The sequence below is a fragment of the Petromyzon marinus genome, chromosome 55 (genome assembly GCF_048934315.1).
Source record: "Petromyzon marinus isolate PM22_M1 ecotype Great Lakes invasive population chromosome 55, UKy_Petmar_22M1.pri1.0, whole genome shotgun sequence".
In the NCBI taxonomy this organism is placed as follows: domain Eukaryota; kingdom Metazoa; phylum Chordata; class Hyperoartia; order Petromyzontiformes; family Petromyzontidae; genus Petromyzon; species Petromyzon marinus.
In genome coordinates this window covers 697,730-765,892 of record NC_133721.1, presented here as the reverse complement: position 1 = coordinate 765,892, position 68,163 = coordinate 697,730, and the positions used below count along the sequence as shown (strand labels likewise).

The following is a 68,163-nucleotide window of genomic DNA, read 5'->3' as shown; positions in this document are numbered from 1 at the left end:
CTATGGGTTTACTATACGGTCCCACAGTTTGGGTTGCATGGCAACAAGCGCTATGCTGTGGCTTGTGTCATTAATTTTCGGCCCGCTGACGTTCCGATGCGGCGAGCGTTTGTTTTTTGTGCACTACTGCTGGCGCAGCAAGCAGCAACAGCAGCATGGTCACAATATAAATCGGTGGTATTCCGAGGTTGCGCGTCGCGCCGCACGGTGAGTACCTCCGGGCGGACGAGGTGCATGCGGATCCGCTGGTGCTGCAGGTTGGACGAATCCAGCGACACGCGCACGCGGTCGAACATGTTCAGCGCGATGCCCTCCACGCACAGTGTGAGGCCCTACACAAAACACAAAGACATCTCTAATGTAGCCTTAACAGACTGTTGGGGCAAGTGCTGTTAGCGAGGAGCACAGATGAAGGCCGGCACGGCACACAAGGGGGTGGTTTGCCAGCGCCATGCCCGGCCGCCTTTGTCTCCCCAGTGGCGATGTTTACACACCGCACCAGGCATTCAATTGAGTTCCGAGTCAACCTAGGGGAGGCCCAGGACCGGTTCAGATAATCATCACTGGTGTTGACCGTGCGAAGGAATCGAACCCAAGTCGCCAGGATTGTAGCACAGAACGCTAACCGCTACACTACCGCTGACTGCTCTCTGCCAAGTGCCCTGCATACAAGTACGGATTGACGTGAACCCAACGTTATTATTCATACAATTACAAGGGTCACTCAGAAAAGCCTCAATGATTCTCAAAACGTTTGCATTCAAGGTCACTGCTACGTTTTTGTAAAAGGAGGCGAACGATTAATATGTGCTCCCCAAATAAGTAATTTGCATGTAATTTGCCAACCTTGGACCATGATGCTGGCACACGAATAACGTTACAGGATCTTTTAACGTCCACTGTTAAAGCGGATAGCCTGTAAATATTTTACGCTTAATACACACCACAGTATTAACCGGAGTGGCCACCGAGTTTGAAACGCAAACCTCCACAACACACAGCGAATGCAATACCGCTTGGGCCACCTCACCGCGAGCTGAAAACCAGGCATGAGAAGCCGATGGCTGCAATGACCAAACCAACTGAGGGATCGTGATGTGCGGGCCAGCCAAGGAATTTTAAACCCTTATTTGGCCATCATTAAGGAGTAGATGCAACCCCCCTTCGGTTAGATGGAGTGTACAATTGCAGTTAAGAACATACCTAAAATATGGCTGCAAATGTTGACCCTTTTGAGCTTCTGGTCCAAATTAGGCTGTGTGCATTATCCACGCAGAGTGACAATGTAATGCGGCATACAAGGCATGCTGGAAAGGACCGGATCCACTGATCACAAATGTGCTTTTTGCCATCTAGAGATCACTTTTTGCATCAACTACTATTTCCCTCATTTGTTTTTATTCTACAAGTACTTTTCTGCCCTTCGAGTTTCTCATTGTTTACAGAAAGCATTATATTTTCTCTATAATTCTTCCGGATCTGAGGGATTTTACTGTATTTTTAATGTGATGTCCTCTCCATGACAATACGGGCTCCGTCATGGCAGTTATTTCCAAAGCAAATTTAATTGTGACCGTTTTATATTTGAAACGCATTTACATCATTTAATTCAGTTTCAGTTTATTTTGGTATAGCCCTGTGAGCCATCCGGCTCTAATGTATCCACCGGTGTAACTTCCTCTGTAATAGTCCACACTGCCAAATGGCAAAAAAAACGGAGCTTCGTATCTCACTGCGTTCTTCCACCTTAAACCAAGTGTCTGTGTGTCTGATAGAAACCTAATCGTAGAGAGATGGTCAGGGGGCTTGGGTCCCAGTGCATTAAGCCAGTCCTGGGTTTAAATGCAGAATTCAGCCGTTCGGGAAATGCCAATGCCTCCCGGTTAAGTGAACACATGCCCTACCTCCTCGTCGAAGGTAACGTTGAGCTTGAGATCTTTGGAGTCAAAGAAAACCGTCCCCTCCAAGCCGTACTTGGGAATGAGCACCACCACGGCGTTCTTGCGCACAAACAGCACGAAGCCCTCTTCGCTCACCACTCCCTTGCTCTTGAAGAACAACTGAGACCACAACAACAACAGCCGTTAATCACCGCTACGTGGCCAAGAGCAGACACACGCGCATCACTTACCAAGCCCATAATTACTTAACAAAATTTAAGGTAATTTTCCGCATCCCCCCGCTAATTTATTCCAGTTGTGCTATTGGCATCATGTCATGGGGATTATTTTGAGTTCAATCGTGAAGGTACAATGTCAATTGTATTGACTATAATCCTCCATCACCTGACAGAGCCAATCAAATAAAGTTGTCACATCATGGGCAAATGTGCCAAGTGACGAGGTTTTTCAGCAAACACAGAAGAATGCTGAAAAGCAATGTCAAGTGTAGCCAACCAGTACAGCCACGGCACCACCACACGTAAGCGTGTGAATAGAAAACAATTGATTCTTACTACACGCACAATACGATGCCTGCTTTCGTGACCTTAAAAATGGTTTTCAAGAGACGAATGGACTCATTATCAGGTGCCTAAGCACACGCCGTGCAAGCTCCACGTGGCCCACACTTCCGCCTCCCACCTGCGTGTGGAAAGCTACATACGAGCGTTGGGCGTACTGCGCCATCTTGTGGCGGTAGTTGAGGTTGTTGCAGAGCTGCTGCTGCTTCTGCTTGTCGGTGAGCGCCGGGTACGTGGGGTCGGCGCCCACGCACACGGCCAGCAGCCGGTGCACAATCACATCCGAGTATCTGTAACGGTACAGGGAGACAACAACAACAATATTCACATTTGTTGTAGCCTCTATTTAATATGATGATTACATTTACAGTAGATACAGGCTGCGGTATGGCCACGAGATGCCAACGGAGCAGCGGTATTAATCCACCAAGCACCGCGATTCATTCTGGTGGATCTCAGCGGGTTTCACGATCCATCAGAAAGCTACGCAAACAATGACTCAGATGGATTTAACGCTGTGATAGAATACTGTACTCTGGACATACCACGTTCTAGCACCATCTGCTGGTGGAAATTATCTTTGTTAATGTATGAATTTAATTCTTTGTTGAGGATTTTTTATTTGTCATCAGATGTAACGCAAATTGCTGCCTGCTCATATCTGTGTTCTTATTTAAGATCCACAACAAAATCGTTAGCGATCCATGGCAGAATTGCAATTCACTTTTGGCCGCCGCTGCAACACGGCAATGGATTCTTGATTCTGCACGTGGAACACTGTCACCCTCCTTGTAGGCGTTGGTGTTCTCCGGATCCTCTAGTTTTTCTCCAACACAAGCCAAATAACCATTTAAGGAATTGGCCAAACTTCCCGTTTATAGGACCTTTTAGAAAAATAAGTCAAAATCTGAATCTTTATCCTGGAGAAATCCGATTCGCGATAAAAGCTCTTTTTGACAGATGTCCAGTAGGTAGATGATAGGAGTGCTAAGAATAGGAAAGGTAAACAAATCACTAAAAGTAAATAATAGAAAAAAGATATACAAGTTGTATGTTGAACTTCATTCGCACCGTACGTAGCCAATCGTGCTAATCGGAGGTGTGCCATAATGACAAGTTAACATTGCATAAGTACATCAATTATTAAATACATTCTTAAACTTGGGAAAGGCAGCACAATCCCAGACCACACCAAGACAACAACATAGTCTCCTCAATAATCGCGAAGGTCGATTTCACGCGTGTGCCTGACGCCAGAGCACGTCACCGTCGAATGGGCGACGTGAAGTGGGTGTAGATGGCGGTGGTGAGCCCGTAGTGGTGGGTGTCGGGCTCCATGCCGGAGCAGAAGTAGATGGCCTGCATCATGCAGCGTGTGGCCAGGATGCGCAGCAGAGTGTTGAGGTATGGTGGCGCTCCCGGCACCGCCGCCCGGTCCAGGGACTCGGCCAACGCCTTAGCCGAGTCCACCTGGATCTCGATGTTCTGCGCAAAAAAATCGGGCACACCGGCGTTTGTGAGGTGACTATCCCGCACGTGGCTTGTAGTTCAGTGCTGGGGAAGCAGCAAGGGTTGTGGTGTATTGGAAAGAAAACGTTATTCAGCGCACTTCCTGTGGGCATTCAGGTTTCCATAACCTGGCTTGCCAGGAGAAGGCAGTACAGCAAGTGGATTAATCTACATCTGGCACAGTGCCTGGCTGCCTTCCAGCGTTGTCTGTGGTTCGTCACACCTTTTGAGTTGTTCTGCCTCTAAGGGCGAGTGGAAACTATACGGCTACATCTCAAGATAAAGGTAAAAAATGCAGCCCTGCAATTGCTCGCTCAGGCCAATACTGACATCGTTTCAAGACACCTCTGCTTCACAGTAGGGGGTAGCACATTCCCACCCATTTTGAGCATAATGTTCATCACAATAAGTCGACCTGATATTTCAACATTTCAGTGCTGGAATTTATCTAAAATTAAATGCAGTACTACATTTATCGTGATGGTTTTTTGTTGCTTATTTCTGTGGAGTAGCTGGGAAACGAGCTGAGTCCTTCAACTCCCTACACTTGATAACACAGTATGTTCAATGCGGCTGCTGGATTTTGAAGCCAGGGTCCCAGCTGTAATCTCTGGGTCATAGGGTGACCCAGGTGACCCTTGCAAATGAGACTATTATGGTCTCTTGAGTTATCACCCGGTTAAACCAAAAGACCTCAAACAAAAATTTGAGCCACCCGGCGACCTCTGAATTCCTTGCGAGGAGGATGATATTGATGGAAGGTTAACAGCAATCTAGAGACAGTAGAATCCCTCTTAAAGAGCATTAAAGGATTTGGTCATTAAGCGAGTATAGGAAATACGTGTTAAAAGCTTAATTCGTTCCGATAGCATCGAAAGTTTCCCTTGTTCACCCAAAAAACGTACTTTATAATATTTAAACAATGGATATTAATACATAAAGATACTAACATTATAACCACATCATATTAAAATAAACACTGTTAATAAATGCATTCATTCATTTTGATTTAAAGTTTTCGTGACTGCAGGGATTCATATTCTTGGTTCTTTCGGTAAATTCACGTAGAAGGGAAACAATAAAATAATAAAAAGTATAAAACAATAAAATTCTCACGACGTTTCGACTGCAACACAAGTAATCATCATCAGGTGTGAAAACCACAACAAGAAAATTTGAAAAAAGTGGCGGTTATTTTAACGTTAGCACCACGGAGAGAGATTTCATAAACCATTTCGGGTCTTAATTGATTGATCACGCTTAAGGTGGCTTTCAGACCGCATCCATTATTTTTCGTCTCCCCCCTCCTCTTTTCCGAACATAGATGGACTCGTCCATCTGAACAAACTGTCAAATCTCTCTCCGTGGTGCTAACGTTAAAAATAACTGCCACTTTTTTCAAATTTTCTTGTTGTGGTTTTCACACCTGATGATGATTGCTTGTGTTGCAGTCGAAACGTCGTGAGAATTTTATTGTTTTATATTTTTATTATTTTATTTTTTCCTTGCTATGTGGCATTAATTCATATTTACTGTACCTACAACAGCCCGTCGTTAACAGAGAAATGGTCGGTTAAGCCTACACATTGGAGGCCAAACTGTCAAATCTCTCTCCGTGGTGCTAACGTTAAAAATAACTGCCACTTTTTTCAAATTTTCTTGTTGTGGTTTTCACACCTGATGATGATTGCTTGTGTTGCAGTCGAAACGTCGTGATAATTTTATTGTTTTATATTTTTATTATTTTATTTTTTCCTTGCTATGTGGCATTAATTCATATTTACTGTACCTACAACAGCCCGTCGTTAACAGAGAAATGGTCGGTTAAGCCTACACATTGGAGGCCCGTTGTTAAGCGATTAGTTAACAAGGGTAGTCGTTAAAAGGGGTTCTAACTCTACCTTTGATTTCGCCGCCTTCACCAAGATGTCGTAGTTGGAAGGCGGAGGCGCTGGATGGCGTCGGAGCAGCGCACACTCGGGGAATTCGTCTACGATGCGCTCCGCCACGGAGATGTTGGCGAGCAACATGAACTCCTCCACCATCGAGTTGGTCTCCCTGTGTACACGCACCAGTTTCCGCCACCACAACACATCAACCACAAGGGTCAAGAATCTTTATCTTAGATTATTTTGCTGATAATAAATATCCCACGTGATAAGCCACTTTGTTCAGCTATCATTTGTGGTCAGGGTTTTACTTGGTAAGATAAAAATAGTTTAGTTGTATTTGTATATTTGTTTAAGTTATTTGTTTACCTTTCCAATACTTTGCAATCCTAACGTGTGCTTGTATTGTTTGTTGTTGTAACGTTGTGACCTGCCCCAACTGGACATCTGTGAAAAAAGAGCTTTATAGCTCATCGGATTCTTCCAGTAGAAATATATATTTTGATTCTGATAGAGAGATCTGCACAACAGTCGGATTGCAGTCATGGGAGGTGTCTTGTTGACGAGACTCACTTGAGTTCCTTGGTCTGCAGGTCGATCGGGTCGTGGGTTTCGCTGTCCATGTGGAATCGGACCTCAGGGGATGCCAGAGTCAATGCACTACGGGTGAAGAAGGGACATGAGCGATTATCATGTCCAGCCAAAACAACACAGAATCTTAATATAAGACACTTCACAAACTCAGATATTTGAGTTGAACATGCACAGCTCGTTAAGTCAATCCACTGCTGGATGAGGGCCACCCCATGCCATGCGGGTCGTGGGGTGGTTTTACCGTACTTAACCGTGGTGGTCAGTACGCGTTGGCAAAGGTGGGGGAGCACAGACATGGGAGCATTAAGTAGAGTAAAACAATTTATGTCACTGCATTGTCCTCTATTGCCCACAATGTAGCCCCGCAGCAGCCTGTAACACTCCAATCTAGAAGGATGTTATTAACTAGGTAAAACCTTAACTTCTTTATTATTGCCTTCATTTCCGCATCTCCAGCTTCTTCAGCCTCCCACTCCCAGCCCCGCTCACTTTCCACCCCCCCCCCCGGCATTTTGCCGTGCTCGCCCCTTTAATCCCTCTAGCAGCACCCCACTTCCCCTACCCCACACCCCCCCTCTCTATCTCTCCCCCCTTGCTCCCCCCCACTCTCTTACCTATATAGCCTCTTGTTACAACAGCCCTTTTTTGCCCACTTCAGCAATTGTTTCTGGCTGTGGTTGTCCCACCTGAAGAAGGACGCTTGTGTTGCGCCCGAAACGTCGTGATTTAATTTACTTGTTATTTTATTTTATAGTTTTACCTACGTGACTTTACCGAAAAAAAACCTGAGTATGAATCCTGTAACACTTGTTTGTGCATGGTATTCACCCAAGCCTCATGCATCATGGGGTCAAAAAAGCAACAGGTGCAGCCTTGCAATTGCTTGCTCAAGCCACTGCTGGAAGAAGGGTGCTCCCATAAGAGGCGGCCCCTCTAGAGATACACCCTTCTACAGTCCCTTTCAATGTATTTTAGCCTACTCTTCCACGCTGGCCGGATGTCTTAGAAGACACGGGAGTAACCACACTTTACCGCGCCACAGGCGACCTGCCGATCGACTAAATGTGGTGCACCCATTAATACTGCTCATCGCTCCAGTGGCGGTGGAGGGGATGAGGATCTTGACAATGAGTTACCCGTTTTGAATGCGCCTCTGCTTGAGGATCTTGGCCAGGGAGTTGAGGCCACGCAAGCTGCTGGTGACCGGGTCCTTCCGCCCGGCGTCGTCCATCATTAGCTGAGCCTCTGCGTACGTCAAAGACGCCTGCGGGGATACGATGAACACACTACGGGTGAACCATGGGGTCCTCGCAATTACACAATGCCCACGCCTGATCCAAGCCCAAGCCAGAACTCAACAGATGTCTACGTGGCGCCCGATGACCACTGAGGGTTACGCTCACCCAAAGACAGCAAAATTTATATTTTTTTAATTCTCAAAGCTGGAATTTAACCAAATTTAGTGCAATGTAATTTGGTGGTCTTTTGTGCAGTGAGTTTAACACATAGGCTTTCGTGACCAATATCATCCATAATACAGGTTTTTTGGGTTAGATTGTGTAAATACGTAAATGTGTCGTTAAACCCGCCACCACCCGACACAGCCAACTAGTAAGGGTTGTAACATAAACAGAACGTGGCCAATTCGTCACTGGTACAACACACCGGTGTGCTGTACTCGTGACGAATTGGCATGTTCTGTGTTTTGTGCAGTGATTGTTGACTGGACAGAGACCATCAACTCACTACTTTCATGTCCTACCTCGCACCTCCGATTAGCACAGTTGGCTACGTATGGTGCAAAAGAAGTTCAACATACATACTACCACTTGTGAACCCGGTTCATCTCGCTACACTTGTGAACCCAGAGGTGCAAGCTCAACGCTCTGACCTCTCAGCCATCCGGAAACCTCAACTGCACTAACATAGCAAGGCACCGATACAATACACGTGAAAGCAAACGAGAGTTTTACAAAAACTGAACGTCTGTGGGGGGGGGGGGAACTCACCTTGGAATTGATGATGCTCTTGGTAAAACGTGTACTCACGATCTCAGCCTTTGGAGTCATCTCCCATATGCACGAGAACGCCAGCCTGCACGCGCACAGCACATGCATCGTGGCCATTCACCGTCGAGTGGCGGAGTCGTCGACATTGGACTGGTGCAGGGTGTTCACTCAGGAAAGCCTCGCAAAGTCTCGAGACTCTTTTTCAGGAGGGTCTTGCCAAGTTTTTGGTAGTCGAGTCATTCTTTCAGCAGCGGGATGTTTGGCCAAATACCGGTTTGGGTTGTTACAAATGACTCAACTGGAATATATACGTAGCAACCATTGTTCGACTGCAAAAGCTTTGCAGTACCCTCCCGAAGTTATGAGATTCAGTGAGGCTTTCCTTGGTTAAGGATCATAGTAGTAATAACACGTTTATGTTAGCGATGAGAGGAAACCTGATAACCTGGAGTCAACCCATGCTAAATAGGGGGAGAACATACAAAATCTACATGGAAAGGCAACCAAGTCGGGCATCAATCCTAGGCCATTCTTGCTGTGAGACACGTGTTACCATTGTGCCATCCTGGTTTGGCTGCTTATGTATGTACACATGCTTGTGTGGATCTGTACAATTACACTTTAACAGTGCCACGCATCATGGGATTACATGTGCACCTGGCAACAACGCACGTTAGCTGCTGAGTATGGGTTGCAATGTGCGCACTTGCGAGTTCACAGTTGTTGGTGCATCTCACCGGTCGACGTTGGATCTCAAGGAACACAGGTTTGAGCTCAATAACTCTGGCACCATATCAATCCTCTGCAGGCGCACAAACACATAAACGCAACCACTTCTCTGTCAATAAACACAATCTGGCAAATACATATGCACCAACTCAACGAGTGTTTTGCAAGCAAACCCACACATGATTAAGTCACCTGCAGGTAAGTGTTCAGCAAAGGGATGTTTTCGCGAATGCCACTTAAGATTGTATGGGTTTTATTTAGAGGAAATCTGATGAATCCAGAGGAAACCCATTCACTAACAGGGGGGAGGACAAACAAAACTGCAAGCAAAAAGGCACAAGAGTTGAGTAATCAAACCCAGCGTCTCCTTGCTGCAAGGCACGAGTGTTACCACTGCGCCGATAGCCTGCCGCTCATGATGTCACGGTACATCATATGATAAGAAATCCGCAAAAATCACCTCGTTTAAAACATCATGAGAGATATTCAGCATTGTTGTTGCACATTTTTTAATTCTAATTCATTTTTAAGTTATCGTTATTCACACGGGAAGTACTGAAAAGCACGCAAAAAAATGTGGTGAAAATGTCAAATACAATTACAGTTGTGGGGAAACTGGTACCGCGATGATCGTTACATCATAATATTTTACATCATGTCGTAAAGTTAAGAATGAAAGGATGAAATCGGCGGGTCGTAAAACACTTGATATTGTGGCAAGAAGAAATCCACATCTTACCTTCTCACACAGGTAAACTGTGGTACCACGCAGAGATGCCTCCTCATCCAAGGCATTCCCCGGCCGGATAAAGTAGCTCACATCGGCGATGTCTACCCCAACCTAGAACACACATTAATACACCGTCACCACCCTCACATGCATGGATGTGTAATGACAGGGTGATACCTGCCGGCCTGTAAGGGTAATTAAGGTTATAGCTGCATTACATAACGCCTTATTATGAAGGGGCGTATCTGGGGTAAAGGTCAACGGCGGAGTCAGTCGAGAAGCTCCGGGAACCATCCCGAAGGGCCTAGAAGGTTCTAGAAAGGGGGCGTGGCCAGAGGTGGAGCTTGGCCACTCCAGGCAGATATAAAGAGCACCGAATCAGAGGTCGGGGCTGTTAGCGTGGGGTCTGGGTCCTGGTTGCGTCGCTACCGTCGTCATCTCTTCGTCTTCGACCACGTGGCTGGTTCTTCTGCAAGAGCAGCTCTGTCTCCGCTGCTACGCTCGTCAACCAGCCAGCGTAGCTACGCAGGATGGAGATGGGCTGCGTGCTTGTACAGCCTAGGTGTAGCCGCATTACAAAGTGTATCGCCCTGTGTGCTTTTAATAAATAAGAAGCCTTCTACTAGACGTCTGTCGGAAGTCGCTCACTCCACATGCATGCATAACCTCCACCATAGCCACTCCAACCAAAGCACAATAATATGAAATGAAATGCACATCCATTACTACCTGGTGCATTCATTGTGAACCAGGCATTCGGCCAGTGACGTGGACACTTAGGCCAGTGGGGTCTTAGCCATGGCTTGGCTCAGGCTTGGCTCTCGCGCAACATGCATTGAGATTATTTCTATTATTTTGGCTGCTATAAATGTCCAAATGATGGGCCACTTTGTTGAGCTATTCATTTGTGGCTAGTTCACTAATCAAAAATAAATCAATACCTCAGTGGGCTTTTCCTGGTAGGATGGGGATGGTTTCGTTGTATTTGTTTGTGTTTGGGTTATTTGTTTATCTTTCTTGTACTTTGCACTACTATTATGTTTTTGTACTGTTTGTTGTTGTAACGTTCTTACCCGCCTCTACTGGACATGTGAAAAATAGCTTTATAGCTCATCGGATTCCTCCAGTATAAATATTCTAATTCTCAATAAGCCACATCAAAGCAACGCTTAAAACCAGAGCTGCCTCTAAGCATGGTTCCAGCCCTGAGCCTCTGTGTCCCTTGTGCCTCCTCGTATATCTCTGCATGCTCCCAGCCACGCTCAGAATTTCCGTGAGCTGAGCGTGAGCCAAGGCACAGCTGAGCCACTCATGCTTCTTTGGAGGCAACGGAGCAGATCAAGCCAGAACCGAGCCATGTTGAAGTCAGTCCTGAGCTGAGCAGAGACCAAGAATACGGGCACTAAGGCAACAATGTTTGGAAACTTAAAAACAGGAATATTGTCCACCCCTTTGTCAATCCACTGTAGGATGAGGGCTTCTCCATGCCATAATGGGTCGCGATTGTCATTTGACCTTGCTTTATTACGATGGTCAATGCAGCTGGTGAAGGGGAGAACTTGGGCAGTTTTTTTAGATATCACTCTGTACCGGTGTTAGCCATGACTGGGAATCTAAACCAGCTTGACAGGATGAATGTGCAGTGCACTTATCATTGTGCCACTAAACTCCCCTTGTCATCTCCGCTAGCATTGACAAAACCATGAAAGGAATAGGCACGAATTACCGCGACCGTGACCACGATTACCACCACCAAATGAATACCTCGGTGTTCCCATTGTCGAGCGGTTTGCAGTGTAGGGCATCGTCGATGTCTGTGCAGCCTGGAGGATCCACGCTGCAGATGGACAATGCACGGAGGTCCTCCCTGCCAGCCTGGTCCTTGTACGGGACACACACAGCACCAGGTTCAACAAAACGCTGCCTTCCAACAACCAAAACACAGGGTGAGCCATACATGGGTAAACCAACTTCATTCTAATGGCGTTCTATCTTCTCAATAGGCGACTGAATATTTTGAAAGTACAGTCCGTTCTCCTATGACTCTGCGTGTTTTCATATCGTGAATTAGATATAATGCGATGAATGCATTAGGGAACACATTTTTTTCATAACATGGATGTGAATTGGATAAAAGGCGATCGAGTGAACAGAACTGCGTTGTGCAAGGCAGAATAAGCGGTTGTACGGTTGCCTCGGTGTAGCATCACACAGCGGGATGATGCTGGATGCTTCTAGATGCTACTCACGTACCCAAAGTCTTTGTTAAGCCTGCGTACGCATCTCACGTATTTGCGGACTGTCCTTTACCCTATATTATTAATTATGCGATTTTTCCACAATTCGGTGTTCTTCAGGAACGCAAGTACATCGTTATAGGAGAAAAGTCTGTAGTCCCCTTGCTCCATTCATTTCTGTACTGGACCATCTCCACGGCCACTGCAGAGTCCTCCACATCCTGGCTCACCACTTTGATCCGCATCTCTCGAGGCCTGCCTCTTGGGTCTCCGCCCTGGTGCTTCCATAAGTCCGTTGCCTTCTTTCCTCCGATGTGAATTTCCTCTCTTCTTACGATGATGTGTCCGAGCCATCGACTTTCTTTCAGGTCGACGGCTTTTCTATATACGGTCTGCGGTAAAGGTGTAGAGCCCCGTGGCTTCTCGTTCATGCCAGTGCAGCGGAAGGACCTCGACTGGAGGGAGAGCTCCAGAGAGGCCCTCTAGAAGGTATTCTACGCAGGCCAAACATCTTGAAACTATTGAGGTTTGACAGCACGATGATGATGGGGGGTGTTTTCGCATTTGTCTATTGTCGGGGGCCTATACGTCGGGGGCCACACGTCGTGCGCCACACCAAAGGCCACCCAAGGGCCACCAGTGGCCCGTGGGCCTTGTAATAAAGAACATTGAAGTAAAGGATTCTCACATGCACGACCAAGCACACCAACACACTGCAGGCGTAAGAATTGAACTCAATCGAGGAATTGACATATCGTCACACGTCTCATGCGTACCTCTGCTGTGATGCTGAACGTGGGAGGGGGCAGGCATGCAAGTACGGCCTGGCTGAAGGGCTGGTGTGGCACGTCGTGCTCCAGCAGCAGCACCTCTGTCTCCGTCTCCTTATCCCCACATTCGCCCAGAGAGCGCACAAAATGGCCCTGCATAAGCACACCGACGATTAGCACGGTTGTCTACGTATGGTACGGAAGAAGTTCAACATGCATATGCACATACGTGGCCAATCGTCACCGGTATCCCATTTCCACTGGTACATTGGAACCCAGACAGCGCAGAGCTCTCGAGGTGTCTGTGGTCACCCACTGGCTTTTTGCCGTGTCGAACCAGAACCAAACCGTGATATGTTGGCCCCACAAGGCATCTAAATCTATCCGGGGGCCGAGCAGGGCCAGGGGCGGGGTTAGCGACATGTTAATTGTGTGACGGCAGTCGGTACACCACGGGGACGTGGCACCACAGCGTCATCTGCACGTGCCTAGACTTGTTCAAAGCATTGACCGTCCATGGCATGGATCCGCTTTTGCAGTGGATAAACAACCTGCAGCCTACTAAACCGTGCCAGCCATGGTGCCGCTCGGTTGTGCAGTGGCAAATAGGTATGAAAAGCACAACCACAATCCCAACCTTGTACCTAACGTTCATGATGTACAATATTAACCGGCATCTGTTTAAACAAAGATACAACCCAAATAATATATCTTAACAATATATTTAGCTTTTCACCAATTTTTTTTCTCATTGTGTTAATGGTATCACACAAGACAAGCAATCTATACCACCCTTCGTGGTCAAGGACGACCCACAGGAGCAGACATAACAGAGCTACTTCTAAGATCCATTGAAGTGAAATGCAGTCCAAATTGTAGGGGGGCAGTGCTTTTCCAACCACTCTGCCAATCAAAGTAATGTTCATCACATGGCAGTCAAACGCAGTCGTTTTCTCAGAGATGGAAATTAAACAATCGAAGTGCACGACCAAATTTAATATCGTTTTTGGTGCAGTTATTGGTGACTGGGCTGAGACTATCAACTTACAACACCTTAATAACCTAGGTTGAATCACAGGTGAGTTTGCCATGCTTTCAAACAAAAAAATCACAGTGGTGCCATCTCATCCACCCTGACTTCCAATTCACCGTGTCACCGTTCGTGTTTTGGGTTCGACGGCTGTATTGCATACAGAGCCGCGTGGCCGCGCGTCAAGTGACAGAAGGATGAGCCCGACGATGCCGACCACGGGACGGACGGGTGAGGTGTCACGGCGTGCGGGGCGTCACGGTGCAGTCGTACGTTCGGGTAGCGGGAGTGTCGCAGCCAGCCATCGATGGCCACCACGATGCGGTGGGCCTGCAGGGAGGCTGCTTGTCTTGTCTCCACCCGCACTCGTGGCATGCGGCGGTCCGCGGGCGTGAACAGGTGGCGGGTGGCCTGCAACACGCACAAAGAGCCCCCAGTAAGGCATTCAACAAACTGTTTGGGCGAGTGCCGTCAGCACACACCTATTCAAGCTGGTACGGCAAACGACGGGGTGGGTACGGCCAGCACCATGCCCGACCGCCTTTGTCTCCACAGCGCTGATGTTTACATGCCACATCAGATACTCATTTATGGCCGAGTCGACCTAGGGAAGGGCCCAAGACAGGTTCAGACATTTGCCGCTGTTTATTGGTTATGAGCGATAAATATAATCCAACTCGGGTCCCAGGATTCGTAGCGCAGCGCGCTAACCGCTACATCACCGCTCCCCACACGTACACACACACATGCAGATCAGCCCACCTCCTTGATTGGGCTGGGCATGAGCATGCCGCACAGCGGCCTCGAGTTCCGCTTGATGATGCCGACCACTTTGCCAGTGGGCCGACGCATCTTCCCACTTTCGGCTTTCAGCTGGAGACCAAAACAAAGGACAAACATCGTGTTGCGTAATCTAAGCAAGAGCGACGACAGCAGCAGCAGCAGCTGGGATAGCACCGGGAGATGACAACGCAAACTCAAATGAGCACTCACCACAGTAGCGTCTCTCTCACACACTGAAATAATGAAATAACTATTTTTTACCAGCTCACTGCATAACACAATACAATTTGGCTTGAAGGGGAAGGAGCAATCCAAAACAATAGCGCTTAACCTGCGGATGTGGTTTCATGCTGTGTCTCATCAATGCCAATAATGAGACTGACGCTTTGTTAAAATGACAAAATATCACAGTGAGGAGTCCTCCGTAAATATTGATAAGTTAAAACAGTTCTGGCGATTGATAGAATCAACCGGAACACGCCCATCAGACACCACACGTTTAAAAAAAAACCGCGTAGGCTTTTGCGACCAATATTATCTACAACAAAGGTTACCCTCCCATCTAATTCACAATTTGATGCTTAATCTCTCGATTCTTTATGATTTCACTTGCAATTGTGATTGACATTTTCTCTTACCTGCTTAGCACATCAGTCACCCTATATGTGTTTAATGTTTACGTAACGTTTTTTCTAAGTATAACCGTGCAATGATCAGTCTATAAATAATCTGCCCAAGCCAACTTGCACTACATGCGATTTAATATCTAACACTTATTTATGTTTGTGAAATATTGTCGACTTTTCATAAACCACGGTTGTTTTTGTGCCAATTTCAATTAACTTCTTGCTGTACTTTATTATGTTTTGCATTTTGTCACTGTGGTATGTATGCATGTAAAACTTATTTCGCACCGTACACAGCCAACCATGCTAAAAAGAGGTGCGTGGCAAGGACTACAATCTAAATACAAAAAGCAGTACTAAAGAAATTAGTTTTCAATATAGAGGCCACCCTGTGACCCAGCTCAGACCGTGGAAGCGACGCCGTGTTGAGCCTGGATATGCATAACAGGTGGTATAGGCTCTGCGCCAAAATGGCTGGCAGCAGAGCGCAGTACAGCAAAATGAACTGTTGTCCTGTCCTTCTATGCTCCTGATCTATGCCCCCCCCCCCTTCACCAACCCGCACCGAAGTATGGTCAAATAACCCCTACGTACATACAAAAATAGTACGAAATGATTAGCACTCCTGACTTGATTTTGAAGTAATGTAATGTAAAGTCATTTAATAAACGCAAAATCAAGCTAACAGCATCTCTAATGTGGATTGTTGTCTGGTCACACGGTGTTCATTATGTTTAAGGTCTCTCTTGAAGTGGTTGAGTCTTTGTTGTTATTCTTTGTTTAAACTATATTAAAACTATTTAAAAACTATAAACTAAATAACTTTACCAGGTAAGGACCCTGAGAGCTATATAGCTCTTTTTAAGTGACCTGGCCACAAATGATCGTTCAATGAAGTATCTTATCACATTTGAAATTGATAGCAGCCAAATACTCTAAGTGCATGTCAGATTGTAACTGTGCAGGGAAAAGTCGGAGGACCTGGAGAAAAATCCATGCGACCACGGGGAGAGAGACATGCACACTGCAGGTGTCTGGGTTTGATTTTGGTTCAGCAGTGTTGACGCTCCACTCAGCACATCCTCCTCATTCTCTTCTGCAACGTCCCCTGCGACGCCCTCATCGTGCAGGACCAGCGAGGAGGGGGCAACCCAGCGCTCCTCGGGGAACATCTCCACGCACACGATGTCGTCGTGCATCGCGTGGTTTAAATGCTGCAGCCCCTGGATCAACACCTGCACGGAGACAAAAAAGATCCCCCGTATAGCCTTAACAGACCGCTGGGCCAAGTGCTGTTAGAGAGCAGCATATACAGTAAAACCTTGGATTGCGAATAACTTGGTCTGCGAGTGTTTTACAAGACGAGCAAAATTTATAATAAATATTAATTTGATAAACGAGCGAGGGTCTTGCAATACGAGCAGCTTTGTACTGCCGAGCGTCACGTGATCACAACTGATATACGAGTGCTTTGATATACGAGTGCTTTGGTTACAAACACGTTTCCAGAACGAATTATGCTCGCAATCCAAGGTTTTACTGTACGAGAGTTTTAATACCACGAATAAACAATTTAAAATGTAGGACTATTAGCCCATGAATCTTCTGAAACCAATGTTTTTCAGTAACATATGTTCAAGCAGGGCAATTTCTGGACTGGGTTTTTTTTCCAACAAAGGGCCAATGTACCTAATTGTTATTTAACGTTACATTTTGGAGGTGGAAATAGACCATTCATTTTATACTCTTTGGTTCTATTGGGTAAAGTCACGTAGGTGAAAATAAAATAACAAAAAATCACGACGTTTCGGCCACAACACAAGCGGCCTTCATCAGGTGAAGGGACGAGCCTGTCTGTAGAACAGCGCTGGAGTGGAAGAAGCCACGCTTAGATCACGACATTTAAGCTGTGTGAGAAGAAGAAAAAGACCACGCGCTTTGACAAAGGAATTAGCATATAATTTAGCATTGAAATGGCTCATTCAAATAGCTAAGTTAAAGTATACACATCCGCAGAGGTGCCCGTTGACAAAGGAATTAGCATCGAATTTAGCATTGAAATAGCTGAGTGATTAGCTAGTAACTGGTCACAGAAATAGCTATGTTAAAGTTAGAGTATATACATTCACCGAGGCACCTAGTACTCATCAAACAGGAGAATTTAGCGAAACACAACCACGCTCAGACATCGGACCTGTGTGCGAGCCTACAAGGTGTTCTGACAAAGAGATTAGCATAAAAATTAGCATTTGATTGGCGGATTTTAGGAAAGAGGTGGTGTACGTGCCGGTGGACTTGCAGTTTGGCGCGGGGGGGGGGAAAGGGGGGAGGGGGATTTTACCTATTGATGGTGTGAAAATGGGAATTTATAAGAGCTGCGAAAGTTTGGGGTACCACTACTCGAAAAATATACTGTACCATTGAAATTAGTTTAATGTTTAGTTCGATTTAGAACATCTTTCCAATGGTTGCTTAATTTTGAAACCATCCTCTCGGTTGAAATTGTGTCTGTGTTTGTAGATCTGAATTGCTTCATGAACAAATCTCTGATAAAAGCCCGTGGGTTTGCAAAGAACCTTGGTATCGGAAAAAAATATATCGTGATCCCCCACAGCGTTGTAACAGTGATCAGCCACGGCAGAAGAATTCGTTTTGCCGTGTTTCAAATCTGCTTTGTGCTCGCGAATTCGGTCAGAGACATGTCGCCTTGTCTCACCGATGTAGCAATCACCGCAGGTACAACTCAATTTGTAAACCCCGGGGTACTGTAAATCAGGAATGACATCCTTCACGGATGGGATCAGCTTCTTTGGTTCTTTCGGTAAAGTCACATAGAATGAGAATAAAATAATAAATTGATAAAATAACACAATAATATTCTCACGACGTTTCGGCCACAACACAAGCGGCCTTCATCAGGTGAAGGAACGAGACTGTCTGGTAGGACAGCGCTGGAGTGAAAGAGCCACGTTCAGATCACGGCCTTTAAGCTGTGTGAGAGGAACAAAGTGCCTTGACAAAGGAATTAGCATATAGTTTAGCATTGAAATGGCTGAATGATTAGCTTGTGACTGGTCACAGAAATAGTTATGTTAAAAGTTAAAGCATACACATCCGCAGAGGCACCCCTTGACAATGGAATTAGCATAGAATTTAGCATTGCAATAGCTAAGTTAAAGCATACACATCCGCAGAGGCACCCCTTGACAATGGAATTAGCATAGAATTTAGCATTGAAATAGCTGAGTGATTAGCTTGTAACTGCTCACAGAAATAGCTACGTTAAAGTCAGACCATACACATTCACCGAGGCACTTAGTACAAATCAAACAGGAGAATTTAGCATTGAAATAACTAGGCGAATTTAGCATTGAAATAACTGAGTGATTGGCTAGTGACTGGTCACAGAAATGACTATGTTGAAGTCAAGGCCTACACATCTGAGCTATTCACAGTACTATATAGTGAACCAATAAAAACTAAAATATAAATTACCTTAATGTTATCAATAAACTCTATATTCTCCAATCAGCTAAGCTACCAACAATAAGTCGTTATATATCACAATGCTATATGGCGAAAAAATGGGTGGATTCTTACCCTCAACTTTAGCACCACGGATAGCTACGGGCCCCGTTCAGACGGACGAGTTCGTCCATGGTCGGAACAGAGGAGGGGGAGACAGCTGCGAGGCCCTAGTATACTCCATGTTGTAAAACCATACCATTAACCGTGGTGTGAGAGGTATTAAGAGGCAATGCTGGCGAAAGAGCTGCGGTCTGAAGGTCATCGTAAAATCTTCTTTGGTTCTTTCGGTAAAGTCACGTAGAATGATAATAAAATAATAAATTGATAAAATAAAATAACACAATAATATTCTCACGACGTTTCGGCCACAACACAAGCGGCCTTCATCAGGTGAAGGGGGCGAGACTGTCCTACCAGACAGGACAGTCTCGAGAATATTATTGTGTTATTTTATTTTATCAATTTATTATTTTATTATCATTCTACGTGACTTTACCGAAAGAACCAAAGAAGATGAATCATTGCAGTCACGAAAGCTTTAAATCGAAAAAAGTCATCGTAAAAATACAATTAATTAAGATCACGAATTTTGTGTACTGTATTGAACCGGACCTGGATCTTGTGTTTGTTTAGAATTTTGGAAATCTTTTTAGTAACGCCTGCGATATATGGAAGTGTGATGGTTTGACCGGAGTATCAAGTGGTTGTTTCTGTATGGAGGGAGAGACAGCTTGGCGGATGGTACGGTCAGAGTAACCATTCCTTTTGAGGGCCAGGTGTACATGTTTTAATGCATTGGTCAGGTGGTGTTGGTCCGAAATGCAATGAGCCCTATGGAATAAAGTTTTGATGAGAGAATTCTTTTGGGCTGGGTGGTGGTGGGAATCAGGTTTCAAGTAGGAATCTGTGTGGGTGGGTTTCCTGTAGACAGAATGCCCCAATGAGCCATCAGGTCTCCTCTCAAACAGAACATCCCCCTCCCCCCTTCCCCCCCCCCCGCGCCAAACTGCAAGTCCACCGGCACGTACACCACCTCTTTCCTAAAATCCGCCAATCAAATGCTAATTTTTATGCTAATCTCTTTGTCAGAACACCTTGTAGGCTCGCACACAGGTCCGATGTCTGAGCGTGGTTGTGTTTCGCTAAATTATCCTGTTTGATGAGTACTAGGTGCCTCGGTGAATGTATATACTCTAACTTTAACATAGCTATTTCTGTGACCAGTTACTAGCTAATCACTCAGCTATTTCAATGCTAAATTCGATGCTAATTCCTTTGTCAACGGGCACCTCTGCGGATGTGTATACTTTAACTTAGCTATTTGAATGAGCCATTTCAATGCTAAATTATATGCTAATTCCTTTGTCAAAGCGCGTGGTCTTTTTCTTCTTCTCACACAGCTTAAATGTCGTGATCTAAGCGTGGCTTCTTCCACTCCAGCGCTGTTCTCCAGACAGGCTCGTCCCTTCACCTGATGAAGGCCGCTTGTGTTGTGGCCGAAACGTCGTGATTTTTTGTTATTTTATTTTCACCTACGTGACTTTACCCAATAGAACCAAAGAGTATGGATCCTAGCAGTCACGAAAGCTTTAAATCTAGAACCATTCATTTTGTTAACAAAGTAGTCACAACCATCATTAGACCTCCTTTGCCAGTACCAAAATATAATAGGATTTTCCCCTTTTTTCTGGCAACAAAACTGAAACCTTTTACGAGGAATCATGTGTGCATTAACCACAATACTTGTGGTGAAAATGCAAACAAAAACACACTGATAATATTTGCAATATATGCGTACGCCTTTTGGCGTCCTCTGGTCTCGCACCAATTGGGTCGAGGCTCAAAAGAAAGCCGTCCCTGGTGTGGACCAATCAGTCTCAAGGACAATGTATATATTATCATAGAGTGTTTTTTGTTTGCATTTTGACCACAAGTATTGTGGTTAATGCACACATGATTCCTTGTAAAAGGTTTCAGTTTTGTTGCCAGAAAAAAAGGGAAAAACCCTATTATTAAAGTAGTCACAATTAACGTATATACTGTGGTTGTGGTGGCGTAGCTATCGAGTGTGCAGGCAGTGCAACTGCACCAGGACCCACAGGCCGGGGGGGCAGGAGCCAGGCTACGACACCTACGTAGGGTGCAAAAGACGTTCAAAATACAAATATTTTAGCCCAGTAGCTCTTAACCTTTACTGCAGCCTTGCAGTAAAGGTTAAGAGCTACTGCTCATGCCAAGAAGGCTATGCCACTGCTTCATTATAAATTTGTTTTTAAAACTCACACAGATACGATCGAACAGCATTGTTCCTTCCAGACGCAGGCTTGTGAAACGTGTACCTCTTTATCACTGTCACCGTCCCCTCGCACCCTCAGAGTCCCCTCCAGGTAATTCTCACGACTCGCAAGGAAGGTTCCCTGGACAAACCGGCCGGAGCGCACACCTTGCTGCAGCTGGGACAGCGGGAGATGTTCGGGGAAGATTACCCGGGACTCCACCACATCCTGCACACGTACACAGCACACGCACGGCACATGCACGCGTCAACAACAATTTTGCAACCGCCATCACGTAACGAGACGAAGGATCCAGTCTGATTTATCTCAGAGCAGTACGGCCATCCGTGTTAGAGAACGTTCCACAAAAGCGGATATCATAGAGCTACCTCTAGAGTTTCACCCTTCCGTCTCTGCTTTTTGCTAAATATGCCACGTTATAAATCTAGGATTTATTTGATTGATTGACCATTGCTGGTGAGGATGAAACGTTCTAAAAGGGAGCTGTTTAACACGTATTCTTTCGCGACCAATATTATCCATAATAAAGGTTTTTTGGGTAAGAGCGCGTAAATGTGTGTAGTTAACCCGGTACAGCCAATTAGTAAGGTTTGCTACGTAAAACAAAACGTGTCAATTAGTTACTACTGCAGCACGCCAGTGTATTGGAGAGTAAACCCACAACACTTACAAATCGAGTATATCGTTTCCCTGGCGATTACAACCAGCGAAACGTCGTACTCAGCGCAAGGCAAGTGTCCCTTTCTTCAGTGAGGCAGCTGGATGCAACGCGGAAGTGAGGGGTCGGACAAGGGTACAGGCCCGCACCAAAAATATGAGGGGGGGCAGAGCTGATGCACGCATACGGAGTCTCACCTGCTCCGTGGCCAGTGCCAGACGGTCAATCAACTCAGGGTTGTCCAGCAAGCGGCGCACGTATTCCTCCACTGGGGGTACACAGACACGCGCAGATAAACGCAGACATTATAATTGGCGACACGATTTACCGGACGATTTAGAGTGCCACCCAAAATGTAAATTTGTTACTTTTCAAGTCATGGCTGCTAGATTTATTAATATTCCTGTTTAACTGAAGCACTGTTTAACAAGAGGCACTACAGACTTGATTCAAAGCTTTCGTGACTGCAGGAATTACTCTTTGTTTTTTTCGGTAAAGTCACGTAAAAATAAGAAATAATAAAATAACATAATAGCGTACGACGTTTCGGTTGCAACACAAGCAGCCATCATCAGGTACAGAAGAACTAAATTTACGAGAGAGAGGAAACATAACCCCAGATGTATATACAGACACAAGTAGGGTGGAACTAACACAGATACAACAGGGGACACAGAGAGAGAAGCATACCAAACAAACAGGGTTTAGCAACATTTGGAAACCATATAAAGCAACACAGACGGTCGGTCAAAACACAATTAACGCATAGTCTGGTTGATTACGCTATTTCAAAGATTGCTAAATTGCAAGTTAAGTATGAAATTTAAAATACAGACCGCGCACACACACATAGACATCCAAGTAGAGCGAACCAGCACAGACACGCACACAGTGAAGTCGCCTTAAATAGGCAGAGAAGGTAAGGCTGAGAGACAATGGGACAATTTAGCATGAGGTATGCATGGAGCAAAGGGGGTGCAGCAGCACACACTCGAAAACACCAAGGCCCACACACAGGCAGAGACAGCACAGAGACACAAATCCAAGCCAAGAAACAAAGGCAGATACACAAGCAGAGACAACACAAAGACACAAACCTCATACCTCCCCGTAGAGGTAGTTCAGACTTGATTCGAAGCTTTCGTGACTGCAGGAATTACTCTTAGTTTTTTTCGGTAAAGTCACGTATAAATAAGAAATAATAAAAAAACTAAATGGCGTACGACGTTTCGGTTGCAACACAAGCAGCCATCATCAGGTACAGAAGAGCTAAATTTACGAGAGAGAGGAAACACATAACCCCAGATGTATATACAGACACCCAAGTAGGGGGGAACATAGATACAACAGGGGACCTGGCTGCGAGGAAATTGCTGGTAACGCATCGACACATCACCAAAATTTGCGACTTTGGGCTGGAACGGGACGTCCACACTGACCCCAAATACCTGAAGGGCAATGTGAGTCCTAACCTTACTTAGCATCATCAGCATCATTATCAGTATCGCCAATGTCATCACCATCATCGGGATAGAAGGCCCATCACTTTAATTGTACTCAATGTTTTTATTTTATTTTGCACAGGCCCTAAGAAAAAAAAGAGTGGGGGGTGCTGCCACACATGGTGGTGCAATGGCCCCCCCACCCTAGACTTGCAATCTAGAGGTCGGTAATTGGATTCAATCTCTCTGCTCTGCCGATAGTTTAAAATATGGGGCAATTTCACAAATCGCCTTCCTCCTCCCCCCCCACCATGTGGTACACGGGGTAACTCTGGCCCAGAATAACCTGTGGTGGTGACCACCAGGCTAACTACACTAATTACAACATGACTAGCTACGACAGACCGGGACCACAGCTCGGGTCCAGGTCCACGTGTTGGAGACTCGGTAGAACGTAGACGCAGACAAAGGTTTCTTCAAGATGAACAACAACGCCGGTCCCTCTGGGGGACCCGGCTTATATTCTCTGTGGCGTGGCTGGCTCCGCCCTTGGCCACGACCACCTTCTAGAATCCTCGAGCAGCAGGATCTGGACCCCGACCACGTGACCACCCCTAGCCCCCACTTGGGGCCCCTTTGTAGACTTAACCGGTCACGTGTCCTCTCGGGTCAACCAGAGTGCCATGGCCTTTTGTAACCCCTTTCATACGGCCGGCATTCCCACACCCTATCCTGTCGGGCTGGCACTGCACGCCAAGCGTGATGCCATCCAGCTGATCAATCAGCGCTGACCGAGCCCCTCTAGGGCCAGTACTACACCCACACCATAGTGGTATCCGCGATGTCAATACACCGCACGCCGTGCCTCTCTAGGGCCGGCACTACACAGTGACATCCCGTGATGTCACTACACATTTAACCCTTCAGGGTAGTGGAGGGCTAGATGACGCTAATTTGGCCAGATGAATATGTGGCCTCACGCAAAAAACGTATGACGAATCGCGAAGCATCGCCCTGAACTGAATTTACTGAACGTATTGTTGTTGTGCTTGTGGCCATGCGGTCATGTCCATTAGGTGCCTCTGCCTGTAAAGTGTATGTCTTCAGAAAGCATGTTCCATGGGCTCTACAAGGTGCAGAGCGACGTGTGGTCATACAGTATGCTACTGTGAGAAATGTTATATTTTGCTCAGACAAACTTTCACTTGCCACAAACATTCGGGGCCCTGAGTACAGAAGATCCTCACAGCAGACAACGATTGTAGTCTTATCTTACACTATGATTTTTAATTGCGTAAAGTTCAGATTTAAAGCTTTCGTGACTGCAGGGATTCATCTTCTTGGTTCTTTCGGTAAAGTAACGTAGAATGGAAATAAAATAAAAAAGAATAAAACGTAATAAAAAATTAAATTTTCACGACGTTTCGGCCACAACACAAGTAGCCTTCTTCAGGTGAAGGAACAGAACTGTCGGGACGACAGCACTTCAATGACTGCTGCTAAGATTCGCAGTGTCGTTTAAACTAGGTGGGAGAGGTAAAGCGCCTTGACAAAGGAGTTTACATATCAAACAGGATAATTTAGCATTGAAATAGCTGCGTTAAAGTGTTGGATCAGCAGGGTGTTAAAGTCAGAAATTAGCATGTAACTGGGAGATTAGGATGATGTTAATGTGAGGGATTAGCATGTGACTGGTCACGGAAATAGCTATGTTAAAGTCAAAGTTTACATCTCAACAGAGGCGTTTAGTATATGGACGCTAAAGGACTGCAGCTACCCAACTATCATACAATAAACAGATGTGAAAAAAAACTAAGTAGAAACTTCATCAATATAATAAATGTACTCAATATATTCTTCAATAAATTGAGCTATAAACATAAAGTAACTGGGTATACACTACACTATCTAATGAATACCATATAGTAAACTAATAAAAAAACTAAAATACAAACTACATCAATGTTATCAATAAACTCTATATACTCTCCATCAGCTGAGCTACTAACAATAAGTCGTTATACATTACAATGCCATATGGCGAAAAAAATGGGTGGCGGTTTTTTCCTTCTTTCCAACGTTAGCACCACGGAGAGCGACGAGCCTCGTTCAGACTGACGAGTCCATCCATGCTCGGAACGGAGGAGGGGGGAGAAACAGCCACGATGTGCTGCTCTGTCCTGTGTTGCATTACAACCATGCCATAAACTAGACTACTATACATTGTAACGTTATAGCTTCCAATCTAAACTACATTGTATAATATCGTATACACAGCCCAATGTAAGCTCTAACATTATGCATTATATTGATATGTCTCCAAATAAACTTTTTCCTACATTACACAACTATACACCGTAATATACACTACCACAGACAAACCCACCCTTGAATTATACAATGAGTTACTTTAGACTACCCTATACTTTAGACTGTAAAATATTAGACTTGTAATATTACACTATGTATTATTCTACCAACCCTACTGTATACCACACATATATTCACTATAAAATTACAATACTATATATTGCCTTATGAATTATGTTAAACATTACAATGTTATACTATTTATTATTATATAACATGCTATAAACCAGGGGTGTCCAAACTACGGCCCGCGGGCCAACTGCGGCCCGCCATCCATTTTTAATTGGCCCGTATCAAAGTTTAAAAATATAATGGACTATGGCCCACTGTATCGCATTTCTTAATTTAAGCACTAGATGGCGCTATTGTCTTGAACAAGGCAGCGTCTCCACAAAGCAAGCAATCGAAGAAAACATTTGCTCAGGGTCACCAGAAATGCCGGAACCGAAGAGACGCAAGATTGCAAGCGAGTGCAGAAAATTTCAGACTCGGTGGAAAAATGATTTTTTTTTCATTGAAACCAAGGGGAAGTGTGTTTGTTTGATTTGTAATGAGAGTGTTGCCGTGATGAAAGAGTACAATGTACGACGGCATTATGAAACGAAACATCAGACCTTCACGTCCTACACGGGCGCCGAGCGGAGAGAGAAGGTAAAGCAAATGGCAAGCTAGCCTGCTAACGCAGCAGCAGGGTTTTTTTTTCCGTGCTAACAAAGCTCAAGAAAATGCAACAATAGCCAGCAATGAAGTAACTCAACTCATTGCCCTACACGGGAAACCTTTCTCAGACGGTGACTTCATCAAACAGTGCCTCACTAAAGTCGTGGGAATGTGCCTGGAGAAATTGCAGGATTTTAACGATGTTAGTGTTGTCCAGAAATAAGGTTGTGCGGCGAATTGAAGACTTGTCGGCTAACTTAAAACAGCAAGTGTCAGATAAAGCTTGTGCTTTCGATTTTTACTCGATTGCATGTGATGAGAGCACAGATGCCACGGACACTGCACGGCTGTTAATTTTTTTGCGGGGAGTTGATGAGAATTTTTGCATTATGGAGGAACTGCTTGATCTTCAGAGTCTAAAGGGGACAACAACTGGGAAGGACATGTTTGAAGCTGTGTCAGATTCAATTAACCAGGCTGGACTTAAATGGGACAAGCTGTGTGGAATTACAACGGATGGGGCTCCAGCAATGACAGGCGAGCGCAAAGGAATGGCTTCTATGGTGAGTGCCAAGGTGCAGGAGAGCGGAGGTGAGACTGTTAAAATGCACTGTATCATCTACCAAGAAGCCCTCTGTGCCAAGATAATCCAGCTTGGCGATGTGATGAACACAGTTGTGAAAAATGTCAAAAAAAATTATGGCCCGAGGGCTTTACCACAGAGAATTGCAAGCGTTCCTCTCTGATGTCGATGCTGAATACGGGGACCTACTCTACCATTCTCAAGTGCGCTGGCTCAGTCGCGGCTCCGTGCTGCAGTGGTTTTATTCCCTGAGATCATATATCGACAAGTTTTTGAAAGAAAAGGGCAGACCTCTCCATGAGATCAGTGACCCTTTATGGTTGGCAGGCCTGGCTTTTTTAGTTGATCTCACTGATCATCTCAACACCCCGAACAAGAGACTACAAGGCAAAGAGCAGCTGGTACCACAGCTGTATGTGCACATGAAAGCATTCCGTGCGAAGCTCCGTCTCTTCGAGTCACAACTGCGCAACTTCAATGTAGCGCACTTCCCCACGCTGACCGAAATCAATGCGCATTTCCAAATGCCAAGCTCTCTGCAAAAATGGGAGAATATGTGTCTGTGACCACATCTCTCATGACAGAATTCAGTCAGCGCTTCCAAGATTTTTCTGTCATTGAGAAGGAAATCACACTGTTTGCGGCTCCGTTTTCAATGGATGCAAAAGAAGTGGAGGAGAGTCTGCAATTAGAACTGATCGAAATTCAGTGTGATGATTCTCTGAAGAATCAGCATCAGCTTCTCTCCCTACCTGACTTCTACCGGAGGTTGGAAAAGGCCAAGTTTCCTCTGACGAGACGCCATGCAAAACGAATGATGAGTCTGTTCGGCTCAACATACATATGTGAGCAGACATTCTCTCTGTTAACGCTGAACAAAAGCAGGCTGAGAACCAGAACGACCGACAGCCATCTCCGTGACGTCCTTCGCATCTCAACCACCAAACTTACTCCTGACCTGCCAGCTATCCTTCAGACCAAAGCACAGCATCACTGCTCCCACTGAGCGTAACATTATTTCCATTACAGGTGAGTTAAAAATATACACACCGTTTTCATTTGTTAATAAGCCCAATTACTTCATAAATTCAGTCAATTAAAGTTGATGACAATTTTTTTAACAAACGTTAGTTGATGTGTTAACAAGCCCAATAACGTATTTGTGTAATAAGCTTGAAATATCCACATCCCCTATTTGTCTTCTTGGCTCTCCCTTCATGTGGACAATGAAGGGGGATCAGCACCCTAAGAACCAATCTGAGGCTGTCACTGAGAGAATTACCTGCCAACCTTTTTGTAAAAAATAAAATTTAAATCTACTAATGAAGAGCTATGATGGAGGCTTTTTTTCTTCAAACATGTTCAATAATCAAACGTAATTTACCTGCATTTGATTGATTTTGACAATATTAGTGCATGAGAAGTGAGGCAGTATACCTCACGTCTAATGAGTGGCCCAATCCTTCGTATATTTTTCTGTATGTGGCCCTCGGGAAAAAAAGTTTGGACACCCCTGCTATAAACCATACCATTGACTGTCGTGTGAAAGGTATTAAGAGGCAGTGGCAGCGAATGGACTGCGATCTGAAAGTCACCATAAAATACAATCAATTAAGTACCAAAATGGTTTATAACGTCTTTCCAATGGTTACTAAGCCAGAATCCATCTTCTCGGTTGAAATTGTTTCTGTGTTTGTATATGTGGATGGCCTCATGAACGAATCTCTCATGGTAGCCGGATGGCTTGCAGAGAATGTCCGTCTTGGAGAAGTCAATGTCATGTGAGCCCACTGAATTATAACAGTGATCTGCCACGGCTGAGGTGCTCGTCCTACCGTGTTTCAAGTCTGCTTTATGTTCACGGATGTGGTCCCAGATATGTCGTTTGGTTTCTCCAATGTAACTGCTACCACAGAGGCAACTTAGTTTGTAGATGCCTGGATACTGTATGTCTGGAGCCACATCTTTTACAGACGAAACCAGATCACGGATTTTATGTACTGTGTTGAATCGGACTTGGATCTTGTGTTTATTCAGGATTTTGGAGATCTTTTTTGTGACCCCCGCAATGTAGGGTAAGGTGATGGTTTTGAATGGCTCCTCAAGAGGATCCTTCTTCATGGCTGGAGTGATGGCTTTGCGGATTGTGTAGTCGGAGTAACCATTAGCCTTGAGAGCTTGGTGTACGTGCTTAAGTTCACTGGCAATGTGTTCCTGGTCGGAAATGCATTGGGCACTATGGTATAGAGTCTTGATGAGGGAGTTCTTCTGGCATGGATGGTGGTGGGAATCCGGTTTTAAGTAAGCATTCGTATGCGTAGCTTTCCTGTCGACAGAGTGGCTCATTGAACCATCAGGTCTCCTTTTAATTAGGACATCCAAAAAGGGTAGCTTGCCATCTTTTTCGACCTCCATGGTGAATCTGATGGCTGGGTGTATGGAATTGATGTGGTCGAGGAATTGGTTTGTGTTATGGTCGAAACGTCGTGAGAATTTTTATTGTTTTATATATATTTTATTATTTTGTTGTTTCCCTTCAACGTGACTTTACCGAAAGAACTAAGAATATGAATTACTGCAGTCACGAAAGCTTTAAAAGAAAATTTCATTGGAAAGACGTTATAAACAATTTCAGTTCTTAATTGATTGTATTTTATGGTGACATTCAGACTGCAGTCCATTCGCTGGCACTGCCTCTTCACACGACGGTCAATGGTATGGTTTATAGCATGTTATAATAATAAATAGTATAACATTGTAATGTTTAACATAATTCATAAGGCAATATATTGTATCGTAATTGTATTGTGAATATACAGCAGTGTGGTATACAGTAGGGTTGGTAGAATAATACATAGTGTAATATTACAAGTCTAACATTTTACAGTCTAAAGTATAGGGTAGTGTAAAGTAACGCATTGTGTAATTCAAGGGTGGGTTTGTCTATGGTAGTGTATATTACGGTGTATAGTCGTGTAATGTATGAAAAAATTTAGTTGAAGACATATAAATATACTGCATAATGTTCGATCTTACATTGGGCTGTGTATACGATATTATACAATGCAGTTTAGATTGGAAGGTATAACGTTACAATGTATAGTAGTCTAGTTTATGGCATGGTGGTAACGCAACACAGGACAGAGCAGCACATCGTGGCTGTTTCTCCCCCCTCCTCCGTTCCGAGCATGGATGGACTCGTCCGTCTGAACGAGGCTCGTCGCTCTCCGTGGTGCTAACGTTGGAAAGAAGGAAAAAACCGCCACCGATTTTTTCGCCATATGGCATTGTAATGTATAATGAGTTATTGTTAGTAGCTCAGCTGATTGGAGAGTATATAGAGTTTATTAATAACATTGATGTAGTTTATATTTTAGTTTTATTAATTCGTTTACTATATGGTATTCATTATATAGTGTAGTGTATACACAGTTACTTTATGTTTATAGCTCAACATATTGAAGAACATATTGAGTACATTTATTATATTGATGTAGTTTATACTTAGTTTTTTTTCACATCGGTTAATTGTATAATAGTTGGGTAGTTGCAGTCCTTTAGCGTCCATATACTAAATGCCTCTGTTGAGATGGAAACTTTAACATAGCTATTTCCGTGACCAGTCGCATGCTAATCCCTCACATTAACATCATGCTAATCTCCCAGTTACATGCTAATTTCTGACTTTAACACCCTGCTGATCCAACACTTTAACACAGCTATTTCAATGCTAAATTATCCTGTTTGATATGTAAACTCCTTTGTCAAGGCGCTTTACCTCTCCCACCTAGCCTAAAAGACGCTGCGAATCTTAGCAGCGTTCATTGAAGCGCTCTGCTGATTGGAGAGCATATAGAGTTTATTGATAACAATGATGTAGTTTATACTTAGTTTTTTTCACATCGGTTTATTGTATGATAGTTGGGTAGCTGCAGTCCTTTAGCGTCCATATACTAAACGCCTCTGTTGAGATGTAAACTTTGACTTTAACATAGCTATTTCCGTGACCAGTCACATGCTAATCCCTCACATTAACATCATGCTAATCTCCCAGTTACATGCTTATTTCTGACTTTAACACCCTGCTGATCCAACACTTTAACACAGCGATTTCAATGCTAAATTCTCCTGTTTGATATGTAAACTCCTTTGTCAAGGCACTTTACCTCTCCCACCTAGCTTAAAAGATGCTGCGAATCTTAGCAGCAGTTATTGAAGCGCTGTCGTCCCGACAGTTCTGTTCCTTCACCTGAAGAAGGTTACTTGTGTTTTGGCAGAATTGTCGTGAGAATTTTATTTTTTATTATGTTTTATTATTTTATTTCCATTCTACGTGACTTTACCAAAATAACCAAGAAGTTGCATAAAGTTGTTGCATGCTTGGGCTCCAGATGCCGAAATTACCTTTTAAAAAACGGCCAGTCTCATCAGATCTCAGAAGCTAAGCTTGCAGCGCCCAGCCCTGATGGTAACCCGGGGATACAAATTAATGTGGAGAAACAAATGTTCGCTTGTGACGACCAAGACTACGCCTGTCCTCCCAAGGACAGGCCTCACTGATTCCGAAGACTTTCATTTTCAGGAGGGTCCTGCCGAGTATTTTTGCAGTAGGGAGGCGATGTTGTGCTGTGCAGTGCCGGAGAGTAAGCTCATGCAGCCCGTCCACCCTGTCCCCTCTCCTCCCGTCGGGACGGGTCGGTCACAATAGCATTCAGAAACACCCTCCACGTCACAAAACAGTTCAATTTCTCAATCCGCAGGTCAGCTCAAATCTGTATTGTGGGCGTTCCCTTGTACTCTACTGTGTACGAGGGGCTCTGGATCCAATCCCCTGATCACCATTGCATTCACTTAAATAATAATAAATTCTCCTGGCCACCCATAGAAAATTAGAGTGCACAATTATACGTGTGATTCATCACACGCGAGCTCACACCGGCCACGCTTCCAGCTTAGGGCCTCGCATTAAGAGAGGGGGGGGATCTCTAAATACGAAACAAGAAATGGACATGAGGTTTCGAGTTTTAACATAATTGCTTAATAAATAAAGATCGGTGAGAAAAAAAGACTCTCCAAAGCAGTTATTTTCATTCTGCTGACAAAAATATACAGGCATTCATAGAAGGGGCCTCTTAAGCTTGCCAATGGCATAGCGCGCCAGCAATGCCATCATCCGGCTCTGCTGCCGAGTGTCATCCCAATGAAGTAATTTGCAGGTAACGTTAGCATTGGGATGCTTGGCCAATACCCAGTTACATTGTGATTGTGTGTTTTCTAGCTATGTGAGCAAACTGGATAATTAATTAACCAAGGCCCTTCTTGTTGCGAGGGTCAAAGATCACCGGTGCACCACCCTGTCACCTGAAACGATAATAGTTCGCTTATAATTTTTTGGTTATTTTAGTGTGCACATTTACACGCGATAATCACATCTCATCTCAAGCATTTGAAAAGGGCACCCTCAGTGGCAACTGTTCTCTGTGTGACACACGGTTATTCAGCACCTAACCTGTAAGGAGGTCAAGTGCTGTTTGCTGCGAGCAATCCCAATTGAGTGATTCGCAGTGAAGTTTTTTTTTTACATGACAATTGTCGCCTGTGATGCTGACACACGATGGCCATACTTTATTTTAAATAATGTCTTGGGCTCGTTTTTATTTTTTTACGTTGAATTTTATTGAGTAAATCACGAGCCCGTTACAGTGCGCCACGGGACTGCACGTCATTCGAGTGGTGCATTCACAATGCAACCGGACCATTTATTAGGGGGGCTGACGGGAAGGGGGGAGTGAGGCCTGCGCCCCCCCATAAACTGGGGGGGTGGGGGGGAGAGGGGGGCATTGTGACAGGCGTATTGTAGTAGGTGTAATCTGCTCCACGTTTGTCTTGATAAAGGAGCCCTGTGCAACCTGCTCGGTGTGTGACGTGCGTGCTCATCGGTGTGTGACGTGCGTGCTGCTCGGTGTGTGATGTGCGTGCTCCTTGGTGTGATGTGCGTGCTCCTTGGTGTGACGTGTGTACCGCTCGGTGTATGATGTGTGTGGGTGTAGGAGAGGCCCCTTACCCTGGCCCATGGCAGTCGATGACAAGTTCTACCGCTTGATCTGCGATGGCTACTGCATGCAGCCACCCCCCTGCTGTCCACCGCAAGTGTAAGCCGCCCCCCCATACCTCCCACACCAGGTTTTATCCACTGCTGGACTGATGCGTTTCTATTGTGGATGCAGGTGGCTGACGGAGGAGAGTGCGAAGTGTTTGTTCTGGGATATTCTTTGATTTTAATTGTAGTGATTCAATTAATTGATTGAACAATTGCTTAAGGGTGAATTACGTGATGTGTTATTGGCAGTGAGTTGTGCTGGCTGGTTCAGTCTCGTTGACACGGCCATTATGAACCCTCTTAGTCTGGAATGTCCTACTTCCAGCCGTACGTGCTGTTGCGACCCACAGACTCCTCACATACAATGAGGAAAAAAAAGTATTCGATCCCCTGCTGATTTTGTACGTTTGCCCACTGACAAAGAAATTATCAGTCTATAATTTTAATGGTATGTTTATTTGAACAGTGAGAAACAGAATAACAACAAAAAAATCCAGAAAAATGCATGTCAAAAATGTTATGAATTGATTTGCATTATAATGAGGGAAATAAGTATTTGACCCCTCTGCACTTGGTGGCAAAACCCTTGTTGGCAATCACAGAGGTCAGATGTTTCTTGTAGTTGGCCACCAGGTTTGCACACATCTCAGGAGGGATTTTGTCCCACTCCTCTTTGCAGATCTTCTCTAGTCATTAAGGTTTCGAGGCTGACGTTTGGCAACTCGAACCTTCAGCTCCCTCCACAGATTTTTTTATGGGATTAAGGTCTGGAGACTGGCTAGGCTACTCCAGGACCTTAATGTGCTTCTTCTTGAGCCACTCGTTTGTTGCCTTGGCCGTGTGTTTTTGGTTATTGTCATGCTGGAATACCCATCCACGACCCATTTTCAATGCCCTGGCTAAGGGAAGGAGGTTCTCACCCAAGATTTGACGGTACATGGCCCCGTCCATCGTCCCTTTGATGCGGTGAAGTTGTCCTGTCCCCTTAGCAGAAAAACACCCCCAAAGCATAATGTTTCCACCTCCATGCTTGACGGTGGGGATGGTGTTCTTGGGGTCATAGGCAGCATTCCTCCTCCTCCAAACACGGCGAGTTGAGTTGATGCCAAAGAGCTCCATTTTGGTCTCATCTGACCACAACACTTTCACCCAGTTGTCCTCTGAACCATTCAGATGTTTATTGGCAAACTTCAGACCGGCATGTATATGTGCTTTCTTGAGCAGGGGAACCTTTCAGTCCTTCACGGCGTAGTGTATTCCAATTGTTTTCTTGGTGACTATGGTCCCAGCTGCCTTGAGATCATTAACAAGATCCTCCCGTGTAGTTCTGGGCTGATTCCTCACCGTTCTCATGATCATTGCAACTCCACGAGGTGAGATCTTGCATGGAGCCCCATGCCAAGGGAGATTAACAGTTCGTTTGTGTTTCTTCCATTCGCGAATAATCGCACTAACTGTTGTCACCTTCTCACCAAGCTGCTTGGCAATGGTCTTGTAGCCCATTCCAGCCTTGTGTAGGTCTACAATCTTGTCCCTGACATCCTTGGAGAGCTCTTTGGTCTTGGCCATGGTGGAGAGTTTGGAATCTGATTGATTGCTTCTGTGGACAGGTGTCTTTTATACAGGTAACAAGCTGAGATTAGGAGCACTCCCTTTAAGAGTGTGCTCCTAACCTCGGCTCGTTACCTGTATAAAAGACACCTGGGAGCCAGAAATCTTTCTGATTGAGAGGGGGTCAAATACTTATTTCCCTCATTAAAATGCAAATCAATTTATAACATTTTTGACATGCATTTTTCGGTATTTTTTTGTTGTTATTCTGTCTCTCACTGTTCAAATAAACCTACCATTAAAAATATAGACTGATCATTTCTTTGTCAGTGGGCAAACATACAAAATCAGCAGGGGATCAAATACTTTTTTCCCTGCCAATGAACATCTGAATGATTCAGAGGACAACTGGGTGAAAGTGTTGTGGTCAGATGAGACCAAAATGGAGCTCTTTGGCATCAATTCAACTCGCCGTGTTTGGAGGAGGAGGAATGCTGCCTATGACCCCAAAAACACCATCCCCACCGTCAAGCATGGAGGTGGAAACATTATGCTTTGGGGGTGTTTTTCTGCTAAGGGGACAGGACAACTTCACCGCATCAAAGGGACGATGGACGGGGCCATGTACCGTCAAATCTTGGGTGAGAACCTCCTTCCCTCAGCCAGGGCATTGCAAATGGGTCGTGGATGGGTATTCCAGCATGACAATAACCAAAAACACACGGCCAAGGCAACAAAGGAGTGGCTCAAGCAGAAGCACATTAAGGTCCTGGAGTGGCCTAGCCAGTCTCCAGACCTTAATCCCATAGAAAATCTGTGGAGGGAGCTGAAGGTTCGAGTTGCCAAACGTCAGCCTCGAAACCTTAATGACTTGGAGAAGATCTGCAAAGAGGAGTGGGACAAAATCCCTCCTGAGATGTGTGCAAACCTGGTGGCCAACTACAAGAAACGTCTGACCTCTGTGATTGCCAACAAGAGTTTTGCCACCAAGTGCAGAGGGGTCAAATACTTATTTCCCTCATTAAATGCAAATAAATTTACAACATTTTTGACATGCGTTTTTCTGGATTTTTTTGTTGTTATTCTGTCTCTCACTGTTCAAATAAACCTACCACTAAAATCATAGACTGATCATTTCTTTGTCAGTGGGCAAACGTCCAAAATCAGCAGGGGATCAAATACTTTTTTCCCTCACTGTAGAGACCCACATACTTCTTCTCTCTCTACAAGATAAACATGACCAGTGTTTCTGCACTACGTATGGAGATGCAGTGGCATTTAGACGCCGCTGTGTGAATCCATACTGTACATATTTTATGCCTTCATGACCCTCTACCTACTCACACCCCCCCTCACCCCCCTCGCCACCTGACCCCCTTCATCCCCCTCCGTGACGTCATTAACATCATCGGCACTCATTCAACCATTCTAAAGAACGAACGCGCACTGGAAGAGGTGAAAGCGCAGTCCGAGCTTGTGCACGATTCGCCTTCCTCGCACCCTTACCGCACCTTCCCCTCACCCCACAGCCGCAAGGTGATGCACCACTGCTGGAGCCACGCGCCGTTAGAGCGCCCCACGTTTGAGGCGATCCTCGCAGAGCTGAGACCGGCCTCCAACGATGACAAGATCGACAAAGGCGAAGAGGTCGGCTGGGAGCCGTCGTCCGTTCCATCCGAGTACACCTCCCTCACTTGCTAGGATCGCCCTCGTTACCCTGTCCACTCTAGGGGTGAATAGTTATTTTATTATTTCAAAGATTACCGTGCTACACTTGTTTATTCAGGGAAGTCTCACTCTTTTGCAGGAGGGTCCTGTCCAGCTTTCACAGAAGGGGGCGATGTTGCCACGGTGTGTAATCCCTGTTTAAGTAATTTGCAAGTAAAATCTCACTGTTAGTATTGGTTGTTCTTTTTTGAAAGCTGAGAACCCTGAGAAAACGCGTGCACAACAGGAGAAGAACATGCAAAGTCCACAAACTCTCACTTACACGCCAAGACTAAGATCCCCCCATGTAACAGACTGTTGGGTAAGTGCCGTTATGAGCACTTATGCAGGCCAGCACAGCATATGGGGTTTGTCTCTGCCAGTGCTGATGTTTTCACAATGCACCAAGTACTCATTTGAGGCCAAGGGTAGGTCCAGGAATGGTTCAGATAATTGCCACTGGTGTTGGCCATGAGCAGGAATTATACCAGGATTAATGGATTCATAGTACAGCTCGCTAACCCGCTGCACTAACGCTCCCCATAAACATCAGTAACATAAACAAACAACAGCTCGTACAAATACAAGAACAAATACAAGAACCCCCCCCCCCCATAAGGTACATCGTGTTGTTTTGATTTCACGACTCGGCGCGACTCGCGAATACTCAAAGCGAGATGCTCGTGGTTAGTAAACAGGTATCCAGTAGTCAATCCGTGTTTACTAAAATCTCGTGGTTGGTAAATTAGCGGTTGGCAATGGATTCCTGTACATGTATGCCTCTACTTACGAAAGGGATGCGTTCTTCGAAAAACGCACGTAAAACAAAATATCGTAAATCGGAATGGCTTTTCCCATTAATTGAATACGAAAAACTTGCGATGTGTTTCAGACAGTCATTTCTACTATAAACCCAAAATAAACACCAACATTTCACAATGCAAAAAATAATAAAGAACAAATATTACAACGGTTGAATAATAATCAATTTAAAACAAAAATAATTAACATCTTCAAGGAACTCACCAAAAGATCTGCATGTTGGAATGACTGGAGAGGTGACGAGGCGTTACTTTTGCACTATGGGGATACCGTGACACTGTCGTGGATGGATGACAGCTTTTTGCTTGATGATCTCATGGTGCGTGCCATGTGATATATTGTTTCCGCTGAAATCCTATTTCGTAAGTCGAAAAGTATCCTTAATTTGTCAATTTCGTTTTCACTAAATTTCGTGAATGGAACATTCATGAATCAAAACACAAAGATTTCCTGTACAACCAATATAGACTGTTGGGCCAAGTGCTGTCGTCAAGCACCTAATACAGAAAATAAAAAACACGTGCATTCATGCACAACCACGTACAAATACACGTCACAATTATAAGCACATGCTTTCAACAGAAATTACAAATGTTATATATTGTGCTTTAATGATTACATTTTATATTAGTGTGTCTTAATATTACACAGTAAATATCTTCAAAGACGACTCTTACAGTCCCATCATCACCACCATCATCACCAAATGTATCATTATCATCATCCTAACCATCTGTATAATAAATCACCATCTGTATCATCACCACCAAAGCAAAGACTCCCTGTATAGCCAGAATAGACTGTTGGGGCAAGTGCTGTTAGCGAGTACCTGTGAAGGTCAGCATGGCACACGAGGGGTGGGTGGCCAACACCACGCCCGGCCGCCTTTGTCTCCCCAGTAGTGATGTTTACACCACACCAGGTACTCATTTGAGGCTGAGTCGACCTAGGGGAGGTCCATGACCGGTTCAGAGAGTCGTTACCAGCGTTGGGCATGAGCGAGAATTTAACTCGGGTCGCCGGGTTCGTAGTGCAGCGTGCTAAACGCTACACTACCGCTACCCACCACCTGTATCACCATCATCTTCCAGAGTTAATACATTTCATGTCAATAGCTGGAAATGCTTGTATTTGTAATAAAAAAAAATGCATAAGTAGTTGTCACTCACTCACCCACACTCAAACGGTCAGAAAGGACTGAAAGATGAAATATCTTCAGAACCCTACATCCTGAAACTAAACTAATTATTTCAATTTTACCAAGAAACGCCCACTGAGCTATATCGCACACTCACGAGTCCTGATTCCACTTCTGGGAGTCTCAAGTCCAACGCCATGGAATTGTATATGTTTAAACATGTGCGTGCATGTGTGATTGTGTGCACGTATGTGTGCATGCGTGCCTTCATAAGCGCATGCGTGTATGCACGTGCGTGTGTATGCACGTGCGTGTGTAAAATAACTTTAGCCATGACATTTGGGATATGTTAGGTTTAGGGTTAAGAGCTTTGCGCACGTAAACAGGTGGGTGTGTTAACTCACCAGTGTGTAGCTCACCTCACCGGTGAGCTGGTGTGTACGCTATCTAATCTGTAAGCTTACGACTGTGTGTGTGCACACTAGTGTGTAAGCTCACTGATGTCTAAACCTGCTGGTGTGTGGCCTCACTAATGTGCAGCACATTTTGTGGAAGCTCACTAGTGTGCTTGCACACGAGTGTGCCGGTGAGTGTGATTGTGTGTGAGTGTGCGGTGAGTGTGTGTAAATTTGTGTGAGTGCGTGTGTGAGTGTGTGTGAGTGAATGAGTGCGGTGTGAGTGTGTGTGAGTGTGTGTGAATGCGGTGTGAGTGCGGTGTGTGTGAGTGTGCAGTCAGAGTGTTGGTAAGTGAGTGTTCGGTGAGTGTGTGTGAATGTGCAGTAAGTGTGCCGGTGAGTGCGTGGTGAGTGTGCAGTGAGGGTCCAGTGAGTGTGTGAATGTGCAGTCAGTGTGCCGGTAAGTGAGTGTGCGGTGAATGTGGTGTGTGTGAGTGTGCCGGTGAGTGTGTGGTGAGTGTGTGGCTTGACATGTCTCCGTATCAGTCTTACTCAGCCACCCCCTTACTTGCCCACGCGTAGATCCGTCCTGCCCACCAGACAGCTACATGCGATTCAAATGTCCACGTACACATGACATCACGTTGCGATGCGCATGTGTGACATACATGTGCCACGTGTTGCACACACTACGCACGTCCCATGCACAAAGGGCATGCCTTACAAGTGATGACCACGCGATGCAGGTGCTTGCCTTGTAGATGTCACGTACCCGTGACGCACGTGGCCCGTGCGCGTGACGCGCGTGCTCCGCGCTGCCGTGTGCTTTGACCAGGGCCGTCCATAGGGGGTGCGTGGGGCCCCCCCCGATGCCTTCAAACTAAACCGGAAGCATTACATGTGACACTGATGTCTACACGTGGGGCCTCCCCCGAAGCGCGGGGCCCGGGATAGTCGGTCCAATTTGCCGGACACTCGGGGACGACTCTTGATTTGGCATACGCGACGCGCACGTTGTGTGCGCTGTGCGTGGGGTGACTGGCCCGATGTGCGTGCCAGGCAGGGCAAGGGGGACTGCCATTGATTGTGTCGAGACCTTTTGTATGGGTGACGAGATGAACGCCAAAATTCAACGCAGGCCGCCACACAAGGGCTGCACATTTCAATGTTGAGCAGGCCCCTGTGTGTCCGTGCGTGTGGGTCCCTGTGTGTTGTTTCTGTGTGCGTTATGTGAGGGTAGCAGTGACGCAGTGGATAGTACGCTACGCTCCGAACCCCGCAAACATGCGAGTTGGAGTCCCGCTCATGGCCAACACCAATAACGATTATTTATCTGAACTGGTCCTGGGTCGATTCAACCTCAAATGAATACCTGGAGCGGTGTGTGTAATACGTCACCACTTGGGAGACAAAGGTGGCCGGGTTTGGTGTTGGCCACCTACCCCCTGGTATACCATGCCGACCTTCATTGGTGCTTGCGAACAGCACTTGCCACAACAGTCTGTTAAGGCTATATGGGGGATCTTCGTCTCTGTAGTGGGAAACTCGTAGGTGTGTGCATGTGTGGAGGGAAACCTGTACTGCTGTCGTACGTTGTGACCGGGCGAGGCCAATTTCCGTCCTCATGGTCGGCCACGGCGTCCTGGTCTTCGTACTGCTGCTTGTTTTTGGCTGTAATGACACCCAACATGGACAACCCCATCACCTGCGTTCAAACAAGTGTTACACAGTATGAACAACATGCGCAATAAAGCAACCACAAAGCACATACACTTTTAAATATAAAAGCACTGGGGGTCTAGTACTGTAGTCACCAATCCGTGTGTATTATTTATTTATTTGTTGGTCATTCTGATGGCAGCACCAACAGAAGCTGCATCCATAACTTCTCAATCCGCACAGTCCCAGGCCAAGGTCCATTCGTGGAATTAATACAAATATTTACTGATTAGAGGGTGTTTTTGTTTGTTTGGGTTAGATCGCGTAAATCTTAGTCAAGTTTGTCACGTAAACAAAACATGCCAATTAGTGACTAATTCAGCACATCGGTGTGTTGGAGAGTAAACCCAAAACATTTACAATTCAAGTACCGTGACGTTTCGCCTGTAACTACAACAACAATCCGCCTAGTCAGGTGACAGCCAGAGTTGTGGTGAAATCCTTCCCCTGTTTCGGTCTTTAATAGACGTAGACGGGGGATAAATGTGACGTTGTCGCTTGTAAGCAGATCCGATACGAAGACGGGGGGGGGGGTAATGTATTGATGTAAATTACAATGGATATCTGTTATTGATTGGGTTATTCGCAGTTAATCAACATACATAATTGTTACTCCTGCTATTATGGATTGACTCAAACAGCTAGCGAAGGATGCTAGGTTTAGTAATATATGTTATATATGTCGCTATTGTTAACTTTCAATCACATCTTATGATCACTGTTGCATTGTTTTTATAGCATTATTTTAGTAACTTCTAGAAAGGTTTAGTTTAGCCTGATTTTTACATAGTGGACACTGTGTGTGTGTGTGCTGCGAGCTGAGTGGTGGAGGTACCTGGCAACAGTCGAACCGAGCCCGCTCGGCCTCTTCATCCGTGGCGACCAGGGTACAATCCTTACTATATTCTTGGTTCTTTCAGGTAAAGTCACGTAGATAGAAAATAATAACAATAAAAATAAAAGAAAAAAACCCACGACGTTTCGATCGCAACACGTGATGAAGACCGCTTGTGTTGCCACCGAAACCTCTTGGGTTTTTTGCCTTAACTTAAAATGTTATTTTCTATCTACGTGACTTTACCGAAAGAACCAAAAATTATGAATTCCTGCAAGTTACGAAAGTTTAAAGTAAAAATTTGACAGTCGTGTAACTAATAAGGCCTGGAGGATACAGTGGACCACGTGGTTTCCGGGGTTCGTTACCTTAACAAGTGACGTCACTTCCTTAGCAACGGTCGATCGTTACAGACGGAGGTGGACGCGCGCTCTGTGTGCTTAAAGATCGCATTCGGGAGCACACTTCAACAACGTTGTCAGTGAACATCGATAACGCGGTTAAATTACTTGGTAAACCTCATTGACAAACATCCGTGAGGTTGAACACTTCATTAACACAGTTAACGAAATCTATTGACAAAACGTGACCATCCGTGACTTCTCGTTCTGCCTTCAAGGCGATGTCTTCCGTGAGTACATCCACACGCGCGCTGTATCAGGATAACATTAATCTGAGAGAACATCTATATGTGAATGTGTGTCTGTTCGAAATGTTTAATGATGAGGACGGTAATGATGATGGTGGTGGTGGTTGTAAGCTGTGATATGATTAGAGTCTCACGTGCGCTGCTGTGATTTTGTTGCAGGGTGGAGAGATGAGCAAGCCGACGGGAAGTGAGTACTGTAATTCCACACACAGACATACACACAGACACATGCACCTGTATACAAAGACAGATCCCCGTATAGCCTTAACAGACTATTGAGTCAAGTGCTGTTAGCGAGTTAGCACCTATGATGGGGTGGGTGGTCAGCACCGCATCCGGATGCCTTTGTCTCCCCACATTTGATGTTTATACGTTGCACGAGGTACTATTTTAAGTTTGAGTAGATGTAGGGGACGCACACGACCGGTTTTATTTATTAGTCACTGATGGTTGTGAATGGGAATCGAACTCAGGTCGATCCCCACAGACACAACTGCTCCCAACCACTCATACAGACACTGCACATAGACACAAACAAAGACAGAAATCTTGTGTATAGCCTTGAAACACTGTAGGAGCAAGTGCTGTTAGTGAGCACCTATGACGGCCGGCACCGCACACGAGGGGTGGGTTGCCAGCACCACACTTGTCCGTCTTTGTCTCCCAAGTGGCGATGTTTACACACCGTATCAGATACTTATTTGAGGCTGAGTGGACCTAGGGGAGGCCCCTAACCGACTCAGATAACAACAACAGCCCTCATTCGCCACTAAGTGACGGAGACGTCACCATGGCGCTTGTGCCAGGCCTGGTGCACTCCGAGGCCACTTGTAGTGTCGAAGGCTTGCCGACAGGAGATCAGGGGACAGACCCCAGTGCGATGGGTTGACTGACTGAGATGACTGGCAGACGCACCACCTTTGCATCCTACTGTGCCAACTTGCTGCGTTTTAGTCATCCAGTGCACCGTCTGTTGTTGTGAGCGTCGCTCCTCTCACCCTCCTTTTTTGCTTGAGGGCAACTGCCACCAACTTCCCATAAGCATCCTTCACGAGCTTCCTCCATAGAGGCAGATCTTGACACCAGTGGTACCAGTCTTTGGCAAGTCCACTTAGTTCCGTATCCTCCTGTACTGCATCAGTCCATCTCTTCTCCAGGCCGTGCCACGCCCATTTAGCCCCCTCTATCTGGAAAAACAGAGGCTGCTTGGGGATGCGGTGGCTGAGCAAGCAGGCTACATGACCCAGGCAATGCAGCCCTGCCCACCAGTGGAGCTCACTGTGAGCTGTTCACACATTCCAGCCTAGTTAAACCCAGGGTGGATCGTAGGCAGGCCAGTCTGAAAGTGTAAAGCTGGTTCAGATTTTTCATTTATTCTATCATTGGTCAAGAAGACCCAGCGTTTTGTGTCGAGTGACAGACCAGGTAGATACCCCAAAGTGTTACGAAGCTGATGAAAATATGCCACTTGACCGATTCGGAGTGAGACCTCTGCTGCCAAACCAGAATTTTTGCATAAGCACACTATCCAGGTACGTAAACTTCTCTCTACAATTACCCCATCACTCAAGAGTAGTTGAGGGGGCGGAGTATTAAATTACACAAAATACTCAGGCGGGTGCTTAGTTTTGGTGGGGCTGATGGTAAGGCACCACCTCTTTGTCACACGCTCCAGGCTTAGCAGCAGAACCTCCAACTATTCTTCAGTGTGAGCATCAACTTCCAAATGATCAGTGTACATAACATGGTTGACCAGTAGGGAGCCATCCCTTGACCTCACCCAGGCATCAATCAGCCTCCCATTGTATCTGTAGCAAATATTAAACAATCCACCGGTACAGCCATAAAAAAAAACTTCTCGAACTATGTGGTCGAAGATGATGCTAAATAATGTGTCAGCCAGAGTAGATCCCTGTCGCACCCCACTGTAAACAGGAAATTGCTCTGACTCCTGGGCACGCAACTTTATCCGGGCCTGCCCACCATCGTGAAGGTCCTTAATGATTGTGAGCAGAGGGTTAGGGACTCCGGAAATACGAGTAACAATCCAGAGCCCTGGCCTACTGATTGTATCATAGGCCTTGACCAGGTCGGCGCTGCAACACTACACATGTAACGCATGGATTTGTTACACCGTTCAACCACACACACTGACACATTTTAATTAAAACAAGTCCCTGATTTGTAAAAAAAAGAATCAGAGTACCAGTCATCAAATAGGCAATTGACACTTGGTCCAAAGAATATGTGATACTGTAATAGAAATACATGAATAGCTAAATTCAAAATTTAGGTTAATAAGGCATAACCCAGTGCACAATATGACATTCATGAAAAGACAAACAGTGCAACAAAGGAAATAAGCTTTCAGTCTGTATCAGACGGTCTCAGACGCTAGTGTTGAGAAGGTGACATGGCAGGCGTTTAGAAACCCGCAGTGCCGGCAGATGTAAAGTCGTTACACACAGTGTCTTTCGAACAATACAACAGTCAGGTGCTTGATGCAGCTGGTGACTTTCCAGATGTGGTGGGGTATTGACGATGTGTAGAACAATGCAATTGTACTTCTTTCTCGAATGTCAGGTTTTGTCGGGCTTTGACGACGTGTAGCACGATGGATTTCCTTCAGTATCCAACGTATAGAGGTGTCTTCACCATGATAATTATTCACAGGCTTGTTGGTTTACAGTCACGTTTTTTCTAAACTCATGTGATTCATGGCACGTGACCTTGCAGCACAGTTTTGAGCAATGCCTTTCCTTCTCCAAGAGACACACATGTATCCTCTCTTTCTGTAAAACTCACTTTAAGTCTTCTTAATTTCACTTGCCATATGTATCGGCTCAATATAAAGTGACAAATGCAAATCTTAAACTTTTCTTTTAAAATCTCCACTGTTTTACCACTATACCGTCTGCACTGCTTAACCACTATACCTCTGAGTGGTTACTCAGCGTTTCAGCCATTCTCGTGCAAGGAATGACTTCTGTTGAGAGCAACCTCACATGCACGGGAGCACATGCTATCCAGCCAACATAAACATTAGGGTTGCCCCTGGCTCTCTGGCCCCTTTGGGCACCCTCCTCTTCTCCTCCCTTTATCTTTTCTAACGTAGCCCACTAATATACTAATTGTATGAATGGACCAGTGTATAAGAATTAATAGTGTATTTCTTATCCAATTCATGTTCTCTCTTGTGAAACAATGGACATCTTTTAAATTTAGCCAGACCTCCACAGCTTGCCCATAAATCCATCTTACTTTTTCTGAGATAACGTAAGTTTATCTATGTTTGGCCTGGAGTTTCCAGACCTCGCAAACTTAATATGGCCTCCCCAACCAGCCCATAATCCTAATGAAGTTATTTGGAGGAGGAGGTGTCTCCGGCACATGAGTCAACCTCCAGACCTCCCTACAGTGTTATCATTGTTACATCGGTCTCAAGTTAAGTTAGATTCCTGTCAATGGTGCCAAGTTTCTTTACCAAAATAACATACAGGAAATACGCCTTTTGGCGTCCTCTGGTCTAACACCGTTTGAGACGAGGCTCAAAAGAAAGCTGTCCCTGGTGTGGACCAATCAGTTTCAAGGACAATGCATATATTATCAGAGTATGTTTTTTGTTTGCATTCTGACCACAAGCATCATGGTTAATGCAGACATGATTCCTTGTAAAAGGTTTCAGTTTGGTGTTTTAACATCTTAACACCTGTTTTGTTGCCAGTAAAAACGGGAAAAACCTATTATCATACAGGAAATACTCAAATACCCATTAACGAATCAATTGTGGTGCTGCTCTCTCCTCCCCATGTGACTCCCCAGACCGTCGCTCGAAGGGGCAGCGAAAGAAGTTCCTCGTTGACACAAGACTAGAAGCTAAGCGCCAGATTCTGGAGCTTGAGATGATCCTGCTGGATCATTGTGCACAGCAGCAGGCCAAATATCAGTGGGAGCTGCTGCAATTCCAGAACAGCACCGAGCTGAAGAGCTTCATCATCCACCACCAGCAGCAGCAGCAGCAAAAGGCAGAAGAGCAGCAGCAGGCAGAAGTCAGCACCAATAATGAGGATGTGAAGCAGACAATGCAGAATAGCAACAAGGTTGAGAACGAGATCGAAGAGATGGAGAAAGTGGGGGAGAGAAATGGTATGAAGAAAAAACGTGGGAGTAGGAAGAAACATAAGAACAAGAAGAAAGTTCTGGAGGAGACAGTGAAAGAAGAGGTGGCTGAGAGAGAGGGGAGTGAGGGAGAGCCCATGCAGGAAGTGGTGGAGGTTGGGACGATTGAGGTAGAGATGATTGAGGCAGTGGCTTTGGAGGATGTGATGAATGAGGTAGAGTTGAATAAGGTAGAGGTGTTAGAAGGAGATGGCAAGCGGGAATTAGCGAAGGAGGCAGAGGTAGCGGTGATTGAGGTAGAAGCAGTGGCCAAGCAGGAAGTGGTGAAATATATAGCGGTCAATGTCATAGAGGGGATTGAGAGAGATGCAAAACAGGTATTAGCAGAAGAGGTAGAGCCAAATGCGGTCGATCGGAATGAGGGAATGGCCAAACAGGAAGTGGCTAAGAAAGTTGATAATGTTGTGGAGACAAAGAAAGAGGGAGAGGATGGTCTTCAGAGGAAACGTAGGAATAGGAAGCTACGAAGGACTGATATGAAAGTGCGGGAAGTAGAAGAGATGAAGGAAAACGAGATTGAGGGAGAGGGGAATGATGTAGAGCCCAAGAAGGAAGTGGCGAGTGAGGTAGAGGTAGTGGTGATTGAGGTAGATGCAGTGGCCACACAGGAATTTGTGAAAGAGGTAGTGGCCAATGTCGTAGAAAGGATTGAGAGAGATGCCAAGGAGAACTTAGGGAAAGAGTTAGAGGAAAGTGAGGTAAATGGGAATGAGGGAATAGCCAAACAGGAAGTGGCTAAGAAAGTTGATAATGTTGTGGAGACAAAGAAAGAGGGAGAGGATGGTGTTCAGAGGAAACGTAGGAATAGGAAGAAACACAAGAACAAGAAGAAAGTTCTGGAGACAGTGAAAGAAGAGGTGGCTGAGAGAGAGGGGAGTGAGGGAGAGCCCATGCAGGAAGTGGTGGAGGTTGGGACGATTGAGGTAGAGATGATTGAGGCAGTGGCTTTGGAGGATGTGATGAATGAGGTAGAGTTGAATAAGGTAGAGGTGTTAGAAGGAGATGGCAAGCGGGAATTAGCGAATGAGGCAGAGGTAGCGGTGAATGAGGTAGAAGCAGTGGCCAAGCAGGAAGTGGTGAAAGATATAGCGGCCAATGTCATAGAGGGGATTGAGAGAGATGCAAAACAGGTATTAGCAGAAGAGGTAGAGCCTAATGAGGTCGATGGGAATGAGGGAATGGCCAAACAGGAAGTGGCGGAGAAAGTTGAGAATGTTTTGGAAACAAAGAAAGAGGGAGAGGATTGTGTTCAGAGGAAACATAGGAATAGGAAGCTACGAAGGATTGAGATGAAAGTTCGGGAAGTAGGAGAGATGAAGGTAAATGAGATTGAGAGAGAGCGGAATGATGTAGAGCTCAAGAAGGAAGTGGCGAGTGAGATAGAGGCGAATGAGGTAGAGGTAGCGGTGATTGAGGTAGATGCAGTAGCCACACAGGAATTTGTGAAAGAGGTAGTGGCCAATGTCATAGAAGGGATTGAGAAAGATGCCAAGGAGGACTTAGGGAAAGAGGTAGAAGCAAATGAGGTAGATGGGAATGAGGGAATAGCCAAACAGGAAGTGGCTAAGAAAGTTGATAATGTTGTGGAGACAAAGAAAGAGGGAGAGGATGGTGTTCAGAGGAAACGTAGGAATAGGAAGCTACGAAGGACTGAGACGAAAGTGCGGGAAGTAGAAGAGGTGAAGGAAAACGAGATTGACGGAGAGGGGAATGATGGAGAGCCCAAGAAGGAAGTGGCGAGTGAGGTAGAGGTAGCGGTGATTGAGGTAGATGCAGTGGCTACACAGGAATTTGTGAAAGAGGTAGTGGCCAATGTCGTAGAAGTGATTGAGAGAGATGCCAAGGAGAACTTAGGGAAAGAGGTAGAGTCAAGTGAGGTAAATGGGAATAAGGGAATAGCCAAACAGGAAGTGGCTAAGAAAGTTGATAATGTTGTGGAGACAAAGAAAGAGGGAGAGGATGGTGTTCAGAGGAAACGTAGGAATAGGAATAAACACAAGAACAAGAAGAAAGTTCTGGAGACAGTGAAAGAAGAGGTGGCTGAGAGAGAGGGGAGTGAGGGAGAGCCCATGCAGGAAGTGGTGGAGGTTGGGACGATTGAGGTAGAGATGATTGAGGCAGTGGCTTTGGAGGATGTGATGAATGAGGTAGAGTTGAATAAGGTAGAGGTGTTAGAAGGAGATGGCAAGCGGGAATTAGCGAATGAGGCAGAGGTAGCGGTGCTTGAGGTAGAAGCAGTGGCCAAGCAGGAAGTGGTGAAAGATATATCAGCCAATGTCATAGAGGGGATTGAGAGAGATGCAAAACAGGTATTAGCAGAAGAGGTAGAGCCAAATGAGGTCGATCGGAATGAGGGAATGGCCAAACAGGAAGTGGCTAAGAAAGTTGATAATGTTGTGGAGACAAAGAAAGAGGGAGAGGATGGTCTTCAGAGGAAACGTAGGAATAGGAAGCTACGAAGGACTGATATGAAAGTGCGGGAAGTAGAAGAGATGAAGGAAAACGAGATTGAGGGAGAGGGGAATGATGGAGAGCCCAAGAAGGAAGTGGCGAGTGAGGTAGAGGTAGCGGTGATTGAGGTAGATGCAGTGGCCACACAGGAATTTGTGAAAGAGGTAGTGGCCAATGTCGTAGAAAGGATTGAGAGAGATGCCAAGGAGAACTTAGGGAAAGAGGTAGAGGCAAGTGAGGTAAATGGGAATGAGGGAATAGCCAAACAGGAAGTGGCTAAGAAAGTTGATAATGTTGTGGAGACAAAGATAGAGGGAGAGGATGGTGTTCAGAGGAAACGTAGGAATAGGAAGAAACACAAGAACAAGAAGAAAGTTCTGGAGACATTGAAAGAAGAGGTGGCTGAGAGAGAGGGGAGTGAGGGAGAGCCCATGCAGGAAGTGGTGGAGGTTGGGACGATTGAGGTAGAGATGATTGAGGCAGTGGCTTTGGAGGATGTGATGAATGAGGTAGAGTTGAATAAGGTAGAGGTGTTAGAAGGAGATGGCAAGCGGGAATTAGCGAATGAGGCAGACGTAGCGGTGATTGAGGTAGAAGCAGTGGCCAAGCAGGAAGTGGTGAAAGATATAGCGGCCAATGTCATAGAGGGGATTGAGAGAGATGCAAAACAGGTATTAGCAGAAGAGGTAGAGCCAAATGAGGTCGATGGGAATGAGGGAATGGCCAAACAGGAAGTGGCGGAGAAAGTTGAGAATGTTTTGGAAACAAAGAAAGAGGGAGAGGATTGTGTTCAGAGGAAACATAGGAATAGGAAGCTACGAAGGATTGAGATGAAAGTTCGGGAAGTAGGAGAGATGAAGGTAAACGAGACTGAGAGAGAGCGGAATGATGTAGAGCTCAAGAAGGAAGTGGCGAGTGAGGTAGAGGCAAATGAGGTAGAGGTAGCGGTGATTGAGGTAGATGCAGTAGCCACACAGGAATTTGTGAAAGAGGTAGTGGCCAATGTCATAGAAGGGATTGAGAGAGATGCCAAGGAGGACTTAGGGAAAGAGGTAGAAGCAAATGAGGTAGATGGGAATGAGGGAATAGCCAAACAGGAAGTGGCTAAGAAAGTTGATAATGTTGTGGAGACAAAGAAAGAGGGAGAGGATTGTGTTCAGAGGAAACATAGGAATAGGAAGCTACGAAGGATTGAGATGAAAGTTCGGGAAGTAGGAGAGATGAAGGTAAACGAGATTGAGAGAGAGCGGAATGATGTAGAGCTCAAGAAGGAAGTGGCGAGTGAGGTAGAGGCAAATGAGGTAGAGGTAGCGGTGATTGAGGTAGATGCAGTAGCCACACAGGAATTTGTGAAAGAGGTAGTGGCCAATGTCATAGAAGGGATTGAGAGAGATGCCAAGGAGGACTTAGGGAAAGAGGTAGAGGCAAGTGAGGTAGATGGGAATGAGGGAATAGCCAAACAGGAAGTGGCTAAGAAAGTTGATAATGTTGTGGAGACAAAGAAAGAGGGAGAGGATGGTGTTCAGAGGAAACGTAGGAATAGGAATAAACACAAGAACAAGAAGAAAGTTCTGGAGACAGTGAAAGAAGAGGTGGCTGAGAGAGAGGGGAGTGAGGGAGAGCCCATGCAGGAAGTGGTGGAGGTTGGGACGATTGAGGTAGAGATGATTGAGGCAGTGGCTTTGGAGGATGTGATGAATGAGGTAGAGTTGAATAAGGTAGAGGTATTAGAAGGAGATGACAAGCAGGAATTAGCGAATGAGGCAGAGGTAGCGGTGATTGAGGTAGAAGCAGTGGCCAAGCAGGAAGTGGTGAAAGATATAGCAGCCAATGCCATAGAGGGGATTGAGAGAGATGCAAAACAGGTATTAGCAGAAGAGGTAGAGCCAAATGAGGTCGATCGGAATGAGGGAATGGCCAAACAGGAAGTGGCGGAGAAAGTTGAGAATATTGTGGAGACAAAGAAAGAGGGAGAGGATTGTGTTCAGAGGAAACGTAGGAATAGGAAGCTACGAAGGATTGAGATGAAAGTTCGGGAAGTAGAAGAGATGAAGGAAAACGAGATTGAGAGAGAGGGGAATGATGGAGAACCCAAGAAGGAAGTGGCGAGTGAGGTAGAGGCAAATGAGGTAGAGGTAGCGGTGATTGAGGTAGATGCAGTGGCCACACAGGAATTTGTGAAAGATGTAGTGGCCAATGTCGTAGAAGGGATTGAGAGAGATGCCAAGGAGGACTTAGGGAAAGAGGTAGAGGCAAGTGAGGTAGATGGGAATGAGGGAATAGCCAAACAGGAAGTGGCTAAGAAAGTTTATGATGTTGTGGAGACAAAGAAAGAAGGAGAGGATGGTGTTCAGAGGAAACGTAGGAATAGGAAGCTACGAAGGACTGAGATGAAATTTCGCGAAGTAGAAGAGATGAAGGAAAACGAGATTGAGGGAGAGGGGAATGATGTAGAGCCCAAGAAGGAAGTGGCGAGTGAGGTAGAGGTAGCGGTGATTGAGGTAGATGCAGTGGCCAAGCAGGAAGTGGTGAAAGAGGTTGTGGCCAATGTCGTAGAAGGGATTGCGAGACATACAAAGCAGGAATTGGTGAAACAGGTCGAGGCAATTCAGGTCGACACGATCGAAGAAAAGGCCATGCAGGTCTTGATCAATGAGGTAGACAAGAATGAGCTAAAGGCCAAACAGGAAATGGCAACAAAAGTTGAGAACGTGGTGGAGGAAATAAAGCAGGAAGGGGCAAATGAGGTTGAGGCATATGAAGTAGATGCCATCCAGGAAGTGGCAAAAGAGGTAGAGGAGATTGAGGGAGAGGCCAAGCAGGAGGTGGTTATGGAGGTAGAGCCGATTGAGTTAGAGGCGAATGACGTAGAGGTGATTGAGGTAGAAGTGAAGGTAGGGGATATTGAGGTGGAGGAGAGTGAGGCGATTTTGGTAGAGGCGAATGATGTAGAGGCAATAGAGGTAGACGCAAAAGAAGTAGGAGCTATTGAGTTAGAGGCAAATGAGGTAGAGCTGAAGGAGGTCGACACGATTGAAGACGATACAAAGCAGGAAGTGGTGAATGAGGAAGGAAGATGTGAGCAACCTTGGAGGGCAGAGAGTGTTCAGGAAGAGAAGAAAGAGATTAAGCACATCCCATCTTCTAAGGGAGAGAGAAAGAACAGTTTCTGGCGTTGGGCAATTTGGAGCTTCATGTGCTGCACACGGCAGCTGGAGAAAGATGAAGAGGAGAATGAACGAGGAGGAGACAGAGGGAAGGAGCACCAAGACGAGGAGCTGGGAAACAAGAAGAAAGAAAAGTGGTGGAGACTCCACAGAGGGAGAAACTAGCGTGTTCTCCCAGACATAGACATTGAGACGTGGTTGTATGGACATGTATATTTATATATGTATATATACATTTCAGTTGAAATAAAAACGTATTTATGTTTCTTGAACTCGACTTCTGGTATAAAATATGTATTACCTAAGCTATCAACAGAAGGTTTGTACAGGATTAACTGCACTTGTGGCAAATGTTATGTTGGGCAAACAGGACAAATGATCAGCACGAGACTAAAAGAACATCAGAGAAATATTAAATACACACGTTTCAACAAGAACACTCAATCCACTGCTGGATAAAGCCCTCTCCATGCTGCGATTCCTCACATCCCTGTGATGTGGCAATCCATTCAACTCCTGTAAGCAACCTATTTTTATTTGACCAGGTAAGGCCCACTGAGATACATAGCTCTTTTCCAGAAGCAGCCTGGCCACATATGATTGCTCAACGAGGTGGCTTATGTGAAAATTCATAGCAGTCATTATCCCAACGTGACCATGGGGAGAACATGCAAACTCCAAATACGGGAGACCCTTGAATATCACGAGTTCATAGTTCATGGTTTAGAACTATCGCCGGCAAGCTCTATGTATATCAATTTACCTATCATGGGGATTAGATTTGGTCTTTATTGGGTATACTGTACAAGGAAGTACTATATCATCGTGTGATATCGTGGTGGGGAGCAGGCGAGGGGATTATTTGTTTGCTAGCCTTTTGCCCGTCCAAGCATGGGTGTATTGCAGTAAATCTGAAACTTGCAAGCGCAAAGCAGACCGCGAAGTGATATTCATTGCATCCATTTGTGTGCAATTTGTAAGCCCGCGGTGACAGACCTATTTCATTTAAAGGTTATAATCCCTTGTTCATCATGACGTTGTTTTTACTTAGATGTCTCAATAGCGTTATGGAGATCGCGTTACGTGAGGGTTCTGCCTTTGTAGTGAGTTTATAAGTTGACGCTTAGGAGGGGAGAGGAGGCACCTCGCCCCCCCCCCCATGTGGAGTGATGTCACCCGCTAATTATTATCAATGGAGGGGGGTGTCCATTTGGAGGACGTCACCTGTTCATGATTAATAATGAGGGGGGGGGGTCCATGTAGAGGACGTAACCTGTTTATGATTATATTCTATGGGTCCTTTGGTAAAGCCACGTAGATAAAAAATAATAAATATATCACGACGTTTCGATCGCAACACAAGCAATCGTCTTCAGGTCAGGTGAGAGAGAAAGTTGCTGAGACAAGGTCTTATATAGGCCTGAGATAGGTGCATCAAGGTAGGTTGGTGGAGCTAGAGATGGTCCAACCACAGAGGCTGGGACAGTGGTCTTTGTATTGTGAGTTTAGCAAACTCCTCCGCCATCTCAGTTGAGTACTCTCTATTAACTTATTAAATATTTAAACTTGTTATATACAATAGAACCCCTCTTAACGACCACCCCATGTTAACGAGTAATCCCTTAACGACAGGCCTCCATAGAGCCCAATGTTTACTGTATAGTAGTGGTGTATAATAGTGGAGTGCCTCTGTAGAGCCCAATGTGTTCCCTAACCGATCATTCCCATTGCTAGCGACAGGCTGCTGGTTTATTCTCCTTGACACGAGATCAGCAAGGTATCATGGTTCATGTGTGGCAGTTTCACCACCTGTACGCGATCACGACAGTCGACGCGGCTGACCGGGCCCCACGTTTGTGGTGAGGCACCACGGGGGCCAACGTTTTCATGGAGAAATTTGAAACTGATGCCATCCAGACTGCCACTCTACGCCCGACGTTATGGAAGAGGTACGTGGATGACACTTTTATCATCTGGCCACATGGCCGGCCTGCTCTAGACCAATTCCTCGACCACATCAATTCCATACACCCAGCCATCAGATTTACCATGGAAGTCGAAAAAGATGGCAAGCTACCCTTTGTGTATGTCCTTATTAAAAGGAGACCTGATGGTTCAATGAGCCACTCTGTCTACAGGAAAGCTACCCATACGGATGCTTACTTAAAACCGGATTCCCACCACCATCCATCCCAGAAGAACTCCCTCATCAAGACTCTATACCATAGTGCCCAATGCATTTCCGAGCAGGAACACATTGCCAGTGAACTCAAGCACGTACACCAAGCTCTCAAGGCTAATGGTTACTCCGACTACACAATCCGCAAAGCCATCACTCCAGCAATGAAGAAGAATCCTCTTGAGGAGCCATTCAAAACCATCACCTTACCCTACATTGCGGGGGTCACAAAAAAGATCTCCAAAATCCTGAATAAACACTAGATCCAGGTCCGATTCAACACAGTACATAAAATCCGTGATCTGGTTCCGTCTGTAAAAGATGTGGTTCCAGACATACAGTACCCGGGCGTCTACAAACTAAGTTGCCTCTGTGGTAGCAGTTACATTGGAGAAAACAAACGACATATCTCGGACCGCATCCGTGAACATAAAGCAGACTTGAAACATGGTAGGACGAACACCTCAGCCATGGCAGATCACTGTTATAATTCAGTGGGCTCACATGACATTGACTTCTCCAAGACGGACGTTCTCTGCAAGCCATCCGGCTACCATGAGAGATTCGTTCATGAGGCCATCCACATATACAAACACAGAGACAATTTCAACCGAGAAGATGGATTCTGGCTTAGTAACCATTGGAAAGATGTTATAAACCATTTCGGTTCTTAATTGATTGTATTTTATGGTGACTTTCAGACCGCAGTCCATTCGCTGGCACTGCCTCTTAATAGCTTTCACACGACGGTCAATGGTATGGTTTATAGCATGTTATATAATAATAAATAGTATAACATTGTAATGTTTAACATAATTCATAAGGCAATATATAGTATCGTAATTGTATAGTGAATATACAGCAGTGTGGTATACAGTAGGGTTGGTAGAATAATACATAGTGTAATATTACAAGTCTAACATTTTACAGTCTAAAGTATAGGGTAGTGTAAAGTAACGCATTGTATAATTCAAGGGTGGGTTTGTCTATGGTAGTGTATATTATGGTGAATAGTCGTGTAATGTTGGAAAATTTTAGTTGGAGACATATCAATATCATGCATAATGTTCGAGCTTACATTGGGCTGTGTATACGATATTATACAATGTAGTTTAGATTGGAAGGTATAACATTACAATGTATAGTAGTCTAGTTTATGGCATGGTTGTAACGCAACACAGGACAGAGCAGCGCATCGTGGCTGTTTCTCCCCCCTCCTCCGTTCCGAGCATGGATGGACTCGTCCGTCTGAACGAGGCTCGTCGCTCTCCATGGTGCTAACGTTTGAAAGAAGGAAAAAACCGCCACCCATTTTTTCGCCATAGGGCATTGTAATGTATAATGACTTATTGTTAGTAGCTCAGCTGATGGGAGAGTATATAGAGTTTATTGATAACATTGATGTAGTTATATTTTAGTTGTATTAATTCGTTTACTATATGGTATTCATTATATAGTGTAGTGTATACCTAGTTACTTTATGTTTATAGCTCAACTTTTTGAAAAATATATTGAGTACATTTATTATATTGATGTAGTTTATACTTAGTTTTTTTTTCACATCGGTTTATTGTATGATAGTTGGGTAGTTGCAGTCCTTTAGCGTCCATATACTAAATGCCTCGCTTGATATGTAAACTTTGACTTTAATATAGCTATTTCCGTGACCAGTCGCATGCTAATCTCTCACATTAACATCATGCTAATCTCCCAGTTACATGCTAATTTCTGACTTTAACACCCTGCCGATCCAACACTTTAACACAGCTATTTCAATGCTAAATTATCCTGTTTGATATGTAAACTCCTTTGTCAAGGCGCTTTACCTCTCACACCTAGCCTAAAAGGCGCTGCAAATCTTAGCAGCGTTCAATGAAGCGCTCTGCTGATTGGAGAGTATATAGAGTTTATTGATGACATTGATGTAGTTTATACTTAGTTTTTTTTCCACATCGGTTTATTGTATGATAGTTGGGTAGTTGCAGTCCTTTAGCGTCCATATACAAAATGCCTCTGTTGAGATGTAAACTTTGACTTTAACATAGCTATTTCCGTGACCAGTCACATGCTAAACCCTCACATTAACATCATGCTAATCTCCCAGTTACATGCTAATTTCTGAATTTAACACCCTGCTGATCCAACACTTTAACACAGCTATTTCAATGCTAAATTCTCCTGTTTGATATGTAAACTCCTTTGTCAAGGCGCTTTACCTCTCACACCTAGCCTAAAAGACGCTGCGAATCTTAGCAGCAGTTATTGAAGCGCTGTCGTCCCGACAGTTCTGTTCCTTCACCTGAAGAAAGCTACTTGTGTTGTGGCCGAAACGTCGTGAGAATTTTTTTATGTTTTATTTTTTATTATTTTATTTCCATTCTACGTGACTTTACCGAAAGAACCAAGAAGTTGCATAAAGTTGTTGCATGCTTGGGCTCCACGTGCCGAAATTACCTTTTAAAAAACGGCTACCAGTCTCATCAGATCTCAGAAGCTAAGCTTGCAGCGCCCAGCCCTGATGGTAACCCGGAGATACAAATTAATATGGAGAAACAAATGTTCGCTTGTGACGACCAAGACTACGCCTGTCCTCCCAAGGACAGGCCTCACTGATTCCGAAGACTTTTATTTTCAGGAGGGTCCTGCCGAGTTTTTTTGCAGTAGGGAGGCGATGTTGTGCTGTGCAGTGCCGGAGAGTAAGCTCATGCAGCCGGTCCACCCTGTCCTCTCTCCTCCCGTCGGGACGGGTCAGTCACAATAGCGTTCAGAAACACCCTCCACGTCACAACACAGTTCAATTTCTCAATCCGGAGGTCAGCTCAAATCTGTACTGTGGGCGTTCCATTGTATTCTACTGTGTACGTGGGGCTCTGGGTCCAATCCCCTGATCACCATTGCATTCACTTAAATAATAATACATTCTCCTGGCCACCCATAGAAAATAAGAGTGCGCAATTATACGTGTTATTCATCACAGGCGAGCTCACACCGGCTACACTTACAGCTTAGGGGCTCGCATTAAGAGAGGGGGGGGGGGGCTCTAAATACGAAACAAGAAATGGACACGAGGTTTCGAGTTTTAACATAATTGTTTAAAAAAATTAAGATCGGTGAGAAAAAAAAGACTCTCCAAAGCAGTTATTTCATTCTGCTGACAAAAATATACAGGCATTCATAGAAGGGGCCTCTTAAGCTTGACAATGGCATAGGGCCCCAGCAATGTCATCATCCGGCTCTGCTGCCGAGTGTCATCCCATCGAAGTAATTTGCAGGTAACTTTAGCATTGGGATGCTTGGCCAATACCCAGTTACATTGTGATTGTGTGTTTTCTAGCTACGTGAGCAAAGTGGATAACCCATACATCCGCAAAGTGCCAGTCGGATGATTAACCAAGGCCCTTCTTGTTGCGAGGGTCAAAGATCACCGCTGCAACACCCTGCCACCTGAAACGATAATAGTTCGCTTATAATTATGATTTTTTTTATTTTAGTGTGCACATTTACACGCGATAATCACATCTCATCTCAAGCATTTTAAAAGGGCACCCTCAGTGGCAACTGTTCTCTGTGTGACACACGGTTATTCAGCACCTAACCTGCAAGCAGGTCAAGTGCTCTTTGCTGCGAGCAATCCCAATTGAGTGATTCGGAGTGAAGTTTTTTTTTACATGCCAATTTTCGCCTGTGATGCTGACACACGATGGCCATACTTTATTTTAAATAATGTCTTGGGATCGTTTTTATTTTTTTACATTGAATTTTAGTGAGTAAATCACGAGCCCGTTACAGTGCGCCACGGGACTGCACGTCATTCTAGTGGTGCATTCACAATGCAACCGGACCATTTATTAGGGGGGGCTGACGCGAAGGGGTGGAGTGAGGCCCGCGGCCCCCCATAAACTGGGGGGGGGGGGAGAGGGGGGCATTGTGACAGGCGTAGAAGAGTTGTAGTTGTAATCTGCTCCACGTTTGTCTTGATAAAGGAGACCTGTGCAACCTGCTCGGTGTGTGATGTGCGTGCTCCTCGGTGTGTGAAGTGCGTGCTCCTCGGTGTGACGTGTGTGCCGCTCAGTGTGATGTGTGTGGGTGTAGGAGATGCCCATTACCCTGGCGCATGGCAGTCGATGACAAGTTCTACCGCTTGATCTGCGATGGCTACTGCATCCAGCCACCCCCCTGCTGTCCACCGCAAGTGTAAGCCGCCGCCCCCCCCATACCTCCGACGCCAGGTTTTATCCACTGCTGGACTGATGCGTTTCTATTGTCGATGCAGGTGGCTGACGGAGGAGAGTGCGAAGTGTTTGTTCTGGGAGATTCTTTGGTTTTAATTGTAGTGATTCAATTAATTGATTGAACAATTGCTTAAGGGTGAATTATGTGATATGTGTTATTGGCAGTGAGTTGTGCTGGCTGGTTCAGTATCGTTGACATTGCCATCATTAACCCTCTTAGTCTGGAATGTCCTACTTCCAGCCGTACGTGATGTTGCGACCCACAGACTCCTCACATACATTGAGGGGAAAAAGTATTTGATCCCCTGCTGATTTAGTACGTTTGCCCACTGACGAAGAAATGATCAGTCTATAATTTTAATGGTAGGTTTATTTGAACAGTGAGAGACAGAATAACAACAAAATCCAGAAAAACGCATGTAAAAAATGTTATAAATTGATTTGCATTTTAATCAGGGAAATAAGCATTTGACCCGTGTGCAAAACATGACTTAGTACTTGGTGGCAAAAGCCTTGTTGGCAATCACAGAGGTTCGACGTTTCTTGTTGTTGGACCACCAGGTTTGTACACATCTCAGGAGGGATTTTGTCCCACTGCTCTTTGCAGATCATCTCCAAGTCATTAAGGTTTCGAGGCTGACGTTTGGCAACTCGAAACTTCAGCTCCCTCCACAGATTTTCTATGGGATTAAGGTCTGGAGACTGGCTAGGGCACTCCAGGACCTTAATGTGCTTCTTCTTGAGCCACTACTTTGTTGCCTTGGCCGTGTGTTTTGGGTCATTGTCATGCTGGAATACCCATCCATGACCCATTTTCAATGCCCTGGCTGAGGGAAGGAGGTTATCACCCAAGATTTGACTATACATGGCCCCGTCCATCGTCCCTTTGATGCGGTGAAGTTGTCCTGTCCCCTTGGCATAAAAACACCCCCAAAGCATAATGTTTCCACCTCCATGTTTGACGGTGGCGATGGTGTTCTTAGGGTCATAGGCAGCATTCCTCCTCCTCCAAACACGGTGAGTTGAGTTGATGCCAAAGAGCTCCATTTTGGTCTCATCTGACCACAACACTTTCACCCAGTTGTCCTCTGAATCATTCATATGTACATTGGCAAACTTCAGAAGGGCATGTATATGAGTTTTCTTGAGCAGGGGGGCCTTGCGGGCGCTGCAGGATTTCAGTCCTTCACGGCGTAGTGTGTTGCCAATTGTTTTCTTGGTGACTATGGTCCCAGCTGCCTTGAGATCATTGACAAGGTCCTCCCGTGTAGTTCTGGGCTGATTCCTCACCGTTCTCATGATCATTGCAACTCCACGAGGTGAGATCTTGCATGGAGCCCCAGGCCGAGGGAGATTTACAGTTCTTTTGTGTTTCTTCCATTTGCTAATAATCACACCAACTGTTGTCACCTTCGCACCAAGCTGCTTGGCAATGGTCTTGTAGCCCATTCCAGCCTTGTGTAGGTCTACAATCTTGTCCCTGACATCCTTGGAGAGCTCTTTGGTCTTGGCCATGGTGGAGAGTTTGGAATCTGATTGATTGATTGCTTCTGTGGACAGGTGTTTTTTATACAGGTAACAAGCTGAGATTAGGAGCACTCCCTTTAAGAGTGTGCTCCTAATCTCAGCTCATTACCTGTATAAAATACATCTGATAGCCAGAAATATTTCTGATTGAGAGGGGGTCGAATACTCACTTCCCTCATTAAAATTCAAATCAATTTATAACATCTTTGACATGCGTTTTACTGGATTTTGTTGTTGTTATTCTGTCTCTCACTGTTCAAATAAACCTAATATTAAAATTATAGACTGATGATGTATTTGTCAGTGGGCAAACGTACAAATCAGCAGGGGATCAAATACTTTTTTCCCTCACTGTAGATCCCTGTCACACCCCACTGTAAACAGGCAATTGATCTGACTCCCGGGCACGCAACTTTATCCGGGCCTGCCCACCATCGTGAAGGTCCTTACTCATTGTGAGCAGATGGTAAGGGACTCTGAAAACACGAATAACAATCCAGAGCCCTGGCCTACTGATTGTATCATAGGCCTTGCCCAGGTCGGCGCTGCAACACTACACATGTAACGCATGGATTTGTTACACTGTTCAACCACACACACATACACATTTTAAATAAAACAAGTTCCTTATTTGTAAAAAATAATCAGAGTACCAGTCATCAAATAGGCAATTGACACTTGGTCCAAAGAATATGTGATACTGTAATAGAAATACATGAATAGCTAAATTCAGAATTTAGGTTAATAAGGCATAACCCAGTGCACAATATGACATTCATGAAAAGACAAACAGTGCAACAAAGGAAATCAGCTTTCAGTCTGTATCAGACGGTCTCTGACGCTAGTGTTGAGAAGGTGACATGGCAGGCGTTTAGAAATCCGCTGTGCCGGTGGATGTAAAGTCGTTACACACAGTGTCTTTCGAACAATACAACAGTCAGATGCTTGATGCAGCTGGTGACTTTCCAGGTGTTGTAGGGTATTGACGATGTGTAGAACGATGAAATTGTACTTCTCAAATGTCAGGTGTTGTTGTGCTTTGACGATGCGTAGCACGATGGTTTTCCTTCAGTATCCAACGTATAGAGGTGTCTTCACCATGATAATTATTCACAAGCTTGTTGGTTTACAGTCACGTTTTTTCTAAACTCATGTGATTCATGGCACGTGACCTTGCAGCACAGTTTTGAGCAATGCCTTTCCTTCTCCAAGAGGCACACATGTATCCTCTCTTTCCTCCAAGATTTTTTTAGCAACACACTTTAAGTCTTCTATATTTCAGAAATCTCCACTGTTTTTCCACTATATCGTCTCCACTGCTTAACCACTATACCTCTGAGTGGTTACTCAGCGTTTCAGCCATTCTCGTGCAAGGAACGACTTCTGTTGAGAGCAACCTCACATGCACGGGAGCACATGCTATCCAGCCAACATAAACATGAGGGTTGCCCCTGGCTCTCTGGCCCCTCTGGGCACTCTCTGGGCTCCGGGCACCCCGGCCCTCCTCTTCTCCTCTACTCCCTTGATCTTCTCCTTCTCTAACGTAGTCCACTAATATACTAATTGTATGCATGGACCAGTGTATAAGAATTAATAGTGTATTTCTTATCCGAGTCATGCTATCTCTTGTGAAACAATGGACATCTCATGAATTTAGGCAGACCTCCACAGCTTGGTCATCAATCCATCTAACTTTTTCGGAGATAACGGAAGTTTATGTTTGGCCTGGAGTTTCAGACCTCGCAAACTTAACATAGCCTCCCCAACCAGCCAATAAATCTAATGAAGTTCCGAAATGGTTTAAAACATCTTTACAATGGTTCTTAATTAATTGTATTTTACGGTTACCGTCAGACCGCAGCTCTTTCGCTGATATTGCCTCTTAATACCTCTCACACCACGGTTAATGGTATGGTTTATAACATGGAGTATAACAACGCATTATGGCTGTCTCTCTCCCTCTTCCGTTCCCGAGCATGGATTGAGTCGTCCGTCTGAACGAAGCTCGTTCGTTGTCCGTGGTGCTGGTCGTTGATGGGAAGAAAAACCGCCATTTTTTGCAATATGGCATTGTGATATATAACGACTTATTGTTGGTGGCTCAGCTGATTGGAGAGTATATAGAGTTTATTGATAACATTGAGGTATTCTTAGTTTTTTCGGTAAAGTCACATTGAAGGGAAACAACAAAATAATAAAATATATATAAAACACTAAAAAATTCTCACGACGTTTCGACCATAACTCAAACGGTCGTCTTCAGGTGTGTTGGTTTGCATACATTTATTTTTAAACGGCGCATTTATTTATTTATAAATGCATATCCGACCAGGAACACATAAGCAGTGAACTCAAGCACGTACACCAAGCTCTTAGGGCTAATGGTTACTCCGACTATACAATCCGCAAAGCTATCACTCAAACCATGAAGAAGAACCCTCTTGAGGAGCCTTTCAAAACCATCATTTTACCCTACATTGCGGGGGTCACAAAAAAGATCTCCAAAATCCTGAATAAACACAAGATCCAGGTCCGTTTCAACACATTACATAAAATCCGTGATCTGGTTCCGTCTGTAAAAGATGTGATTCCGGACATACAATACCCTGGTGTCTACAAACTAAGTTGCCTCTGTGGTAGTAGTTACATTGGAGAAACCAAACGCCATGTCTCGGACCGCATTCGTGAACACAAAGCAGACCTTAAACACGGTAGGACCAACACCTCGGCCGTGGCAGATCATTGTTCTAATTCAGTAGGCTCACATGCCATTGACTTTTCCAAGACAGAGGTTCTTTGTAAGCCATCTGGCTTCCATGAGAGATTCGTTCATGAGGCTATCCACATATACAAGCACAGAGACAATTTCAACCGAGAAGATGGATTCTATCTTAGCAATCATTGGAAAGATTTGATAAACCATTTCAGGTCTTAATTGATTGTTCACGCTTACAGTGGCTTTCAGACAGCATACATTATAAAAAATTTCGTCTCCCCCTCCTCTTTTCAGAATATAGATGGGCTAGTCCTAAATAAACTGCCAAATCGTTGCGCGTGGCGCTAACGTTTTTATAAATAAATAAATGCGCCGTTTAAAAATAAATTTATGCAAACCAACACACCTGAAGACGACCGTTAGAGTTATGGTCGAAACGTCGTGAATTTTTTTATTGTTTTATATATTTTATTATTTTGTTGTTTCCCTTCAACGTGACTTTACCGAAAAAAAACTAAGAATATGAATTACTGCAGTCACGAAAGCTTTAAATCAAAATTTAGATTAAAACTATTTAAAAACTATAAACAAAATAACTTTACCAGGTAAGGACCCTGAGAGCTCTATAGCTCTTTTTAAGTGACCTGGCCACAAATGATCGTTCAGTGAAGTATCTTATCACATTTGAAATTGATAGCAGCCACATACTCTAAGTGCATGTCAGATTGTAACTGTGGAGGGAAAAGCCGGAGGACCTGGAGAAAAATCCATGCGACCACGGGGAGAGAGACACGCACACTGCAGGTGTCTGGTTTTGATTTTGGTTCGGCAGTGTTGACGCTCCACTCACCACATCCTCCTCATTCTCTTCTGCAACGTCCCCTGCGACGCCCTCATCGTGCAGGACCAGCGAGGAGGGGGCAACCCAGCGCTCCTCGGGGAACATCTCCACGCACACGATGTCGTCGTGCATCGCGCGGTTTAAATGCTGCAGCCCCTGGATCAACACCTGCACGCAGACAAAAAAGATCCCCCGTATAGTCTTAACAGACCGCTGGTCCAAGTGCTGTTAGAGAGCAGCATATACAGTACAACCTTGGATTGCGAGTAACTTGGTCTGCGAGTGTTTTACAAGACAAGCAAAATTTTTAATAAATATTAATTTGATAAACGAGCGAGGGTCTTGCAATACGAGCAGCTTTGTACTGCCGAGCGTCACGTGATCACAACTGATATACGAGTGCTTTGATATATGAGTGCTTTGGATTACAAACACGTTTCCGGAACGAATTATGCTCGCAATCCAAGGTTTTACTGTACAAGAGTTTTAATACCACGAATAAACAATTTAAAATGTAGGACTATGAGCCCATGAATCTTCTGAAACCAATGTTTTTCAGTAACATATGTTCAAGTAGGGCAATTTCTAGACTGGGTTTTTTTTTCCAACAAAGGGCCAATGTACCTAATTGTTATTTAACGTTACATTTTGGAGGTGGAAATAGACCATTCATTTTGTTAACAAAGTAGTCACAACCATCATTAGACCTCCTTTGCCAGTACCAAAATATAATAGGGTTTTTCCCCTTTTTTCTGGCAACAAAACTGAAACCTTTTACAAGGAATCATGTGTGCATTAACCACAATACTTGTGGTGAAAATGCAAACAAAAACACACTGATAATATTTGCAATATATGCGTACGCCTTTTGGCGTCCTCTGGTCTCGCACCAATTGGGTCGAGGCTCAAAAGAAAGCCGTCCCTGGTGTGAACCAATCAGTCTCAAGGACAATGCATATATTATCATAGTGTGTTTTTTGTTTGCATTTTGACCACAATTATTGTGGTTAATGCACACATGATTCCTTGTAAAAGGTTTCAGTTTTGTTGCCAGAAAAAAAGGGAAAAACCCTATTATTAAAGTAGTCACAATTAACGTATATACTGTAGTTGTGGTGGCGTAGCTATCGAGTGTGCAGGCAGTGCAACTGCACCAAGACTCACAGGCCGGGGGGGCAGGAGCCAGGCTATGACACCTACGAAGGGTGCAAAAGACGTTCAAAATACAAATATTTTAGCCCAGTAGCTCTTAACCTTTACTGCAGCCTTGCAGTAAAGGTTAAGAGCTACTGCTCATGCCAAGAACGCTATGCCACTGCTTAATTATAAATGTGTTTTTAAAACTCACACAGATACGATCGGACAGCATTGTTCCTTCCAGACGCAGGCTTGTGAAACGTGTACCTCTTTATCACTGTCACCGTCCCCTCGCACCCTCAGAGTCCCCTCCAGGTAATTCTCACGACTCGCAAGGAAGGTTCCCTGGACAAACCGGCCGGAGCGCACACCTTGCTGCAGCTGGGACAGCGGGAGATGTTCGGGGAAGATTACCCGGGACTCCACCACATCCTGCACACGTACACAGCACACGCATGGCACATGCACGCGTCAACAACAATTTTGCAACCGCCATCACGTAACGAGACGAAGGATCCAGTCTGATTTATCTCAGAGCAGTACGGCCATCCGTGTTAGAGAACGTTCCACAAAAGCGGATTTCATAGAGCTACCTCTAGAGTTTCACCCTTCCGTCTCTGCTTTTTGGTAAATATGCCACGTTATAAATCTAGGATTTATTTGATTGATTGACCATTGATGGTGAGGATGAGACGTTCTAAACGGGAGCTGTTTAACACGTGTTCTTTTGCGACCAATATTATCCATAATAAAGGTTTTTTGGGTAAGAGCGCGTAAATGTGCGTAGTTAACCCGGCACAGACAATTAGTAAGGTTTGTTACGTAAAACAAAACGTGTCAATTAGTTACTACTGCAGCACGCCTGTGTATTGGAGAGTAAACCCACAACACTTACAAATCGAGTATATCGTTTCCCTGGCGATTACAACCAGCGAAACGTCGTACTCAGCGCAAGGCAAGTGTCCCTTTCTTCAGTGAGGCAGCTGGATGCAACGCGGAAGTGAGGGGTCGGACAAGGGTACAGGCCCGCACCATAAATATGAGGGGGGGGCAGAGCTGATGCACGCATACGGAGTCTCACCTGCTCCGAGGCCAGTGCCAGACGGTCAATCAACTCAGGGTTGTCCAGCAAGCTGCGCACGTATTCCTCCACTGGGGGTACACAGACACGCGCAGATAAACGCAGAAATTATAATTGGCGACACGATTTACCGGACGATTTAGAGTGCCACCCAAAATGTAATTTTGTTACTTTTCAAGTCATGCCTGCTGGATTTATTAATTTTCCTGTTTAACTGAAGCACTGTTTAACAAGAGGCACTACAGACTTGATTCAAAGCTTTCGTGACTGCAGGAATTACTCTTTGTTTTTTTTTCGGTAAAGTCACGTATAAATAAGAAATAATAAAATAACATAATAGCGTACAACGTTTCGGTTGCAACACAAGCAGCCATCATCAGGTACAGAAGAGCTAAATTTACGAGAGAGAGGAAACACATAAACCCAGATGTATATACATACACACAAGTAGGGGGGAACTAACACAGATACAACAGGGGACACAGAGAGAGAAGCATACCAAACAAACAGGGTTTAGCAAAATTTGGAAACCATATAAAGCAACACAGACGGTCGGTCAAAACACAATTAACGCATAGTCTGGTTGATTACGCTATTTCAAAGATTGCTAAATTGCAAGTTAAGTATGAAATTTAAAATACAGACCGCGCACACACACATAGACATCCAAGTAGAGTGAACCAGCACAGACACGCACACAGTGAAGTCGCCTTAAATAGGCAGAGAAGGTAAGGCTGAGAGACAATGGGACAATTTAGCATGAGGTATGCATGGAGCAAAGGGGGTGCAGCAGCACACACTCGGAAACACCAAGGCCCACACACAGGCAGAGACAGCACAGAGACACAAATCCAAGCCAAGACACAAAGGCAGATACACAAGCAGAGACAACACAAAGACACAAACCTCATACCTCCCCGTAGAGGTGGTTCAGACTTGATTCGAAGCTTTTGTGACTGCAGGAATTACTCTTTGTTTTTTTCGGTAAAGTCACGTATAAATAAGAAATAATAAAATAACATAATAGCGTACGACGTTTCGGTTGCAACACAAGCAGCCATCATTAGGTACAGAAGAGCTAAATTTACGAGAGGAAACACATAACCCCAGATGTATATACAGACACACAAGTAGGGGGGAACTAACACAGATACAACAGGGGACACAGAGAGAGAAGCATACCAAACAAACAGGGTTTAGCGCCCGAAACGTCGTGATTTGTTTTATTTTATACCTATGTTACTTTACCGAAAGAACCAAAGAGTATGTTTAACTGTGTCTCTGTGACTGTGCGTGTTTAACTGTGTCTTTGTATTTGACTGTGTCTGTGGTGCACGTCTTTGTTGCCCTTAATATGGCTGTCTGGGTAGCGAGTGGTCGCTCAGTGGTTAGTTCACTGTGCTACGAACCCAACGGCCAGAGTTCGATTCCCGCTCACAGCCAACATCAGTGACAATTATCTGAACCGGTCTTGGGCCTCCCCAGGTGGACTCAGTCTCAAATGAGTACCTGGTGCGGTGTGTAAACATCTACACTGGGGAGACAAAGGCGGCCGGGCGTGTTGCTGGGCACCCACCCCGTCGTGTACCGTGGCCGACCTTCACAGAAGTTGCCCCAAGTTTGTTGAAGGCCACACAGGGAATTTTTTTCTTTTTTTTAGTGCATCCACCGCGACCTGGCTGCGAGGAAATTGCTGGTAACGCATGGACACATCGCAAAGATTTGCGACTTTGGGCTGGCACGGGACGTCCAGACTGACCCCAACTACATGGTGAAGGGCAATGTGAGTCCTTCACCTTACTTAGCATCATCAGCATCATTATCAGTATCGCCAATGTCATCACCATCATCGGGATAGAAGGCCCATCACTTTAATTGTACTCAATGTTTTTATTTTATTTTGCACAGCCCCTAAGAAAAAAAGAGTGGGGGTGCTGCCACACACGGTGGTTCAATGGCTCTCCCACCCTGGACTTGCAATCCAGAGGTCGGCAATTGGATTCAATCTCCCTGCTCTGCCGACAGTTCAAAATATGGGGCAATTTCACAAATCTCCTTCCTCCTCCCCCCCCCATGTGGTACACGGGGTAACTGGCCCAGAATAACAACCTGTGGTGGTGACCACCAGGCTAACTACACTAATTACAACATGACTAGCTACGACAGAACGGGACCACAGCTCGGGTCCCAGTCCATGTGTTGGAGACTCGGTAGAACGTAGACGTAGACAAAGGTTTCTTCAGGATGAACAACAACGCCGGTCCCTCTGGGGGACCCAGCTTATATTCTCTGTGGCGTGGCTGGCTCCGCCCTTGGCCACGACCACCTTCTAGAATCATCGAGCAGCAGGATCTGGACCCCGACCACGTGACCACCCCTAGCCCCCACTTGGGGCCCCTTTGTAGACTTAACCGGTCACGTGTCCTCTCGGGTCAACCAGAGTGCCATGGCATTTAGTAACCCGTTTCCTACGGTCGGCACTCCCACACCCTATCCTGTTGGGTTGGCACTGCACGCCAAGCGTGATGCCATCCAGCGGGATCAATCAGCGCTGACCGAGCCCCTCTAGGGCCGGTACTACACCCACACCAGAGTGGTATCCGCGATGTCAATACACCGCACGCCGTGCCTCTCTAGGGCCGGCACTACACAGTGACATCCCGTGATGTCACTACAGATTTAACCCTTCAGGGTAGTGGAGGGCTAGATGACGCTAATTTGGCCAGATGAATGTGGCCTGACGCAAAAAACGTATGACGAATCGCGATGCATCGGCCTGAACTGAATTTACTGAACGTATTGTTGTTGTGCTTGTGGCCATGCGGTCATGTC

The 68,163-nt window shown here is 45.1% G+C and overlaps 3 protein-coding genes across 3 annotated transcripts; all 3 read right to left on the bottom strand.

Moving 5' to 3' along the window:
* Positions 1 to 7,519: 7,519 nt before the first annotated feature.
* On the bottom strand, positions 7,520 to 9,323 carry LOC142905607 (exosome complex exonuclease RRP44-like). Its single transcript, XM_076052240.1, has 3 exons — positions 9,200 to 9,323; positions 8,463 to 8,547; positions 7,520 to 7,717 (listed from the first exon to the last, which is right to left on the bottom strand). Exons 1-3 carry the CDS (start codon positions 9,253 to 9,255, stop codon positions 7,586 to 7,588), a joined length of 273 nt encoding a protein of 90 aa, XP_075908355.1. The 5' UTR covers positions 9,256 to 9,323; the 3' UTR covers positions 7,520 to 7,585.
* A 3,569-nt stretch (positions 9,324 to 12,892) lies between these two features.
* LOC142905581 (exosome complex exonuclease RRP44-like) lies at positions 12,893 to 16,598 on the bottom strand. Its single transcript, XM_076052208.1, has 4 exons — positions 16,445 to 16,598; positions 14,721 to 14,832; positions 14,232 to 14,369; positions 12,893 to 13,081 (listed from the first exon to the last, which is right to left on the bottom strand). The coding sequence occupies exons 1-4, from the start codon at positions 16,564 to 16,566 to the stop codon at positions 12,893 to 12,895; spliced, it is 561 nt and encodes a 186-aa protein (XP_075908323.1). The 5' UTR covers positions 16,567 to 16,598.
* A 4,557-nt stretch (positions 16,599 to 21,155) lies between these two features.
* On the bottom strand, positions 21,156 to 40,286 carry LOC142905606 (exosome complex exonuclease RRP44-like). Its single transcript, XM_076052239.1, has 3 exons — positions 40,211 to 40,286; positions 22,048 to 22,118; positions 21,156 to 21,399 (listed from the first exon to the last, which is right to left on the bottom strand). The coding sequence occupies exons 1-3, from the start codon at positions 40,242 to 40,244 to the stop codon at positions 21,175 to 21,177; spliced, it is 330 nt and encodes a 109-aa protein (XP_075908354.1). The 5' UTR covers positions 40,245 to 40,286; the 3' UTR covers positions 21,156 to 21,174.
* Positions 40,287 to 68,163: the final 27,877 nt, after the last annotated feature.

What these genes read in the sequence shown, in the direction of transcription:
- LOC142905607 (XM_076052240.1), bottom strand. Translation starts at nt 9,255, where the DNA reads ATGGTGCCAGAGTTATTGAGCTCAAACCTGTGTTCCTTGAGATCCAAC. An exon ending in TTGAGATCCAACGTCGACCG is followed by an intron (nt 8,548 to 9,199) that starts GTGAGATGCACC and finishes GTGCGCGTGCAG; the next exon opens with GCTGGCGTTCTCGTGCATAT. An exon ending in AGAGCATCATCAATTCCAAG is followed by an intron (nt 7,718 to 8,462) that starts GTGAGTTCCCCC and finishes GTATCCCCGCAG; the next exon opens with GCGTCTTTGACGTACGCAGA.
- LOC142905581 (XM_076052208.1), bottom strand. Translation starts at nt 16,566, where the DNA reads ATGCACGACGACATCGTGTGCGTGGAGATGTTCCCCGAGGAGCGCTGG. An exon ending in GAAGAGAATGAGGAGGATGT is followed by an intron (nt 14,833 to 16,444) that starts GCTGAGTGGAGC and finishes TTTTGGTCTCCA; the next exon opens with GCTGAAAGCCGAAAGTGGGA. An exon ending in TGCCCAGCCCAATCAAGGAG is followed by an intron (nt 14,370 to 14,720) that starts GTGGGCTGATCT and finishes TGCGTGTTGCAG; the next exon opens with GCCACCCGCCACCTGTTCAC.
- LOC142905606 (XM_076052239.1), bottom strand. Translation starts at nt 40,244, where the DNA reads ATGAGGACGGAAATTGGCCTCGCCCGGTCACAAC. An exon ending in TGGCCTCGCCCGGTCACAAC is followed by an intron (nt 22,119 to 40,210) that starts GTACGACAGCAG and finishes GTGTACCCCCAG; the next exon opens with TGGAGGAATACGTGCGCCGC. An exon ending in TGGCACTGGCCACGGAGCAG is followed by an intron (nt 21,400 to 22,047) that starts GTGAGACTCCGT and finishes GTACGTGTGCAG; the next exon opens with GATGTGGTGGAGTCCCGGGT.